The 61,157-nt window shown below is 37.0% G+C and overlaps 1 protein-coding gene across 1 annotated transcript; it reads right to left on the bottom strand.

Annotated features, from left to right (window-relative positions):
* Nucleotides 1-22,161: 22,161 nt before the first annotated feature.
* On the bottom strand, nt 22,162-50,436 carry LOC131068604 (ATP-dependent 6-phosphofructokinase 5, chloroplastic). The gene is made up of 14 exons (XM_058003832.2): nt 50,072-50,436; nt 49,500-49,865; nt 47,721-47,808; nt 47,495-47,568; nt 46,933-47,044; nt 45,828-45,923; nt 45,555-45,656; nt 45,311-45,385; nt 43,741-43,881; nt 43,363-43,479; nt 43,166-43,270; nt 42,903-42,983; nt 22,748-22,876; nt 22,162-22,612 (listed from the first exon to the last, which is right to left on the bottom strand). The coding sequence occupies exons 2-14, from the start codon at nt 49,832-49,834 to the stop codon at nt 22,445-22,447; spliced, it is 1,623 nt and encodes a 540-aa protein (XP_057859815.2). The 5' UTR covers nt 49,835-49,865; nt 50,072-50,436; the 3' UTR covers nt 22,162-22,444.
* Between the last annotated feature and the right edge of the window lie 10,721 nt (nt 50,437-61,157).

Here is a 61,157-nt window from a genome sequence, read left to right as displayed (position 1 = left end):
ACAGAAGGGAGCCCCCTATCTTCAAAAACTCGGTCATTAAATTTAAAAGAATACTGTTAACAAAATTTAAACTGTCAATTGAATTTCATATGCCTTTATTCTGTCAACAAAGAATGTGAATATTTCCTAGCTTCGTCTTCCTGAGCTTTAATCTCAAATTGAGGTAACCCTCACTGTAGTAATGTACTGAAGGATTTAACCACTCGGAATCCCTTTTATGTTTATAACTAGAAATTGAACCATTATTCAAATGAAGGTAGGTAGTACTGAATTAAGAGAGTGCTTTCCATAGTCAGCAGTTTGTTTTCTGCTAGTAGAGCAAAATTAGCAGGCACAGGACAATTAGCTCTCTCAGAATTAACCAGGATACAAGGATGAACAGCTCTCTCAGAATTAGAATTAGCCAGGATACAAGAATGATCAACTCTCTCAGAATTAGCTAGGATGTAGGTATTATTAGCTCTTTTTTTAATTCCTAATCCCACCAAATGCATCACTAGCCCTATGAATAACTTCCTTCCAGTTAGCTGTTCCTGCTGTACAACATTGATGAGTGTTAAAGAAGTTGTCCCTTTACTTCTTTAGTTACAAATACTAATGAGTTCTACAAAAACAAAATCACCTAGATGGACACAACTGCCCTTTACATAATGACAGCAAATTAAATCCTTACGAGGTTTCAGGCTCTCAGCACCCATGTTAAATAAGTCAACTTAATTCCACTTAGCTTATGAAACCAGCCTTCCTAGTTGGGACATTTTGGACTTTTTTTAATAATTAATTTACTATATTACATTTGTGTCACCATCCCCAAAATTTGGACCATAGCCCCCCTGCCCTCCTGTTCTAAAACTTTTTGGAACTATGCTTTTGAGTCACTAACCTCAGGAAACCATCAAAATAATTCAAAGCAACTACATCATCATTAATAATGTCCAAGGCCAAAACTGGGCAAATAAAAACCAGACATGTCAATCGCCTGACTATTTTTATAGGTCTTTCAAAAATAGTCTGCATAAACCTTCATTCAATCACTCAATCAAGGATTGTCGAATTGCCATTCCTGTTATTCACTTCTACCATCTATGGATTTCATAAAGATAAGCCCCATAAACAAGAGAGTAATAGATAAATATGTGATTGAAAAAATGAAATTTTAGCAGAGTGGTGCAATTGATTGCTAGTGGGAATCTTATGTGCCTAAGGTAAGTCAAGTCTGTGACCTTGCTAAAATGAGTTTTTGTTGTCTAATGTACAAGTTGTGACTGCTGCTTTTCTTTGTTTCACTGCTGGTTTTCTTCAGTAACAAGCTCGCACAATTCTGAAAGTAGTCCCAAAAGTTGGATGGTCAATTCACTGAAGAAATGACTTCCATTCATTTGCCTTTCCACGAGAAACTCCATAATACCCAAATTATATGTGCAGACTTATTCAATGAAGAAAACAGATATTTTCTGATTTTCTTAATGCTGATGAGAAAAAAATTAGGTTTCGAACACTCTTCCTCCCACTTCAGGTCATTAACAGCACAATGACCTGAACATCGAAAACCTTGTGGGAGGTTGAAATGAGATGTAAGCAACGTCAATATATTCCTACTAGCAGACATGAACAAACATTAATGGCATACTGTTGACGTGTATTTTGTACACAATCATACACAGAATAAAATACCCAAGGGTACCTTATCCTCTCTTGAATAAAGCCTCTGATTGCTGAAGATGTCGCAAAAAAGGATCAATCAGGGTGACTCCAATGTTCTTTTATGTAGGGTCTCTACGTGTGGATAAGCACCAGTGGTTGTTGTGAATGCTGTTTCATCAAGGGGCCTTACGTTCTCCGAGCCGCAGGAACAAGATTTCCTAAAACTAACAAGTTCTCAAAAAAGATCAAAAGGTAGGGTTTGCAAGGGATAAATTCTAATCTAATCCTAAGAATGACCCAATGTAGGCTACACTTGGTAAGATTCTACCAATTTCAATATTGCCAAGAAATAACAACTCAACTGAAATTGATGCGATCTTATAAGGTAATAAATGATTCTTCAATTCATCAAGGATCATAGACACTACCACAAAGGCACATATCCAAAGCTCAATGACGATTGATGGTTTAAGTAATTCAAGTCTCTCCAGTTGACCACACAAGGTGTTCCTACAATCAGTAAGAAGCTAGTGGTTTGGAACGTGAATCTCACCAAAAATCAAGCCCAACACTTAGTCCTTCAAACTTATTAGTCCTTCAAACTTAAATACTACTTCGACTGAGAATGATTCAAGAAAGCAAACAACCATGTAGATAGCCACAAGAATTGCAATAAAACACCATAACTTCAATATTTTATTGATCTCAAAGCCAAAATAGACAACAATTGCTTGAAATTCTTTCTTCAAAACTCAATCTTGCTACAAAATAACTTTCTTCTCTCTAAAAGCTCTAGTCTTCTAACTATTTCTTATTGCTAACTATTACAAAATGAAAATGAGTGAGGGTATATATAGCATCCTCAGTTACAATGAACGGCCCAGATCAAAAGAAGATCAACGGCTGAGATTCTGACACCTAAATCCTAATTAGGGTTTTATTACAAAAGTTCCCCTTTTATTGAACAATATTAAATGCATAGCCAAATATTTAATTTGGCACAAAAATCTAGGAAACATAGACCAATGATAATTAAGGTGCCACATCATCTATAACAACCTCTCTTCTAGAACCTTATTCCCTTTCCAATGCTCCTTTTTAGCATATGCAATGAATCTGGACACGATTCCTTCAATCTCAGCAATAAGAATCTCGGGAAGATTCCTCATTCGTTCCTCCAAGTGAATAACCTGATCAAAGGCCTTGAGAAGAGCTGCATCCCATTCTGGTTCGAGTTCTTTGGTTTTCTCAATCAAAAGCATAGTGGTGAACATTTGATCCCTTTGCTCATCTGTGATAACATTCTCATCTTTGCAAAAGATGACCTTGACCCTGTCTTCCAATTCCTGAAGATCCACATCTGTCTCAACTTCGATCCTTCTGCCAAGAATAGTACATAACACCCCAAACACCTTATCCTGAATTGGATGGATGACCTCCTCAACTTGATTGCACTTGGAGCTGGTGTCCTCGAAAAGAACTTCCTTCATCTGGAGTAAAGTTGACCACTGGAGTAAATTATGAGCTCCTCCATCCATTATCTTTTCTTGTGCTAGGATCTTCCTTGGTGTTTGCCTGATTACTTGAAGAACAGGAATGATAACATCTTTAGTATGAGCAAAGGCGGCCACTGTTATCATTAGGTTGTGGATGATCTCAAGGACTCGGATAGCTCGATGGATGGTCTGCATCATTCTTGTTGCAAACTCAACGACAACTGTATAGGATTTGTTGATCCAAGAGCTCATAAGTTGGACCAAGCTCTTAACTCTCTCTGCCTCACCAACTGATTCAAGGGGAAGTGCTTGCACAGGAGACACTGCGGGATCCTGACGTCCCAAAGGCTAACTGAGGTGGCTAAAGTAGCCTCTCCAAGCACCAACCTCTCTCTCAAGTTTTCTATTCTTTTCCATTTCTTCCTTAAGTTTATCTTTAAGTGCTTCAAATGAATCAATTGCCTCCTCCAGTGTCTGCTTGGCGGTGAGTGGACCAAGCTCAAAGGTTTCTACATCATATTCTTCTGCAAGGATTTCACCTTCGTACTTGTCCATTGCCGGTGTAGCTATCTGCAACTTCCTGGACCTTGTCTCATCTCTGATCATCTTGGACATTTTGGTGGCCTTCTTCCTTTCCGTTACTTCTTGAGAATTTCCAACAAGGCTCTCTAAATCAATCACATTATCTTTGTCTTCGATCACAATCACCCTTGTTAGTCTCTCCTTCAACCAATCTGGAATAGCGGACCTTGTCTCTCTAACTTGTATCTCCTTAGGTAACGGTTCTTCTTTCCGGAGAGGAGACGTTACTTCATCATCATTCTTGTCTTCATGTAGCTCATTGACCTGAGGAGATTGACTTGATGAACGTTGAGATGCCCGTCTTTCTTCATGTTTATCATTCTGAACCATTGATTCCATAGATTCCTCCACTTCAAGTGTCCTCTTCTCTTGTCGAGAAGATGTGCCGGATGAGTGATCTCGATTGGCTTCTTGCTTCTTCTTGGAGGATTCTCTTTTCTCAGGTCTTTCTTTCCTCTTTGCACCTCTAGGATGAGGATTGCCTTCACTTACGCTTCTGGGGTGAGGATTGCCTTCGCTTGTGCTTCTGGGATGAGGATGGCCTTCACTTGCGCTTGCTCCTCCTTCTGCCGACCTTTCCTCCAAAGTAAAAGTCATTGATATATTCTGCTCTCTCAACTTTTGATGTTGCACATCAACCCATCTGCGAGTATAGGACAAAACTGGAGCCATCAAAGCTTTTAAGTCCACAACCTCAGGTTCGTTCCAATCTATCTTCACTGCCTTGTCCTCTCTATCATAAGATGACTGGAGGTGCCGCCACTGTCCTGAGCTTGATCAGCCACTCTGTAAACTTTGCATTTCCTGATAAAATCTAAAGGCAATCTGGAATGCATCTTTCTTTTCACTTCTAAATCATCTGAGAGATTCATCCAAAAGTCCTCTACCTGACATTCATGCTTGTATTTTCTACCAACTGTCTCCTCTATATACCCATAAGGATCAAAATTCTCCCTCAAGGAAAAGAATGAAAATGAATATAAGGCCAACTCTCTTTCTGTATCATCTAAAGCTGGAGCATTAGGACATACCTCAACTGAATTTCCTAGTATGATAGGTACAGGAATTCCATTTCCATGCCTGTGTCTGAATGCCTTCGCATAAGCTGCCAATTGCCTAGTCACCTCAAGTAATACTATCTTGTCTGTCGGATATCTCGGCAACATATAGGGAGGTGAAGGACACCCATGAACTCTAATATATGTAAACTTCTGGAATTGGATAAACCAAGCACCATACCTCTTTACAAGATCTTATGCCTCTTGAGATATACGATTGTGAATCCCGCCTTGCAGTGTCCTGGTGATGTTCATCGTGAAGGTATCATTGACTAACTTGTAGTTACTCCCTGGTGGATGATGCAAATGAACATAAGAATCAAAAACTCTGACTTCCCCTGGTCCTCTTCCGATCACTCCTCTGTGAGGTAGCCCTGCATATTCAAAACTCCTGATCAAGGCATATATGATGTATGAGCTCATGTGGAATGACTTGGTAGCCTTCAGTCTTCTTAACTGCACGTCCAAGCAATGGCTAATAATTCGAGCCCAATGAATTGTTCCTTTTCCCTGAACTATTACTTGGATGAAATAGAACATCCACTTCTCAAAGTAGAAGGCTTGAGGAGCCCCTGTAACTCGATTGAGTAAGGTTATCAAATCTCTGTACTCCTCCTGGAAGTCGATCCTATGTGGTGTGTTGGGAATCTTGCTCAGGCGAGGACGACTTTTGAGTAACCAATTCTTATTGATGATGCTCAAGCAAGTGTCTGGATCATCTTCATACATGGATCTAGCTCCTTCCAAGCTTTTGTAAATCATATCTTTATGTTCTGGCAGATGGAAAGCTTCACTAATAGCCTCTTCTGAAAGGTAAGCCAAAGTGTTTCCTTCCTTGGACACGATCGATCTTGACTGTGGGTCGTAATGGCGGGCACACTCGATCATCAGCTCATGGCACTGGATTGCTGGAGGGAAGCCGGCCGCCTTGATAATGCCACTTTCAATGATTCTCCTCGCGATAGGTGATGGCTTTCCAATATAAGGGACCTCTCGAAACTTCTTCACACTGAAGTTTCCCAAGTTGGTGTCTCCAATATTGCTCCATTTTGACACGATCTTGGTCTCCAATTCTTCACTCCTTTGATCCTCCTTCATGAGGGCTGGACGACTAGTGGATGCTCCTGCCTTCGGGGTCGCCATCTTGATACCTACACAACATTTCATAATAAGCAATATACTTTGCAACGTAGAAATATAGACTAGATTTAAGCTTTAAATTTAGGAAACTTAATGATAAATCTTTGAATTATCATTTCCTAAATATAACTACGCAATTTGGAATTCAAAATTTCAATACTTGAACAAGGGAGATCTCTCCATACCTCTTCTTGAAAACTAAATCTAAGAAATAATGCAAAATGAAGCAAGTTCGCTAGGCAAAATGTGGATCAAGGTTCTCCTTTCAACAAAATGGTCTTCTTCTAGACTTCGTAAGCATTAACTTTACCACCTCTAGCCTCCAACGCCTTGAGGAAAATTCGCTCCACTTCTAGCCTCTAACAAAGTTCGCACTCCTTCTTGGACCAGATTTCGCACCTTTATTACTTCTTCAAAATCGCACTTGAACAAATGATTGAATGATGGATTAACATGCTTCAAAATACCTCTCTTATATAGGCGCTCACTATTGCAATTTCCCATAGGCCGACTTGGAAAATAGGCCTAAAATAAATAAAAATTAATTAAAAGAAGAGGCCGACTTAGCAAAAACATTAAAATAATACCCCAAGCGCTCTCCTTTTAAATTTAATTTAATAATAATTAATTTTAAATGCCTTTATAATTAAAATTTCGATTTTTTAAAGGCTTAAATTAATTATTAAATGCCCATGCGCTCTTATTAAATGCCAATTTAATTAAAATATTTCAAGGTTTTAGCGAATTTGGCATTTAATGCATTTTGAAGGATATTGGCACCTAAGTATGGGAAGAATAAGGGATATCAACAATATCGCTCTGGTCCCTTGGAGAGGGACAGGAGCGCCCATGCATTTTTGGCCTTGTACTTCTTGCTTTTCACGTTCAAAGTCTTATCTTGGACGTCCAAAATAGCATTTTTATTAGGAACCTTGAGTTTAATTCGTGCGACCTTTTGGATGGAGCTTGCTTTAAAACATTTTCGCCCTGGTCCCTTGGTGAGGGACAGGAGCGATCTTGCCTTTTGTCCTTGGTCCTTGCCTTCCAAATTGCCAATTCATGTTGGGGGTAAACAAATAATCTTCATTCGTCCTTCCAATGCATGTTTCACTCGCCTTCTCAAGGCAAAATTAGCTCATCCAAGGATTTTCGCCCTGGTCCTCCAGTGAAGGACAGGAGCGATTTTTTGTTTTTGAGCCTAGGGTTGTTGATTTTTGGGGTTGATTCCTTGTTCATCGTCCTCTTAAAGACGTTTTGACTTTGCACAACCTTGCCTTGGCGTGGTTTTGGAAGGAAATGATTGATTTTAGGAAAAAACGCCTTGGTCTTCTAGTGAAGGACAGGAGCGCTCTTTAGCTTATTGCACACATTCATGATCGCATCAACTTCCAATGACCTTCAAGACAAAAAACGTCATTCCTTATTCCATCTTGAGTGTTGGAAACGAAAGTGGCACTCTAAAATTAGGCATATTTGAAGATTTCGCTCTGGTCCCTTGGAGAGGGACAGGAGCGCCCTAGCCATTTTTCATCAAGCTTTGTGGTCTGTGCAACTTCTTTCTTCCTTGAAGCATTTCCAATATCATCGCCATCGTGTGCCTTGGCCTGGATACGTCCAAATTTGGAGGGGAAGACTTGATAATGTGTTTTTCGCCCTGGTCCCTGGGAGAGGGATAGGAGCGCCTTGGCCATTATAAGCTCACTTGCGTTTTGCTAACTTTCAAAATTATCTTCAATGGAGTGATTACGCCTTCCTTCCTTCATCTCAAACTTGAAACTCGCTTTACCTTTGCCAAGAATTTGTCTCTTGAGAAAATCGCTCTAGTCCCTTGGAGAGGGACAGGAGCTTCCTTTGAAAATCGCTCTGGTCCCTTGGAGAGGGACAGGAGCGCCTATTGCAACTTGGGTTGATTTTCTCCTTTGCAGGGCACTCAAGTTATATTCAACGAATAAAACATACTTCTCTTGACCTCCTTAAATCGCGAAATCACTTAAATCTTGCAAGGATAATGCAAATTTGGAATTCAAGCTCCGGTCCTTCAGTGAGGGACAGGAGCGCCTTTTGTCCTCAAGGCCAAATCTTTACAATTTTCATCTCAAATTTCCTTTGCTGGGGAAGATACCATCATTTTGCAAGCTATGAACAAGAGCCCAAATCCAAAAAATGTCCAAGAAGGTGTGTTTGAAGAAAATCGCTCTGGTCCCTTGGAGAGGGATAGGAGCGATTTGTCTTGCTAGGCCAAAAGTTCAACCTTTCATTGCTAACGACTAAGTCTGGATACTCCATTATGCTCATTTCATCCTTCATTGTGTCCTTGATGCTTCAGTTCGATCAACCAAGGTCAAAAATGATCTAAGTAAATCATTTCGCCTTGGTCCTTCAGTGAAGGACAGGAGCGAATTTACCTTAAACCTTAAAAACTTGTCATTTTTGAGTCTTCAAAATCTTCAAAATCTTCAATTCGTGTCCAATTAACTCCGCTAGAGACCCTGCACAAAACAATTAAAACAAGTCAATAACCAAGATGCGCCAAATATCATTTTCGCCTTGGTCCCTGGGAGAGGGACAGGAGCGATTTTACCTCTATAAGCAAAAATATCTAAAATCTAGGTCCTCAGTCACTTCACAAGGCATAATCAGGTCATCTCCAAGGCCAGGAATCGGTTACCAAGCCTTCAAAAATTTGGTCAAAATTTACCCAGACAAAATTGCATAATTCCATTCTCAAAAAAAATGCTAGCACTTAGACCTAACTTGAATTTTGCCCCCAAAAACCTTGATTGGACCTATCCTGAGACGTACCTGATAGACTCATCCTATTTCAAAATTGCAAGCTTCGGGAGGATGCTTGATAATCTTTCAAAATTTGACTGGACTTCGGCTTGAAAATATCAAAAGGAGAACCTCTAAGGCTTAACCCTAGTCCAGACGACTCACTCACTTACTCAAAACCCTAAAAGCAGAGAGAAGAACAGGCAAAACAAAAGCAAAAAAAGGGGGTCCCCATTTGTATGGGGCGATGTGTGAAATGGTCACAACACATACTCAATTTATTTGTATATCACTATCTTTTATTTAATAATATGTTTTTCTTGTATATCATTTTGGCATTGACACTGCAATTTTTCTTTGCGTTTTTCTATTAACATATATTGCATAAACAAACATTAATGGCATACTCAATTTATTTGTATATCACTATCTTTTATTTAATAATATGTTTTTCTTGTATATCGTTTTGGCATTGACACTGCAATTTTTCTTTGCGTGTTTCTATTAACATATTTTGCAACCAACAAAATCTTGCTACAAAGAAATATCGAGCCACATGCAACACAATAGACAATCAGTCCCCACACATCTCAATAGAATACATTGGTCTAAGTAATTAGCATGGATAAGAAATCATCTGTTTCATTTTGCAAGAGCTTTGAAGTTTTAAATGGAACATAAATCAGGAACTTTTGACCTCATATTGAGAAAGCCATGACCAGTTGATTTACAATGCAGAATATCAGCATTTCTGGATTTCAGTCGAATTACATTTCATAATTATTTCTCATAGTTTGAAACCCAATGGAGGAGGCACTAATCCAAAGATAAGTCTTTCCAAGAAAAGTAAATCTCTGTACACATTGAGGTAAGGAACACCAGTATTATGATCTCAAATGCTTCAAGAATAATCAGTGTACTTTGGGAGCTTGGGGACAAGAACAAAAAGTGATAGTAGAAAAAGCCTTGCTGTCGCGTAATTATGATGACCCTTAGCAGGATTTCACCTTTTTAGACACAATTTGACTGTTTTTGGCTTACAATAGTTGCAGCAAAGGGACCTAGCTTAATTTAGCAGTGATTTCAGCTGTCTTGCTCTGGCATTTGTATACCATTTTTTCTATCAATTGAGTATATAGTGTCTTTTGTGTAGAGATAAAATGTCTAACATAAAGCTGGATGGTAGTTGTTGGTTATTGATATTTTATTTGATATGTGGATGTTTGTTGTAAATTGTAATGATGTATTTGATTAAGTTATTTTAATAACCATCCTAATATCTAGAAATTGTTTTGCCTTACGCAAAAAATAAAAGTGTGCTATATTCTAAATTGTTTTAAAATGTGTACTTTTACTATTACAATGTGTTAATTTTATTGTGCTATATTCTAAATTGTTTTAAAATGTGTACTTTTACTATTACAATGTGTTAATTTTATTTAACTAATCTGATTTCCATTTCAAATAATAATAAACTTCAAATCTATGCTAAGGATACATAGAACATGAGAGTTGGGAATTGATTAGGGACTAGATATGAAAACTATAAGAAAAAAGATTAGGGATAAGAGAGTGCGTGTTTCAGTGTTTGATCCAACTTAGAAGATGATAGAAGGTTGAAGAAGGCACTAGGAAGTGCTTTGGACGTGTACAAGGATCTCAAAGAAAATTTGTAGATACTAGTACCCTATCAGATGTGCTTGTGTCCGATAGGGGCACTAGTTACCTTTAGCCATTTGTGTTTGATTGGGGTGGTAGTGACCTCTGGGCATTAGTATTTGACCAGGTGCTCGTGACCTAATATAGATTATTGTGTCCTTTGCTCACACGACCTTGCAACTTTTAGGAGTTGCTCACCAAAACTCCTACTTCCCTAGGGTGTTTGCAAAATCCAGAAATGTGCTGGCAGAAATGCAAACTAACTTGTTAGAAGCTTGGGGAAGAAAAATTTGGTGGCCAAGGTTGGGAGCTTGCCTCAACTACACCCCTAGTTGTCATGTTTCAGCCTTAGGTACTTAAATATATCTGGTGTGTGGAACCCTAAGGTGAAGATGTGATAATGGTTGTGTGTGCAAGACTAATGAGGATCAGTAAGACTTGCTAAATTTGAAAGGTGTGTGTATTGGGGTGAAAGCACAATAGTGTATCCTATTTTTCAACATCATTGGCCTACCAAAATTAATGTTTTCAACATTTAGCAAACAAATGTGCAAGAATTTCAAGGCAATATAAATAAATGAGTTGTGTCATTTTTCATGTAGATTCAATTTATATTTTCTCTAAATTTTCAATAAAATTATTATTATGGCATTAATTTTTTAATTATTTTTTTATTGAGTGACATGAATAAAATCTTTGCATGGATATTATTTTTGTAATTTTTATTAAATATTTTATGTATTATTAATTTCTTAATTGCTACTAACATAAATTTCAAACCTATATTTTATTGCAAATTGATCATCTTAATGTATATAGAAAAGTTTAATTTATTTTTGTTAAACAAAAACATCTATGCATAGTGTGCTGCATTTTTATGAAAGTTTCCCTACTATTTGTTATTTTTCCTAGTGTTTTGAATTGGAATCATTGTTTTTCAAAATGAACCTACATTAATTATAAAATTAAAAAAAGATATTAATAAAAACATATTACATAGTACACTTATTATAATGTTCACTGAAGGCTACACACTTGTAAAGTAGCATCTTCAAATCATTTCGTTTGACCCTACCAAAAGGTGAAATGAAATTGTTTTTCATCAACATTTTGATAGTGGAGGAAACTTCGTCAGGGGTTTGATTTGAGCCTAGGAGAGTTCTATCTAAGGGGGTTTGATCTAACCCCTTTAGATCAAATGCCTCAATCTTAAATCATCCATTTTTTTAGTTGATTTCAAACAAAAATCAATGTGGCCTATAAGTGGGACACATCATTATGCTTTCACACAATACTCAAGTATGATAGAGATAGGGTGATGGAAAATTTAAGTGTGTCAAGGGGAGGATATTTAAAGGGATTGCAACTAAAGTTGTTGGTATTGAGTTGTAGAAAACTTAGTTGGAAAAATGTGTTTAAACAAAAAGTGTGTAGAAGTATGCCATGGTGACCCAAGAAGAGCAAGAAGACTGCAATACATGTTTCCCAATTAGGAAAAGGTACTTTATAGAGAATTCTAGACGAGATAGTTGTTAGGAAAAATATAGTAGGGCAAGTGAAGGCTTTGATTAATTGTTAGTAGGAGATTTAGTTCAAAATAGGTCAAAAGCACCCAACTCTACAGACTGAGAGGAACGACATCTTGATAGTAGAGTGACTCCAAGATGAGTAGTTTGACACACTTATGAGATGTTTTAGGCTCAAAAACAAGAAAAACAAATCCTAATCATATCTAGATATGGCATGCATCAAAATGAGTGCAAAATACAAAGTGAAAAGTGTGAAATATGTAACTTTGACTTTACACCTCCTTGAAGTTGCATACCCATATCTCCTTGCTTAATACTCAAGAAAATATTGAATAATTAAGTAGAATTATATTCTCTAAAGAAGTTTTCAAAGGCAATTGGACAAGTAATTCTTGCCTAATATTTGAAATGAAAATTGGTTTATACTTTATGCTTCACCTCTCCTTTACAACACGGAGAATGAACTCAAGCATATTTTATAGAACATTTTATTTAATCAAATTACTCCTATAGTAATGAGGAGATAGACTTATATACTTGAAAATAAAGAAGCAACATGTCTTACATATGGAGTGCAAAGTTTGCCAATCCCACCTCAAATATGAGTAAAACAGACATACATCAAATTTGTTTCATAATGAATGAAGGGTGAATAAGTCATTTATGTTTCTTAAAAGCAATATTAGGGCCTATTTGAGAATTTTGTAATGGCTAGAAAAACTTTGTGAGTTGGTGTAATGTTATTTGAACCTTGATATGTTATTAGATACTACATTTTTCCTTCTTTCCCATATTGATGTAGTGTAATCTTTATTTTCCTCTATTACCCATATTTGCTAAATTTTCCATCAAAAACCTTCTCTCTAATGTGTGATTCATTCTTTTGTTCAAAATGAGCTCCCAATCACCACTACTCAATTAGAATTGATTTGCAACTAAGAAGGTATGCACAGGTTGACCCCATGTGAGGTATGATAATGTTTCAAATTGTTGTGACGTTTTCACACATCGCCCCATTGCAAATGGGGACCCATGTTTTTTTTGCTCGTTTTGCTCGTTTTCGCTTTGCTTTTTAGGGTTTTGGTTTAGTTTGTCAGTTGTCTGGATTTGGGTCAAGCCCTAGGGTTCCTTTTTCGATCTTTTTAGGCCAGAATCCAGTCAGTTTTGAGAGCTTTTTGAGCTTCCTGTTGTAGGATGCAATTTTGAATGAAATGAATTCGCCTGAATGGTCTATTTTCAATCGGAATTTTGAAGTGCAGAGTTTGAATTTTTCTAAGTATTGATAATGAAATATGAATTTTTGTCCAATTGAGCAATTTTGACCAAATTTTGACTTTTTTGATTTTTGATCTTGGGCATGGGAAATAATTTGTTTTCACCTTGTGAAGTGATTAAATGTGTAAAATCATGATGTTTTGGCCTGTAGGAGCAAAATCGCTCCTGTCCCTCAGTGAAGGACCGGAGCTCGTTTTCAAATATCTTACTGTCTCTACAGGGTCAAGATGAATTGCGAATTGGAAGTGATGAGGAAAGGCATGATCTTTCCGCTGAATATAAATTGAAGAATTTCACGAACACGGAAATGCCTCAGGAAGCAAAATCGCTCCTGTCCCTCAGTGAAGGACCGGAGCTCAAAATCAAATGTTGCTTTGTCCTTGCAGGATTTTGACGACTTGACGATTTGAAGAAGTCCAAGGAGAGATGTTTTATCAAATGAATATAACTTGAAGTGCCGTCATGAAGGAGAATGACTCAAAATGCAAAAATCGCTCCTGTCCCTCAGTCAGGGACCAGGGCGAAGTTCTTTGTAGCTCCCGTCCCTCTCCCAGGGACCAGAGCGAAATCCTTCATAGGGCATGTTCTGGACGAGGATCGAGCAAGTTTTAGGTTTGAAGGCAAGAGAGGAGGTGAGTTGAAACTGTTGAAGACAAATTGAAGATTATCAAACGTCAACAAGGGACCCAAATGCCCAAGTTCGCTCCTGTCCCTCAGGCAGGGACCAGAGCGATTTTTGTCTTAGATGATTTTCTTGCCCAGTTTGAATGGATCCCAAGGCATGGATGAATGGAATGGAACATTACGAATCCGTTGAAGATAGTTTTTGAAGGTGATGAAGTGAAATGAAGCCCACAGGACCAAGATCGCTCCTGTCCCTCAGGAAGGGACCAGGGCGATATAATGATTATATTGCTATTCCTCCAAGTTCAAACCCCTTCAAGATAAAGAACAAGGTGGCAAGGACATCTTAAGGCATCTCCATCAAGCACAAAGCATCAAAGGGTGCTAACATTGAAAGATTTGTACAAAATACCCTAGTTCGCTCCTGTCCCTCAGGAAGGGACCAGAGCGAAATTTGCATAAAGGCATAAATTTTGAAAGTTTGTCATGTATCAAGTGTCCAAGGAGGATCGAGGGACTTCATTTTACGCGTTGAAAGCAATGACAAGTTGGAGAACGCAAGCATGAACCCAAAAAACTTGAAGTTCGCTCCTGTCCCTCAGGAAGGGACCAGAGCGATATTGAATATATTGGCCAATTCATGCAAAGGTCACGTTAAGTCAATGTTTTGCAAGGTCATACAAGGTCTAAGGTGTCTTTTGAAGATGATATGCAAGAGTTTTGAACATCAAAATGTTATCAATTGAGCTAAGGGACTTATATCGCTCCTGTCCTTTGGACAAGGACCAAAGCGATTTTCATTAAAATACCCATGTTCCTTCAAAATCATGACAAGGCAAGGATAGGCAAGATCAGGGACGTTATTTGGAAGGTGATGAACAAGAGGCAAAGATTGAAAGTTAGCAAATTTGAGCCAGGACACCAGGATCGCTCCTGTCCCTCTCCAAGGGACCAGGGCGATATTTGCTAAGTCACTTGTTATTCTTCAAAGATTATGACAAAACAAAGTTGCAAAGGGTCTAAAACGCCATTTGGAAGGCAATGAACGAGGAGTTAGAATCAAAAACGATGAATTTCAAGCTAGAAGACAAGGATCGCTCCTGTCCCTCTCCAAGGGACCAGGGTGATATTCCTCTTAACATCAAATATGCCTTGTAAAAATCAAGTGGAGCAAGCGTGGAGTAAAGAAACAATGTTATTTTTCGCCTATGATAGAGATTGGAGGTCAAAGAATGCAAGATCAAGGAGAAAGCATGAAGATCGCTCCTGTCCCTCTCCAAGGGACCAAGGCGATATCATATCTAAAGGACATTCATTTGCAAAAACAAGTCAATCAAGCTTGAAGGACCTAGCGAAAATGGCAATCACAACGTAAGGATGGAGACTTTGGACGTAAAAACGCAAGGATCAAGACTAAGTTGATGGATCGCTCCTGTCCCTCAGTCAGGGACCAGGGCGATGAGGTTTGTACTCTTCTCAATTCTCCAATTTTGGCGTTCAAACAAGTTTTTGAATTTATTTTAAATGTTAAATTCGATGGGTTTTCAAAATTTAATTAAATGGCATTTAAAAATAACGCATAACATTTATTAATTAATTTTGCCTATTAAAAATCGAAGAAATTAATTATAAAGGCATAAAGTTAATTAATTATAAAAACAAATTGAGCGCTTGGGTTTATTTTATAAAAGTCGGCCTTGGTTTTTATTAAAAATTGCTTTTAATTATCTCATATTCACCAAGTCGGCCTAAGGTAATGCATGAGGAAAGTGCTTATAAAAGGAGGTGTTTATTTCATTTTTAAATCATTATTCAAGCATCCTCTTTCATATGCGATTTGGAGTATTCAAGGTGGAGCGAATTTCAAAGGGGAGGTGCAAGCATTATCAAAGGAGTTCGAGTTTCAAGTTAGGCGAACTTGCCAAGGACATTGAGGAACACATCAAAGATATCCCCAAGGGTGGCGAATTGACAAAGAGAACGTTCATTATCCTTCAAGATCACGTTGAAGCCATCAAATTGTGATTTTCTGCCTAGGCGAATTCCTTTATTTTGCATTTTAGAGTTAGCTCTCAACTAAGGTATGACGATATTGGTTTTATTGTTTTGATTTCAAACGTTGATCGTCATAGCTTAAATTTTGAATTTTGAAATTTTGTTTTCCCCTAGCTCAATCGTTTTTAGGAAATGATTAATAGAGGACTTATCATTAAGTTTCCTAAAATTTGCTCTCTAATTTATGCTATTCATTGCAAAATCATGTTTCTAATTTTGAAATGTTGTGTAGGCATCAAATGGAGATCTCATCAAGGAAAATCAAGCCGGATCAAGGACGGTCCTCGCCGGGACGATCAAGCCAGGACAGGGGCGACCTCTTTCAATCCAGCGTTCCAAGGCGAGGTACATCATCATCCTGCACATCAAGGACACAAGGAGTTAGAACAAGGGCTCGTTGAAGAAGTAAATAGTTCCAGATGAATTAATTAAAGCCAGCTTCTCAACAACATCAAGTTGAATGTCTACCAAGTTACAAGGTGGCATCCTAGTCATCATTTCTCCAATCAGTGAGGACCACCTCAGCATGTTCAGATTCAATGTACTTAACTCATGGAAGGTGGCGCAAACTCCGATGTACCTACCCCGGCTATCCATTGGTCGATTTTTCTAGAGAGGACATGTGTCCAAGCAATACAATTTTATCATTGGTCAAGCATTAAATGTTATGTAATTGTTGTAACAAACCCTAATTAGGGTTTTCATTGTTAAATCTTGGCCATTGATCTTGAATTGATCTAAGCCATCAAATTGTATTGTGGGCACTATATAAGCCTAGACATTTCATTTTGTAAAGGAGGATTAGAGAGAGTTGTAAATAATAGAAAGCAGTTAGTAGATAGAGAGTAGTTAGAAATTGATAGAATAGCAATTAGAGTAGAATAGGAGGACAAGGCAAGAAATTGTTGCCATTGATTGTAAACAAACTCCATTTTCATTGAAGTAATGGTGAAGTGTGTCGTTTCTTGCAATTTGCATGGTTTCTTGTTGAGTCTTCAATCTTAGATGGTAGATGATTAGATGAATGGAGGAAATGTGATTGATTGATGGTGGAATTCGTATATCCATACTACTAGCAGTTTGTTGATTGCAGACTTGCCTTGTGTAGTCAACTGGAATCGTTCAGCTTAAGCTCAATTTCAATTTGTCGCTTCTTCATTGATATGCATCAACTTGATGGTGTCTATGCCTGCAGTGATGATTTGAACATCATAAAGCTTCCCTTAGAAGATCGCACTAGCCTTGTGGAGATGGTCCATTGATGTCAAAACAAGACCTAGTTAGAGTTTTGTCAAAGACCAATCATTGCTCTTACATTCTTAGTATTAGGATTAGATCCTCTCTTCGCCCCCTTCCTTTTTCCTTTTTTTTTAAATCTAAGTTAGTGAGAGCTTGTGTTCTAGCAAAGTAGATCGGAAATTCAATCACCAAATGTAAGTCCCCTTGTGATTCCAGCAAATCACATCATACCACGGCGAGCTTATCCACATGTAGAGACCCTACTAAAAGGAACCTTGGAGTCATCCTAACTGATCCTTTATGCGAATCTTCAGCAGTTAGAGACTTTTTTTCAAGAGAGGATAAGATACCCTTAGGTATTTTATTCTGTGTTAGGCTGTGTACAAAATACACGTCAACACAAACTACCAAATCACATGTAGTATCGATGTCCAAATATACTTGTCCTACTAGGCCAATACTTGTAACACTGCTAAAAGCAATACAAATAGCCCGTATTGATTATTCTAGCAAAAGATAATACTTCTAATTACTCTCTCTAGAAATCTTAAGCTAATTGGAAGTCATATGAACACCTCTTCTAGCCAACTAAACAACTTAAAAATTACTATTTACCTGTAGTAGTCTATACCATACCTATAGCAACTTTGTGACCACCTATAGCAAGTGATCTACATCTTACCACTACTATGTTTGTAGCCTCTTACAAAGGTGCTTGACCAGTAAACCCATAAGATTTGAACTTCTCAAACAATTTTTCGAATCACACCTCCCTCAATAGGGAGATTTTGGTCCCAAAAAGTCTTAAGACACCATTACATGAATTTGAAAATTGAAGAACTCCCAATCCACTTGCCTTTTGATAGTCCTAAATATGGTTTTGCATGCCCAAACCCAATATTCTCTTCAAGCATATGTAAACTAGTCAAGGACACTAATTTGTCCTATGATCCATTAACAACATCATTGGTGGGTGAGTAATTCTTGGAAGCCTTTGGTTGTTGGTACCATTGAGCTTTACCTCTATGCTAGGGTATTTTTGATTGCTTCCTTTGCTTCCTCTGAGGATTGTGAGTTGGTGTTGAGCAAGTTGTGGGCTTGGGGAGTTAACTCTCTCTCGATCAAACCCTGGATAGTTTCTTTTTTAACCCTCTAACTGAACCACTCAATGTGCGTCCAGTGTGGGTTCAACTTCCCAATCTTTCTCTTCATTTTTGGGAGCATTCTTGTTATGAGGCCTTTGGCAACTCTATTGTACGCTTCTTGAAGGTGGATGAGACCATTTCCTTCAGGAGTCATTCTACTTTTGATCGCATTCTTATCGACATTGACATCTCTATGCATCTCCCTGGGAATGTGGTTCTTATGGTTCGGGATAGGCCATGCACTCAATCGTTAAATTATGAGGGCCTCCCCTTTCATTTTCGTAGATGCTTTTCAATGGGTCACTTAGCTACGGATTGTTCTCTCTCACGTTGTAAGGGTATTGCTACTTGGTAGAAAGATGTGAATGTCAATCATTTGACTATCAATGTTTTTAATCATAAAGACTCTTCTCATGTTGATGATGATGCCTCCCAAGATGAGGTTGTGCCTCTTACTGCTATTGTGGCCTCTGCTACCCCCCTTGATCCCCCTCCTACTGATGTGGCTTTCGCTAGACCTAAGGTTTTTACTCCTATTGCTCCTATTTTGCAATTAGTCTGCCCCTGATCTATAACAATAATCTACTCCAGGTGTTGACATACAATCTTTGGGGCTTTCCCCTCTTGATCCCATTGGTAATGATATTCCTAATTTACATCACATACCTCTAACATTCTACCACTTATTCATCTATGTAGTCTAGATGTACATTGAATGTCAACTTGCATTTTTTGCTTATTATCATGTCCATTTTGTTTTGCAACTAACTCGATGAATATGGATGTGGTTGATTTACAACCTTCAAACCCAAATCATTAACCGAGCCTATAAGAAATAAAATTTGGTTGAGATCGTGACTCAAAGAGAGCGTTAAACCTCTTACATTTCATTTTGACACTTGCATGGAATAATTGTGTGAGCTCTGTCACTTTATGATAGCTACAACCATTCTTTGGAATTGCCTTCTTGAGTGTGCACAAGGGATGTATCCATCATCATCAAAGGAATCTCCACAAATTTCTATGCCTCTTTTCAATATAAATTGCATTCTTTCAACTTTCTCATTAGGAGTCATCTTGGGATGTCAACTTGCATTGTTTGCTTATTGTAATGTCCATTTTGTTTTGCAACTAACTTGATGAATATGGATGTGGGTGACTTACAACCTTCAAACCCAAATACATTAACAAGCCTATAAGAAATAAGATTTGGTTGAGAGCATGAGTCAAAGAGAGTGTTAAACCTCTTACATTTCATTTTGACACTTGCATGGAATAATAGTGTGAGCTCTTTCACTTCATGATAGCCACAATCATTCCTTGGAATTGCCCTCTTGAGTATGGCACAAGGGATGTATTCATCATCATTAAAAGAATCTCCATGATTTTTTATGCCTCTCTTCCATATAAACTGCATTCTTTCATCCTTCTCATTAGGAAGAGCCAACTTGGGATGTAGTTTCCAACACATCTCATCTAAATGGCTATCTCTATTGCAACATGACCAAAGAGGCTTAGCCCTATTTTTGCTTATTGGATTAGCAATGGAAGTAGCATCTCTCTTTCTCTTATCTTTGTTTACATTTTCAATTTTAGCACCACATGATGTTGCTCATCACCATGCTTGTTTTTGTGGTAAACATTTCCTCTTTTTTATTTAGCTCAAGGGCCTCATCTATATCCTAGGGGTTGACCATGAGAACTTGCCTCTTCAAGTGGCCAAACAATCCAACATATTTTTGGAGCACTTCTTTATCCATGCCATTTTTTCCATTTGGATCACCCTATTTAAAACTTGTTAGTGTAGGCTTGCATGATTTGCCCTTGCCTTTGTCTCAACTAATGCCATTGCATCAATCACTCTTCTTCAAGGTATGCATGATATAATTGCTTATAACACAACCTCTTAATGTTTTCCCATTTTGCACCTTATGATACTTTTGTGATTTTCAATGTGTGCATAGCTCTCATACCATATTAGAGCGTGGCCAAAAAAGTTTAGTCTTACAAAAGAATTTTGCTAGCGTGGGGACAACTAATGGAGAGTAAGTATATCTCTATTTGAGACATCCATTTGTACATCTTTTTGGCACTAATCTTACAATTAGAGGGTTGAATGTTAATTTTTGCCTTTGTTTTCGAAAACCTTCCTCATTTCATTCTATTTCTATTTTTTCTTCAATGTTGTCTTTTGGGATTCTCATCTTGGAGATGATGGCCAACATAATGCCTTCCAATCTATCTAACTTAACCTCAAAACTCAATATCCTAGTGACATCTAGTTTTCAAATTCTTAACTTCCCCATCTTTCTCTTGCCATCCTCATCCCCCTTAATTACTATTTGGATTCAATTTCAATTTCAAGAGATGATACATCCTCTACTACCACTTGATCTAGTTGTTGGCAAATACTTGCACATAAAAACTTATTTCTTTGAATGGTGATTATAACTCTAATACCACTTGATACATAAATATGTAGGTTGATAACCCTAGAATTGCATCAACAATGGATTCTCTTGGAGTTGCTTGTTAATCATTACTTCGAGTAACTTGTCCGAATGCATTTAATTAAATTATAGTAGTATTAATTATGGAAATAAATAGTAGAGCACACAATGAGAATAGGACAATGACATAAATTGCATTTGGAGAAAAATTAAGTGAATGAAAACTCTAGGAATGGTATTTACATTAGCATCCTATTCATTATAATAGTGTCAACACATGGAGATTGTCAATTAACCGGCCCTATTGGGATTGTAATTTATTCCCACAGCCACCTATGTTCTCAACTCAGCTCAACAATTCCAATTCACATGACCCTGTTCTCTTATTCCCCTTCATTTTTCTTAAAAAGGAAGATTGGCAGTTTTTTGGAATTGGCAATGGTTGCCCTTTTTCTATCTGCCCTTTCTTAGGAATATGGACAATTGCTTTGTAAGGCAAAAATCAGCCATGTAACCACCAATAATTTGTTCACCAGCAACAAACACCCACTCAACCCAGCAAGTGTTTTATAATAGCTTTGCCACAAGTACAAGAGAGAGACCACCACGAAGAGGGAATATACCAACTATCACGGTCCAAGGATAATATTCAGTGTGCCAAACTATTAATGATTTCTTGTAACACACAATTCTATAAATAAAAAGCTTGGGGTAGCGAATTAGTGTAATTTTGTTTTGGAGTGGAGAGAAGTCATCAAAATTTTGCTAGATTTGGAGTTAAGAGTGGTGGACACTTAAATTAGTTGTCTTGTTGTATTGTAATTAAATTTTATTAATAATATAATGAATGGTACTAATTTATGGTCCCTTTTTTGTCTAAAGAGTTCTCTCAAAGTAATTTGTTTGTTATGTGAACTCTACGTCTGATTGTTTCTATTTCCATTGTTGTTCATTGGTGTTTCTGTAGTGATTATATGTCTGGTGTAAATTTGATATAAAACAAGAAATTAACTCCTAAATTATATTATACATCTATTTTTCTCAACAAAAGCATGGGTACCTCTAGCCAATAGTTAGCATTGCTCATGTTAAGTTAGTTCTCCTTTTGAAACTAGCCATGCATTTGTACGGTTTTCTTCTGCCATGGTGCCTTCTGAGTGACAAGTGTGTATCATGACATCTAAGGTTTGAATGAACCCCCTTAATTTTTCTGAGTTAATAAACCACTTTTCTATTTAACTTGAGTATCTACACTCTTGCAATTATATTAGTTGACTCCAAAATGTGTCTTTAGGAAAAAAAGCACATGTTAAAATTTATTTTTATGAGCTTGTATAACAACCAGATGTACTAAGGGTGAAAAAAGGTTCGTGAATTGAAAATCCATGTTTTGCATTGCTAGAGTTCAAGCTTCTGAGTTTTGTTCTATCTATCTGCTGGTGTGCAACAATTAAAACATTATGTATATCAACAAGTCACATGGCACTTTGAGCTGAAAAGATAGGCATTATAATATTTTCACATTAAAGTAGTTGCAGAATGATGTTCAGAATACAGAACATATTAATGCCTTGATGTTCATAGATTTTTATAGTTGACAATATTCGTAAAATATTAGAAAACAAAAAGAACTTAGACATTTAATAGCAGCCTCACTGGAAGCTAAACTTTCCAGCAGTACACTAACTCGTGCAAAATTCTCTAGTTGCTTGAATGAATGGAAATCAGGTTGTTCACTAGATGTTAAACAACACTGCCCTATGCCGCTGTTTAGAATCAATGGAAATCAGGCTGTCCAGTTGAAGTTAAACAACGATGCCACATGCGGCTGTTTGGATCTACTGCTCTTGCATATTGAATGACTTCAGGAATGGGAAGGTACACATAGTGTGTATTGCATATGCCTACAGTAATTCCACTAAATCCAGCGAATGCACCATGAACCTGTAAATCACAGAAATACATGCCATGGATATGATCAAAGTTATCTCCTATGATCTGTATGTAAAATGGTAATGAGAGTTGTGGCTAATTCTGTGAATGCGTCTAACTAAGACTCTGCTTTAAGCAATGTCTTACCGCATTTTGGCCAAGTACTGTACATAAAATTCCATCAGCTGCATTTGCACGGATTGCACGTATCATATATGTTGGATCAATGTATTTTACATCTGCTGGCATTCCAATGCTCTTAAAGTGCTTCTTGATCTGAAATCCATATGAACCTTGTTAACAACTTTCCAACAATCAAAAACTTGAAAATGAACAAGAAATTAACAGTAATGTCAAAATCAACTGTAGGATGGCGATGTCTGTAAAATTAAATTCGTTAGATGGCTGTCTGTAAAATTAATTTCATTAGGAAGTAGTAACCTGCTTCAGATCTTAATGATCTTCAGTCTATAGGATGTGCTACGGTTAACACATTTACAGAATAGCTCTACAGTTTGAAAAGGTTACTGAAGCTGGCTAAACCTTTTTAGCATTATGGAAAATCAAAACCCATATATTGGGTAATATTCTAAATGTGCAGGTTCTAAACAAAAAATATGGGATATGAAATTCTCTCCAGGATATGGTTAAAATTCACATCTTGAACACAGATGGTTAAACCCCTTAAATTAGCAATACACCAGATCAATATGGGACAAAACTCTCTCCATGCTACAGTTAAAATTCACAGCTTGAACACAGATGGCTAGCAACAGCCAGATGGGTGCAACCTGAACTACCTCTTCTTGCTAATCCTAATCTCAGCAAATGTTTTTTTTCAATAGATAATGATTCAACTTCTTGAGAGGAGTGGAAAAACAATTCAAATATCCTTTAGTTGCATGATGTAAAATAACAAGACCAGCAACAGAAGGGTGTTTAAGAATCAAAAAATAAATTGAACTTTTCAGTCAACGAAGCTCGTCTCAATCACAAAAAAAAATGCAGAAATAGTATGAACTTGGGTCAATAGACAATACCTCTGAATTGGAGTGGAGAAGAGCACTTCCTATGATGGGAAAAAACTCAAAAAGGAACAGATATAGCAAAACAAAATAACATGCCAGAAATAACCAGAAAATAAAGGAAAACTACCGATTCTCCTTACAAGCTTGACTTCCCAAGGTTGGGCCAAGACAACTGAAAATGAGGCAAAGGTAAGCATCAAAGTCAAATGTGCAAGTTTGGTTGGCTTCTTGTTGATGTTGTCTTTCCTCTTGGGAACTATGATACCAAAATTCCTTAGTGATCTCATAATGATCGTCAAGACCAGATGACAGCGATAGATCAATACTATTCTGATTGGAGTCGGCAAGTCTAGTTGCAGCAGCTCTATGGGGCTCATCTAGTCCCATACAATCATTCAGTGACTCTAAAGCATCTAATTTAACAAGATTGGACTGAAAATAAATGACAGGTGGGTGGAAAAGCAGTGCTCAAAGCAGCCAGATGGCTCTGGTTCTAATATAATGGCAATGATTTAAAAATGCAATAAGGTAAAGTTAAGTCACAGTTAACTAAGAAAACTGTAATCCTCTACTAATTTAACTAATATTGCAACATAAAATTCAACACATACATGATTAAACTAAGACCAAGTTCATTCAACCCAAATTCAATGTTTATCATTAAACTAGAATTTGATAAAGTAGAAATCTTAATCCAGCTGCTAGGAAATAATATTGTAATATTTAGTTATAATGGTCAAATAAGTTGGTAGGATAGACTTTAGGAATATTCTTTATTCTTTTAATTTTTATCTGCCTTTTAAAGCTGTTGATCTTATCAGATATATCATTTGTAAATATTAATAAAGGAGACTTTTGCTCCTTTATTGATATCGAATATCTTGGTAATCATTCTCTGTGTCATTACTTTCTGTAATATGTTATCACAAATCAGGTTTTGGGAAATCACGGGATCGGTGAAGGTGACAGATCTACGGACTATAGTAGTGACGTTTCGCCAAAGGAAGCCATACGGAATTTTTTCTTGAAGATTTTTTTTTTGGCAGAATTTTTTATAAAATTTGTTTCTTCTGTTGAAATCACAGAATTTCTTTTGTGAAAATTTAGCAAGGGTTTTCAAAAACTTTTCAATTGATTTTTTTTTTTAAATTGAGGTTTTTTAATCTGAAATCACAGATTTATTTGTCTTGAATCGCAGGACCATGTCTTTGCTTGAATCACACCACAATTTTGCAAAACATTGTCATTTTTTTTCCGAGATGTCAAAAGCGATGGGTTTTGAATAGTTTTTTTGACATTTTTTTTAAGTTGGTATATTTTGTTGTTCAAATGTCATGTGACTGATCTTTTTACCTATGCAATTGGATTTATAAGGTTTTCGATTCATGTGGGATTTTCCTGGGCGCCATCTAGTATATTTTCACCAATCTTAACAAAAATCAAAGGTTTTCAGAGTGTGATAGGGCTAATACAGCTTGTGACAAGCTTTTCTTTTTTCAAATTTGAGGCTTTTTCGCTTCATTTTTGGAGATTATTTCTGCCAGCTAGGGTTTCCTTGAGTATTGTAGGTGATAAGCAAAAAGTTTCTGCTCTTTTTTTAACGATCTTTTGACAAAATCGTGGTCATTTTGGACAGCCTAGGGTTTTCTGCGATTTCTATAATTGTTTTGCAGATTAAATCATCCTCAAGACTGAGACTTGGCCAACAGCTGCCGGTGAAGACTAGGACTCAAGAGTGTGATCGTGAGAAGTCATTATGCTCATTAAATTATTCGTCACAGATGAAATGCGTCTAGAGATTTGTAAGCACCTTTAAGATTTGCACAAGACATTAGGTAGAAGGAGGGTCTTCTTCTTGAAGAATATGTTATTCTCAATCATGATGTACGAGAAGATGCCTTCTTAGGATCATTTGATGAGGATCAAAGGCATTCACGATCACTTAGCAACTATTGCACGTACAATGGAAGAAGATATGGTGCTCATAATGCTGAAAAGCTTACCACCGTCCTATAAGCATCTCATTAAAACACTCAACATCACATCTACAAGTGTTGACCTATAGTTTGATGATTTGTGCAGCAAACTCTTGCAGTAGGACAAATGGAAGTAATTTGGTAGTAGTGGTTCCTCGAGTAGAAAACAAGCCATCACAACAAAGGGCAAGGGGAAAGGCAAGCGACCTCGAGAGAAAGGTCAAGGATAAAATGTCAATACTTTGAATAATCTGAGGACTATACGTGTCATTATTGTGGTAAATTTGGTCACTTGAAGAAGCACTACAAGAAGAGGTTGGTTGATAAAAAATCCAACCAAGGACAGCCTCCACCAAAGGCTAATGTCGCAAAACATTCTATGCTTTTATGGCCATACAACCAACAGATCACTCCAACTCTTCCGTGTGGTACATCAATTTTGGAGCATTTAGACTTTTTTCACATAGGAATGATTGATTCATTGAGTATATGGCTTGCTCAAATTGAGTGATCTTTGGTGTTGGTGGTGAGTGATCTCCTATTTTCCTCAATGTATACTATGTTCCGGTCATGGAGCTTAATCTGCTCTCAATGAGTCAAATTATGTGCCACTGTCCCAAATTGGATGTCATCTTCAATGCACATAAGTGCCATATTGTTGACAAGGAGTCCAAAAAGACCATCGCACTTGGCATAGAAGATCATGGTTTGTATCAACTTGTTGACACTAGAGAGGTTCAAAAGCATGCATTGGTTGCAAAAAGTTCATCTAATATCAGTGCTCTTGGGCATCAACATTATGGGCATCTCAACCTTTTTATCTCTTTCAGTTGGCTCAAGAGAATATGGTTGAAGGTTCACCTAAGGTCCAATAGTAGATACAAAGTGTTTGCAAATCTTTCCAGGTAGGGAAGCAACACAAAAATCCATTTTCAAAAGGATGGGCTTGGAGAGCTCAGAAGGTCCTTTAGCTGGTTCATGCAAATGTCTGTGTACCAATGGACAACATCAATCACTAATGCCAAGTATTTTCTCTTGTTTGTAGATGGTTGCAATAGGAAAATGTGTATCAGTGTTTAAAGAATTTCAAAAGTTCAAGTCATTAGTAGAAAGAGTCAAGATGTAGAAACATAACTCTTAAGTCTCGTAATGGGGGGGAATTTTGTTCCAATTAATTCTTTGACTTCTATACTAAACATGACATCATATGCCAATTCACAACACCCTATACACCTCAACAAAATGGCATACTTGCAAGGAGGAATCAAACAATTACGGAGATGGCCCAATGCATATTGGAACATGAAAGTGTTCCCAAGAAGTTTTGGGTAGAAGCAATTTACACCATAGTGTACTTTCTCAACAAGTCTTTGATAGAGTCAATGAAGGAGAAGACTCCAAAGGAACAATGGTCTGGAAGGAAACCAAGAGTCATCCACCTTAAGGTTTCTTGGTCTACTACATGGGTCTGGATTCCATATGCCAAGAGAACCAAACTTGACTCTAAGAGTCAGAAGTTGATGATAGGGTACTATTGTGACCTTTTTCACACATTGCCCCATTGCTACTGGGGACCCTCTGATTTTCCTGCTTTCTAGGGTTTTGTTAGTGTCCTGTGACCTTTTTGCTGCAGTTTCACCAAGCCTTGTCTAGTTCAGAGCATTTCAAGCCCTGACGATTGAAAGTTAGTTTTTGCAAGTTATGTGATTCCGAAGTGTGAACACCACCAGAGTGCTTAGAAAGGCCAAAGGACGAAGATCGCAATCGATTTGGACGAATTTGGACAACTTTCTATTTTTAGAAAGTTTGCTTTTTTGCTTTTTCCTATTTTTTAGGAAGTTTCGTTTTTGGCATTTTTAGCCCGATCCCCGGTATGGCTATTTTTAGAAAGTTTTTCCTATTTTTTAGGGATGTCTGCTTTTTTTCTTTTTCGGGATGCAAACCTAGGGTTTACACTTGTACCACTGACCTGCTTCGACCGAAACTCGAAAATTCCAAGTTTTGACCTAAAAAAGCCAAGTCCTTAGATTTTAGGCTTTTTGCTTTTTTGGGATGCAAACCTAGGGTTTACACTTGTACCACTGACCAACTTCAACCGGAACTCAAAAATTCCAAGTTTTGACCTTAAAAAGCTAAGTCCCTAGATTTTAGGCTTTTTGCTGCTGTAGATGATCCACCTAGGCCTGGATTTCAAATTTCAAGTTAATCCGGTTAAATTAGATTAAACTGTGAAATTTTGAAATTTCTTTGAAAATTATTCTAAGTCTGGCTAACAAGGGTTTTGAAGTATTTTTGCAGGTTCAAACCCCACCACGATGCAAATGAGGCTATCCAGAAGTTCGCCATGTGTTGAAGAGGCCATGATGGCCAACACTCTAAAGTCCGCCCATGAGGAGATGTGTCAAAGTCTGCCATGTATGCATTGGGAGCTATGTGGGAGCACTCTCCAAAGTCCGCCATGCATTTGGAGGCCATGTGGGAGCTAAGGCCAAAGTCTGCCATGCATTTGGAGGCCATGTGGGAGCTAAGGCCAAAGTTCGCCATGCCTTAGGAGAGTCATGAGGAGGGACCTTCAAAGTCCGCCCCATGCCTTAGCCAAATTTTCACCTTGATGGAGGCCATGAAGGAGCACACCTCAAAGTCCACCAAGGCTAGAGAGGTCATGAAGGAGCAAAGGCTAAAGTCCGCCCCATGTCGTAGCCAAAATTTTGCCTTGAAGAGAGCCATGAGGGGAGCCTTCCAAAGTCCACCCAACCAAGAGGAGGGATGCCTAAAGTCCGCCCAAGTGATGGAGGAGCTATCCATAAAGTCCGCCACACCTTAGGGGGGCCATGAAGGAGCTAGCACCAAAGTCCGCAAAAGGAGGAGCACTCTCCAAAGTCCACCCCATGCCTTAGCCAAATTTTCACCAAGGAGGAGGCCACGTAGGAGCAAAGGCCAAAGTCTGCCAAAGGTAAAGGAGACCATGAAGGTCCTCACTCCAAAGTCCACCCAAGAAGGATGTTGCTTGAAGCCCGACTAGGCCAAGGTGGAGAGGTCTCCAAAGTCCGCCATGTATGTGTAGGGTGTATAGAAGTGTAGCCTAAAGTCCGCCCAAGCATGCCAAGTGATGGAAGAGGCGAGTCTGAAGTCCGCCATAAGATAGAAGGCTATGAAGAACCTTATCCAAAGTCTGCCTAGCCCATGAGAAGCCTTATCTAAAATCTACCAAGGCTAGAGAAGCCATCTAGGAGATACCACCAAAGTCCACCATACCTTGGAGAGGTATGCAAAGTCCGCCAAAATTTGAAGAAGATGGAGATAAAATTCAAAAATCCACCTACACATTGAAAAGTCAAACAAAGATGCCAATGATGTCACAAAATCCACAAAGATTTCAAAATTAAATCTAAAATGAGGAAAATATCTAAGGATTATTAAAAATCCTCAAAATAAATCCAAAATGGAAAGCTTTTTTTTTCCTAGAAAAAAAGAATATTGAAGGAATATTGGAAAATTATTGAGATATTAATTCAAAATGGAAAGTTTTTGAAAGGGAATATTGGAAAATTATTGAGATATTAATTCAAAATGTAAAGTTTTTTTTTGAAAGGGAATATTGGAAAATCAATAAATATCTTCAAACTTAAATCAAAATGGAATGTTTTTTTGAGATATTGTCTTAAAACTGGGAAACATGAAGTTAAAATTAGAAGTATGGGTTGGATGATTTTAAGGGTTTCTACTTGAAGATTTAACCTTGTTTACAAATACTTCATTATCAACTTCGTTATTACACCAAAAAGTTCAAAGTTACTAAGGAGAGCTTAGTAAAGTATGTCAGTTTGAAGATCATCTGGAGAAAATTCTAGATATTGCTGGAAGTTGGATAATATTTTTTGGCAAATGGTTTACAAATTTCTGGAGAAAGGCAACTAGTACAAGGAAGAATCATCCAAACTTTTTTGAATTTTTTGAATTTTTCGGAGAAAAATTCTAGCCTCACTTCTATCCAAGTCAGAGGTGAAATTAAAATTGTGAATTTTCTGAATATTTTCCAGAATTTAATAAATGATTTTTTCGAAAATTTTGGAGGAAGAAAATCATTTTTTTGGCTAAGTATGAAATTTTTTTGAAAGTTTTGACACTTGGTGGTAACCACAACCAACCTTAAGCCTGAGGATTTTAAGGTGAAAATTCGATTTTTATGGCTAAGTATGAGAATTAAAAAGGGGAAAATTTTCCAACACTAAGCCATTTCGTAGCCTCGTTATTTTCAAAACTTTGCAAATTCTTTTCTAACTTTAAAATTTCCATTGTTTGCCTGCAGGCCTTATACATTATGAAATTTCAGGCAGACAAAGATGCTCTTCCAGAGTCGAGGATGACTTCAAAGTGGAAGAACATCAGCGACACCAACCTCGGACACATCAATCTGAGGGAGTTTAAGAAGCGAATGTTTGGTCTGGACAACCTTGTACTTACCACCATTGTGCGAAAAATGATGAAGAGTGGTATCGTGCACGCTGTCGGCTTCCTCCCCACCATGCAGTGCAATGAACTAGTAGTCGAATGTGCCAAACATTACAACCTCATCAGTAAGGATATTGTTGCACCTGATGGAAGAGTGTTGGCGAATGTCAGCGATGAGGCCATCAGAGAGGCCTTCAGGATCCCTGAGTACCACAACGCAGTATATATGACAAAGGACGAAGCTAACAGTCTGTACCACGACCACCTAGAGGAATATGATGCCATAGTTAACCATTCCTGGTTAGACAAGCCGAAGAAGGGCGCCTCCAAACTCTAGAGAAAGAGCCTAGTGCGAGCATACTTCAAGGAGGACATTGGGGACATGATTGTTCTACTCAATAAAATAATAGGAAATCCTCAGGGAGCTCCATTTGAACCCTGGATGTATTATTTCATTAATGAAATAATCAATGGAGTAAAAATGATAGACTGGGCCCGGATGATTAGTGACAACCTAGACAGCCAGCTAAGGAACCTGGAGGCGAATAGGACTTTCTTCATGAGTTCTTACTTGTTTTATTCTTTGGCCAGGACCTACAGGTACAGAGGTCTCACTTGTAGAGGAGAAGTTGGGAACAAGGAGAACCAATTTCCAGTATACGATTGCTATCCCCAGCTCCACATGGAGGAGAAGTTCCATTTCAAAAGGGTGAATGATACCTTCTTGATGCACATTACCCAGACACTTCAAGGTGGCCTGCACCAGAAGCTCTCTCAAGAGTCTATGGACTTCATCGGTCGGTTCGAGTGTTGGTACATCCAATATCACAAGTTCACTTACCTCCGAATTTAGGGATTCTCCGGGCCTCCACACAAGCTTTCGGCTTACCCTACCAACTGAGTGGTGTTGCTCGAGGTTGTGAGACAATTGGAGGAGTATATAGTGATTCAAAGGGATAACCAGAAGAAGGCAAGAACGTCCTCACTCACAATTGGTAATGGGCTGGAAACATGGCCATCACCACAGGCTGCAGCCACCGCTGAGAAAGAACTGGCCTCGTATCCCTTCTATCAATACAAGGCAAGAAAGGATTTCGATCCATTCCATAGGATAAAGAAGATCAAAGGGACAACGTTTGAGCACAGACCGGATCTAGAAGACTACTGGGCTAATGCAATCGATAGTTTCGAGATTCGGAAGAGATTCTAGTCAAGAATTCCTTTGAGTATGGTGAGAGCAACGGAAGTATTTAGAGTTGTCAATCAAGTAGAAGAAAGCCTAGAACTTCAGTAGCCGGGCTTTGAAAAGATGAAGAATGAACCCTTAGTCTTAATAGATTGGACAGAGGGCGAGAAATCAGATCTAGCAGACCTCATGAGGTCGGTGGTTGAGTACTCAAGGTGGTGGGCGTCTGAAAAGACAAAACAGTTGAAGGCCAAAGGTATGACTTTGACTTATGAATTAATGGGAGTAGATGATACTCCGTCCATCGACCTTTGTACCTCCGCCTGTGATGCTCGAAATCCAGAAAGTGTTGGGTCTCGAAAGAGGAAGGAGTTGGGTGGAAGCTCCACAAAGGTCACAGGGAAAAGGGTTGTAGGTGAGAGAAGAGAATCCAACGAAAGTCACTCCATCCTAAGTGTTGCTTCCATTGTGCCTGATCAAAGTGCAATTGGGGAGCAAGAGATGAACATCTGTGTGATTGATGATGAAGTAAGAGTGCTTTCCCAGCTAGTTGAGGAAGTGGTGGAAAAGGTCTTCCGAAGTCCAGATAGGGGGCAAATTGAAGCACCTACAATCTTCTTGGATGGCATACCAGCGAACCCAGGAGAGGCAGATGATGAGTTTCATCGGAACACTGTAGAACAATCAACCATTCCAGATTCGCTGAGAGCAAGGATAAAGGCCAAGGTTCCCAAGGAGGCCCACTCAACCGAGGAGGTCACCGCAACATTCCTGGAGAAGGTGAATGAATCCGCTATAGCTAAACCGCCCAAACCAGCCAGGAAGTTTTCCTTGATTCAGAGAGATAGTGCCAGATTCAGGACAGTCCAGATAGCGGTGCCCAAAGAAGGGAAGACTAGGGACAATGTCACCGCAGATGATTACAAGGTTACCACCATAGAGACGGGTAAGCCTACCCAGGACCAAGAGATCCAATATTTTGATGACTCCTGCAACGTTCTAAAGACGAGGCTGGCTCATGAAAAGGAAAAGAGAAAGAAAGTGGAAGAAGAGAACCAACAGTGGAAGAAGTATGTTCTCCATCTTACTAGCCTGCTCAACCATGAAGTCCCGGCTACTCCACCACAGCCTCTTCAGCAGGGATCAATGAAGGACTATGATGATATAAAGGGATCGTACACTCAAGAAAAGGAGTGGATTTCAGATGCTTCGATACGTGCTGACACCCTGGTAGAAAACTTAGTATCGGCACATGAGGCAACTTCTTTGTTGATTGATCGTATCCAGGATCTAGCATCCAATTGGGAAGAAGTGGATGAAATTTAGAATGAAATACTCCCTCACCTAAAGGTTATCCAAGGCATGTCAAAGAGGAGCTTAGTGGATGCAAGCATCATACAGACAAGAGATAGGTACAACTTCGGCACGTGGTACTATGCTCTGGTCACTCGGATTGAGGTTCTAAAGAAATCCGAGACCAAGTGTTTTGAGACAGAGGCAAGTGTTAGAGAGATCCTAGGCAAGATACTCCGTGTGGCGTCAGAGATTTGGAAGAAGGAAAGCCTAAGGGAGAAGCATTTACAAGCAGAGAACCTAAGAGCCAGGATTCAGGCGAGCTTCTTCCGAGATTCAGGGATGATTGGCAAAGGCGATCTTTCGAAGATTGCAAACTTCCTCTCCATCGATGACAACTTCCTCACCCAAGTAGTGGAGTGGGAAGGCATCCTTGCCACATGCGCTGACGATGTGGACCTCATCGACTTCCAGATGGGCGGTTTGCCAAGTGTCACCATGGAGGAGGTCAAGCTCATTATGTCCAGATACGTTGAGTCTCTGAAAGAGGAAAGTGGCCACTCACCTCAGTAAAATTAGCAGCTACGCCACTTGTCACTCTTTCATTTGTTTGAACTGATAGTATTCCGAGAAACCCTAATTAGGGTATAGGACTTTCAATTTTGGCCCTTGATCACTGTTTGATCTCGGCCATTCATTTATTTTTGAGAAACTATATAAGGTTGCCTCCTCTCATTTGAAAAGGGTGAGGTTTTTGATGTATTGTTGCTTAAGGTCATTTCCAGATAATATATTGCATGTGCGCTGCTTTGTAATCTCTATTATTTGAATGATTTGCATGGTTTCAATTGCCTCAACACTTAATTAGAATTAATCTAGATTTGCTTGCATTGCTGTTAATTTGAATGAAGGATTTGATAAGTGTCAAAACTATGATGTATCTCCGCTCATACTTTTGGTAAATTGATGATTTCCACTCTATCGTGCAAAGTTAGTCTGAGCCCATCCCCATGCATCCCATCATCTCGATCATAAGCACAACCCATTGAAGATTGCACCGGCCTTGTGTAGTTGTCCCTAGTGTGGCGAAGCAAGGTTTGGTTTCTCGAGAGCACCCAATTGATACCGTCTCCAGAATTCGTAGGATTAGATTAGCTTTCCTGAACTCTATCCCTTTTTCCCTTTCTTTTGAAAGTCTAAATCCCAGAAAATTCCCAAAAAAAAGAAGAGCCTAAATTGCTAAATCCATCTAAGTCCAGCAGTTCAAAAATACTTGTCAAACATAAGTCCCCCTTGAAAATTTCAGCATACACTACCCAAGAAGCTATTCCACTAAAGTCGCTTGTTCGCACATATAGACCTTGGAATCAATAGTGATTTTTCAGGAGAGGATAGAATACCTTCGGATATCCTATCGTAATGTTTGGTAGATGATAAAATAGACACCAACAGGTACAATGGCAATCATAAAGCCTGCAAGTTGATTGATGTGGACACTAATCATTTGACATTCAATAGGGTTGTGTTGATTGATGATGTTGGGCCTTTTCAGCTCTCTTTTGACATCGAGAGTTTTGTAGATCAACCTCTGAAGTCCAAAGAGTTATGCATTCAACTTCCATTAGCTGCACCTGAAGGGGAGGACTCTAATGATTTCGAACACGTGGAATCTCCTAGAGAGGGACCAATACATATACTTTAAGACTTTCTTCAAGAAAACTTGGATCAACATCCAATTGATATAGTAACAAGCAGCCCAATTCATAATAACTAGGCTATTTAGATGGTGGGTTATCTTCAAAGAGACCTAAGTGGTGGGAGAAACTCATTGGTAAGATGCCAAAGGAGGTATGCACAAAAATTGAGCAAGTTCTTGACAATAGAGTCAGGAAGGCATACAAAAAGGAGAACGAAGAATACTTGAGGCTAGAGTTTTTTGAAAAACCCAGGATACTTGATGCCACATGTGAGCAAAAGCTCATGGCCAATTTCTTCCAGTCCAAGGAGAATAATGCAAGGACAATCCAATCATGGAGACAACAATCAAGAGGAGTGCAAGAAAGGGAACACAAAGCATAGTCAAGGAGCTATTGTCAGCCATTAGAGAAATCCAACCCATGAAGCTTGTGCGAGGACAAGCTTTGACACAAACAACCGCGATCAATGGGCCCAAATTAGTTCAACAAGTCTATGAGCTCCAAGATTTTATTCCAAACAAGTGGTACAAGGGCATTGTGTGTTGCTTAATCAGAAATGTCCCTCCCATTTGAATCCAATACAAAAAAGAGCATCAAGAATCAAGAGTCAAAGATACATGCTTCAAGGATCAATGCTCTATAGAAGAAACCATGAAAAAATATACTTGAGATGTGTTGAGATAAATGAAGTAAAGGAGATTATGGAACATTTCCATAATAAATTCAAAACTGGTCATGGAGGTGCTCTAGCTATAGCTCACAAGGTCCTAAGAGAGGGATATTACTGGCCCACATTGTTCAAAGATGCACGTGAACATGTGAAAACATGTCATATTTGCCATGTAGCTACCATATGAGAAAGGAATCCTGCCATGTCGTTGTTGCCTGTGATCAAAGTAAGACCTTTTGCAAAATGTGGTCTCGATTTCATCGGTATGATCAACCCCCTTTCCTCAACACAACACAAGTATATCCTAACCACAACTAACTATTACACCAAATGGTTAGAAGCTCAAGCTTTAAAGTTTTGTACTACCGAAGTGATTAAATTTTTAGAGGAATATATTGTTACCAAATTTGGTTGTCCCCTTGCTTTAGTTTGTGACAATGGTCTCACATTCACGTCACTTAAATTTTCAATTTGGTCTTTTGAGCATGGTATAATCTTAAAATTTTCATCAAATAGCTATCCTGGGGGAATGGCTTAGCTGAATCTACAAACAAGAACCTCTTGAGCATAATTAAGGAGTTATTGGACAAAAACCCTAAGGATTGGCACACGCAATTGAAATATGCTCTTTGGGCCCATAGGGCAAGAATTAAGAGCTCTTTAGGGACCTCTCCCTATCAGTGTATGGACAAGACCCGATTTTCTCAGTCTAGTTACAAATCCCCACTCTACAGTTCATGCAATAATACTTAGAGGGTGAGTATAGAATCTAGACACGATTATCACAACTATTACATCTTGAAGACAAACAAGAACCTCTTGAGCATAATTAAGGAGTTATTGGACAAAAACCCTAAGGATTGGCACACGCAATTGAAATATGCTCTTTGGGCCAATAGGGCAAGAATTAAGAGCTCTTTAGGGATCTCTCCCTATCAGTGTATGGACGAGACCCGATTTTCTCGATCTAGTTACAAATCCCCACTCTGTAGTTCATGCAATAATACATAGAGGGTGAGTATAGAGTCTAGACACGATTATCACAACTATTACATCTTGAAGACAAAAGAGACGAAACCTTTGATAACTTTGCAAAACATCAAGGAGTTGTCAAGTGATGGTTTGATACACAAGCTAAGGTCAAGGCATTTAGGATTTCTAACTTCATCTATGTTGGGACAAAGCCCATTAGAAGAGGGGTGAGCATGATAAATTTGATAGACTTTGGAAAGGCCCCTACCAGATTTCTGAAATTTTGGGAGAAAATGCATTTAAGCTAAAGACCTTAACTAGAGAGGATGTTTTGTTGCCTATCAACAGACAATTCCTCAAGCATTACTTCCAACCCCGAGTTTCTTACCGAAACCTACCTTGTACTAGTAAAAAATCCACACCTCTATAATTCTTCAACCCATGTGAGCTTCATTGCTTACAAGCCAAAGTATAAAAAATATGTGAAAAAGAAAGCAACATCAAAAGAAAAGAAAGAAAGAAAAAATCGAGAAGAAAGAGAAAAAATGAAATGAAAATGAAATATCAAAATACTTGGCTTTGGGAGTGTGGACATCTCTACAAGTATGAAAACAAAATTTACCAAAAGTAAAGCAATCTCCATGAGATTATAGCGATAACCTCGTCGGGGCTATGGATGCTCATTGGCAACGAGGCTCTATCCAGGATACTTTTGGAGTCAAGATAACTCATGTAGCTAGTCAAAGTGGATTCTATGAGTCACAATTGCCTTGTGAGGGGAAATGAACGCATTTGCACACACATAGGTAATCAATGACTAAGTGCCCTGATATAATTTAAAATTTTCTTCCCTTTTAAGTATGTTTTCTAATCTCTTGATGCGTTAGGGGGAGTCAATCAATGATTTTGGGTTCGGAATGAGTTTTGTTCTTGAAATGTTCAAGAACATTTCCCCAATGGAGTCGCCAAATGTTGTGACCTTTTCACACATTGCCCCATTGCAAATGGGGACCCCCTCTTTTGCCAGTAGTCTTAGATGCCTCGGGTAGTCTAGCAGCAATTAAGTTTCCCTTTAGACTAGTTTGGAGTCCTCTTAGCTTTGGTGTTGAAGTGTTAGATAAGAGTCAAGGTGTTAATTAAGCGAAGCTTCACGATGCAATCTTTAGGTCATGCAAGGCATGAGTTCCATGATAGACGAATAATCAAGCAAGAAGAGGGCCTTAAGGACAGGATGAGGAGGCAAGAACCAATCCAGACTAAGTGGATGAAGAATGGATGTCAAAGAGAATATAAGTGAGGATGAGAGATGGATGGAAAGAAATATAAGTGGAGTACCAATTGTTTTCCTTGGATTTCAAATCCACGGGTAAAACCCTCACCAAAGGCAAAATCGAAATCATGATGAGACGAAGTGTGGACACAATTGAAAATTCCATGAGGTGGAGAAATCCACTACTTGCCAAAATCCACAACCTCATGAAATCCACAATTTTGAGGTGAGGTGAAGAAATTTGTCCACAGCGTGCACAAATCCATGACTTTAGAGGCTCAATGCTCAAGACAAGTGAGAGGTGGAATGATCAATCTATCCATAACCTTCACAAATCCATGAATTCAATGACTTGATGCCTAAGAGGAGGTGATCAATCCTTCAAAATTTTGGGTGAAATGCATGATTTTGATGACTTAATGCTTAAAATGGCTATGACAAGGAGAGTTAACATCAAGTCAACCTTGCAACAATTGTATCCTTCCCTTAGCGAAATTGATGAATGAAGGAGGTGAGATTTAATTTATCCATGTATCCACAAAGTCCACAACCTCCTATTATCCACGCCCAAACAAAACCCATGCCTAGGCTAAATCCACGACTTGGAGGTCTTGAGGGTGATGTTGAGTGAAAGTTGCACTAATCAAATTTATCACTGAATCTTCAAAATTTGCAAATAAAGTGCTTTTAATGATCAAGACAAGGAAGAATTGAAATGATCAACTTTATCCATGACTTGAGGTGAAGATCAACATTCTCCATGAGGTTGAAGAATCCACAACTTGAGCTTGAAACTCAATGATTATCCTTAACAAAATCCACAAAGTGAGGAAATCCATGAACTTGATAAATCCACGACTTAGGGAATGAAAGATGAATTTTATCCTAGCCTTGGCTGAATCCACGATATGAAGGTGAAGTGTGCAACTTGTCCTTGACTATGTGAAATCCACGAAATGCTAGAATCAATGATGAGAAGGAATCCACAACCTTGGGTTAGTAAGACAAGATTATTTATCACTTAAAGAAATTTGCTGATACAACCTCTCATAAGTCAGCCCTCTTGAGAACTAAAAGTCATGGCCCAAGTGCAAATGCCTATATAAGACTGATTGAGCATTTCATTTGCTCATCAATCTAATTCAATCCCTTCAAGAACAGAGCAAATCCCTTCTAGAGCAGGACAAGTGAATAACAGATCAGACAACAACTTGAGCGAATTTCATCAATTAAGGTCACCATTGGTAGCAATTAGCATCAAGAGAGTGTGAATTCCTTCATCAGCACAAGAGAAGTTCAATCAAACATCATCATTGAAGAGCGAAATTCATCAGCATGGCGAATTTGGAGCAGACCTTCATCATCTCCCTTGGTACGAACTTCAGGCAATTTCCGAGTGAATTCAGCCAGCCTCCCATCAACAAGTTGCAGACCTGAAGCAACACCATTTGCTGACCAGAGATTCAAATTGCAAATTTGACAAGGCACCACTGAAACCATGGACAGTGAATTTCACATCAAGAATCAAGAAAAATTAGCAATCAGACCTAAATAGAGGTCAGTTTCCAGCATAAGGGAGAGTGAAAGCAACTGATTTTCAGACCTAATTCAATCAAAATCTGATTCTAATCAGACCTGAAACCCTTATTCAGAGTTTAATTCTGAGTTTTAATACCAGCAAGGTATGAAGGTTAGGATTTGGCGGATCTAATCTTTTGAAATCAAAGTTGCTTAATTTCACTTCTATCTCTTTTATCATTTCGTCTGAATTCAGTTAACTCGTGAAATAGCTGCAAATCCTTAAGCATATGTTTTGATTATGATGTTTTATCTCTTGCATTAGCCTCCTTAGCATCTTTTCATTGTAATAACTTAAGCAACTCTTCTAGGAGATAGATGGCAGCCCCAAGGACCGGAGGAATATCCAGACAAACATAGATCAAGGACTCCTTGAAAGGTGTGCTACTGGAATCAAGGATCATCTCACAATGGGCGAATGTTGGAGATACCAATCTTGGGAAGTTTAATATGGAGAAATTCTGAGGACCTCTCTATAGAAGTAATCCTTCCGGTGTGTCAAAGAAGATGCTCAAGAATGGCTAGTACAAGCAGCTGGCTTTGCTCCAGCTATTCAATGCAATGAGCAAATAGTTGAGCGTGCAAAACTTTACAATGCTGAGTCAAGACAAATAGTGGCTCTTGATGGCAAGATATTGACATAACTATCAGAGACAACCATCCACGAAGCATTCGATATAGCTGATTACAACACAATGGTCTATAAAAACAAAGGAGCACAAATGATATATGATGAAGACCTCGAGAAATGTTTGGAAATCATCAACAAGTTTTGGATATACAAGCCTAGATCACATCACCAAGATGCTTAAGAGACTCCACCGATTAGACTTTAAGTAAGAATATGGAGATTTGATCACATTGCTAAATCAAATCATGGGGAGTCCTCAAGCATCATACTTTGAGACTTGGATGTTCTACTACGTGGAACCAATGATAGCTAACGATAAGACTCAAGCGTTCCAAGCAATTCTGCATGAGCTCGTATGTCGTCTACCCATTAGTGAGGGCCTATAGATACAAAGGATTGACATATCGAGGTCTAGTCGGAAACAATGACAGAGAAATAAGGTATGTGAATGCTATACACGGTTACACTTCCACAACAAGGCACACTTTAGGAGAGTCAATGATGTCTTTTCAATGCATTTAGTAAGGACCTTGCAAGGCACTATTCATCAAAGGTTGTCTCAACCAGCAAAAGATTTGTTGAAGTACAATTGTTGTTGCACCAAAAGATCAATTTGTTAATGCCCGATACAACCATGAGACTTATAGAATCCACAGGAGGCAGTTAAGCCATGTCACAAACTTGAGTGTTGCGCTACACAGCACAAGGAGACCAAGGGCGCACACATTGCAACAATCCCCCCCAGTGCAAGCGAGAGGGTTTGAACCTGTGACCTAGGATCTAATACCACTTGTTATAAGTACAGTTGTCGTTGCACCAAAAGATCTACTTGTTAATACTCGATAGAACTACAAGACTTATAAAATCCACAGGAGGCGGTTAAGCCATGTCACAAACCTGAGCACTGCGTTGCACAGCACAAGGAGACCAAGGGCGTACACCTTGCAACAAGATCTAGTGAAGAAGTATTGATATTGGTTCATCCAATGCCCCAAGTTCACATACATAAGAATTCAAGGGTCTTCATCCTAACCATACAAGCTTCCAAGGTCCCTGACTAATAAGATGGTGTTTTTGGAGCTCTTGAGGCAATTGGTTACATATGACAAATTCAAAAGAATAGACACAAAGCTGGAATATATTTTCCAATCGCTGTTGGACAATCAGTGCAGATGTGCCCATCAATACAAGTTGCTGAAAAATCAAAAGAAGAGCTGAAGTTTTATCCTCTTGTTATCTATCCACCACGAACAAACTTTGATCCATACAATAACACAAGAAGGATCAATGGAAGCAGGCAGAAACATAAACCACATCTTGAGGGCTGGATGAATGCTAAGAATGACTTTGAAGTTAGTAGAAAGATGTTTTCCCGGCTGCCCATTGATATCATAAGGACTTGCGGGCTGTTTCCCATCCCAAATTAGGTGCAAGATGATGGAAGGCGCCTCCAGCGTGCCTTTGAACAAGAAAAGGGAAAAGATGTACAAGTTAACTAGAATGAAGTGATGAAACCTGTCTTAACATACACACAAAAGTGGGCTGATATACAAGTCAAGTAGCTGAAAGAACAAAGTGCACAATTGACGTATGATGTGATGGGAAATTTGGATTCCCAATCATCTGATGAAGAGACAGAGAGTATGAGCATTGGGGAAAACGCAGCCCAAGCATCTAATCCTAAGGAGTCTAAAAGGAAAGAAAGTCACAAGGAAGGATCAAGACAAAAGAGACAAAAGACCACTGCGGATCACCCTTCCACTAGCACATCATCTCTTCAAGAGATTCTATGAACCGGTCATCTATCACAGAAAGTCAAGAAGTGAAGGCCAAGATGTGAATGAATCCTTGGAGTCCGCTATACAAGATAATATAAGTGGAATAGCGGCTCAAGAAACAAGACGGTTACCAAAGGACAATCTAGTGGTACAAGTGCTAATTGTAATTCACACAGCTATAATGAATGAAGGCATTAACATCATAGATGAAGATGTGAACAAAGGAAGGAGGTTCTATTGTCCAGGAATGTCAAGGGTCCAAAGAATTAGAAGAGAGAGAGGAATAGTCAACTATCCCTGCATGGCTGCAAGATAGAATGACTAAAGAAGTAATAGTAGTGGAAGAGAATACAACAGATGACTTAGAGAGTTTCTTGGAGAGAACGAGGAAAACAACTGAGAAAAAGAAAGCTACTAAATTCTCTAAGATCACAAGGGATAGTACAGGAACTCACACATTGCAAATAGCTACTCCAAGGGTGGGGATAAGGCAGGAGATGAGAACCCTCCCGACAAATATGATGTAGAAACTATTGATTTAGGGCCTACTAGTGCTGGACAAGAGATTGAGGAATTAAATGATTCTACAAAGGTGGTACAAGATAGATTAAAGGTTGAACAAGAAGAAAAGAGGCAGTGAGAGAAGGAATTAGATGTTCTAAGGTGCTATGTTCAACAACTCACAAATCCAGTGCGACAGGCTGATGCTTAATTCAATCCCCCAGTAGTGCTTCCATCAGAATTGGTCCAAGATTGGCATGGTCCCAAGATCTGCATCCGTAAACTTTGAGGGAGCCTATCGTGTTATGGTATCTAAGTACTTTGGCAACATAACAATCTCCTTCTTCCTTAGGACCGGGTAGCAACAAGGGTTGAACATTGCATTAAGAATTATGGATTAGGAATGATTGGATTAATTATCTAGCATGATAAATTGACAATTTGTTCATTAATGATTGATAAATTACTTGAACTATGACAGCTTCAAATAGGTAACATCACAGATTGATTTATGTTAAGAAAGAACTAAGAATAGAATTGTCTCCTAGTTAATTTAGTTTAAGTCATAAGTGTATTGAAATAGATTAATTATTGTTAAACAGGCCTATACCTAGGAGGGGACATTACACAAGTATGATGTAGACTAATTCTATTCTTGCTAGCATTGGATGTTGAAAAGAAATTCCATGTGAAGGCATAATATAATTAGCAACAATACACCAAGATCGGATGGACTAAAATCAAATGCAACATGCAGCAACATCTAAGCAAAACTAGACAGTTATAGGTGACTTTAGGTCTTTGGGTTTTGGACCATGGGTAGGCATGAAATATGACCATAAGAAAATATAAAGTTTGTTTTCATGCAAAAGAAATTTGAAAACCTATTAGTGAATAGACAACCAAAGATGAAAAAGGAAAAATGAATGAAATTATATTGAATTGCATGCTCTTGCTCTTAATATAGAAGCATGTGCCCTCAAATCGATTGCATTCGATCATTTTTAGAGGTACCTCTAGTGTTGCTGAGTAAGAATTTAGTAACAAAGGAAAATCAGAATCTTGCTAGACACAGTGTCAAGGCTAACAGCGTTTCAGCATTGCATATAAATTTACATAGCCAAAAGAACTGACTATTTATTTGCTCCCTAGAGAATTGGAGATATTGTATTTTATTGAAACTATTTCACCTAGAAGTGCATTGCAAATGAACATGACCTTATTTCTAGAAGATAACAAAAATTTGATATGGTGTTCCAAGGAATCAAACCTGTTGTTGAAGATGTACACCTATGTCTGCGAGCACAGGATTTCCTGATGCATCAGTAGCATTGTTTTTCTTAAACAAATCCTGAAATTTCCAAAATGTAGCATACACATTAAATCCACAATTTCTATGTTGGTACACATGCAAGTGCTCTCTTAACATCTACAAACTAACTCTTTCTCAACTTGTTGGTTTCCAAGTTTTCAGAAGAACAATCGAATGTTATCCTGAACAAAATTAGACATTCAACACAAAATATTACTTACTTGTCCAGCACCTTCAGCTACACAAATCACAGCTGATCCTTTTGATGACAGGAGATTATGAAGATGCTGTAAAACACCATCTGGCCCATCTAAAATGAAAGGAATCTGTGCATAGGCAATGAAAAATTTCAAATTATATTTTTTTAAATTGAATAAGTCAGTTCCTGATGGACACAAGACTAAGCTGCATGACATACCTCAGGAATTAGACAGATATCTATCTGTCCACTAGCAAGTGATGCATGCATGGCAATGAAGCCACTACTCCTTCCCATAAGTTTAACTATTCCTACACCATGGTATGCACTGTGTGCCTGCAGTACAGAGAATCAAACCAAGCATTACTTCAGCATGTTAACTAATACATTGTAACGCCAGTGTGTGCTTACAAAGTCAATGTTAAAGTGAAAATATCACCTAAAATTTGATATAATCAAAGGCTCACTTTGAGAATATAAAGACAACTATTTCCTTCTTTTTGTTTAATATTATAGTCTCAGCAACAATTGAAATCTAGTACAAAATCTTAAAAGAGGAAAATCACTATGCAAGGATTTCTGTAAATATATAAATACCTCAATATATGCAGCATTGATAGCACGCTGTGCTTCTTCAACAGCAGTATCAAAGCCAAATGTTTTATCCATTAGCAAGATATCATTATCGATTGTCTTGGGAACTCCTACCACAACCACTTTCATGCTCCTCTTGCGACACTGTAAATAAACAAATATTTTATTCTCTATTTCCTCTTAAGCATATGAAGCACTCCTCCATACTGATTCAAACTCACGTAAATCCATGAGTTCTGGCAAGTTTGTTAAAAAATACTCTTTCCAAATAAATCAAATTTTTAGGCAAGATTTTTGCAAAAATTGAAATTACTCTGTATTAATCATCAATAATTTTATATCGAGTATACCTTAAAACATCCTACAGGTTTTCAACCACGAGATCTTGAGTTTCACAAAGCCTTTCCCATGGTGTTGTCTACTTCAATGTTGATATTTGTGAGTTTGTTCTACCCTCAGTTCCTATGGTCTATCCCATGTTTTATATGCATTTCCAAGAAAGGTCTTATACCTTCAATTTGACACTCAAACTCCTCTTGGAGCATATCCACCAGACCTTATAAATATTAAATATGGGGAAGATTATTCCTTTATAGTTTATATTATCCAGATTTAGAAATTATTCTACATAACCAAGGGTGTAAAATCATCACAGCTATATTTTATTATTTAGAAGATTAACGTTAACATCCTTGCATCATCATATAATAATAACTCCATGTAGCCTTTCTGTAATCTATTTGTACTTCATAATTAAAATTTCAGGTTAAATGAAAAACTATAAAGAATCTATTGCCAGTTCCATTTTGCAGCAATAATTAAAAACTTGTGAATTATAGCCACATACTTCCTTTGTTTTGAATATTAAAATATTTTTTATTTGTAAAAGAGACCCTCGGGGTACAATATGTAGGTCAGTATTGCCATTTAAGGCATACTATAGTTCATACTGCATTGCAGGGGAGTAATTGCTAATAACACAAGTAGCCTTGTAGATATGATTGAAGTGAGAGTAAAGTGGTATGGTATCTATAAATGATACCATAATAGTTAATCAAAGGTAATCCAGAAAGAACTGTCATTCTAGCATATCAAGAGTCAAGAAATAGGTAATGCTGCCAATCATTGCAATATTATAGTAAACCTACTTTTTCAAGGTTGATGTCTACTTCTGATATTGATATTGTAAATATAAAGGTTTCAAGGACAAATTCAAGCTATGGTACATATTCTTTTGCACCCACTCTGTAGTTCCTGTATTTAAAAATTCTTTCACATAAACTGCTAATAAGTATAGCATGTGAATTACTTTTTTGGGGTCTGATTTATTAGCTGATGTGTAATTGTTGTCTCCTCATAAAACTAGTTCATGATGTTCAATCTTCATTTTAGGTTCTAATTTATTAGTCAATGTGCAATTGTTGTTTCCTTATAAAACTAGTTCATGATGTTCAATCTTCATTTTAGGTTCTAATTTATTAGTCAATGTGCAATTGTTGTTTCCTTATAAAACTAGTTCATGATGTTTAATCTTCATTTCCTATCAAAGATATAAATGGATATTAGATTGAACCTCATTGTGAATGGCATTCGCCCCAGCATGGGTTCCATTTCCACCTAATACAAAAAGCATGTTAATCCCCCTTTTCTGCACAGCCAAAATATATCAAAGCAGTCATCAGCTAAGTGAGGTTAGGTCCATGACCAAAGGCCAAGTTACTGAATATAATAGGAAAATATCGAACTAGTTCTTCATGTACCGTGGTCAATTTTAAGCCAAGTGCTATGTGAAGAATTGAGGCCAATTGAATTTTTACCTGTATGCTATCAACAATCTCTGTTACGTTTCCACCTCCACGAGAGACCCCCAGAAGGCTACCTCCAGATAAATGGATATTTTGGACAACTTTTCTTGATAACTGATGACAGGAATGAATATTCAATCAAAATAATCACAGCATATGATTTACAGTCTTTGAGAAAACAAGCTTCTTTCATATAAAACCAACTCAAATGTAATGAGAGACATTTCAGAATATATGACTCCAAAGCATGAAATTATAATAATTTGCATATGCATCAATACTCACAGGTATTTCAGGGAGGTTTTCATCAAACAGTCCACGATATCCATAAGAAATGCCAACAATGTTCTTGACACCATATATTTCAAGTGTTATAACTATCTGCATCAACCAACAACAATGGATGGAATCGTCTATCCTTATTTAATGGATGTAGATTAGGATAATATATTAATATCTAAAGGATTAACTTGAAATATATGCAAAATTTGCAACTGAAAGCCAAAAGGAGAAGACATGGATGATATTATCCAGAAAATTAATTAAGTAAAAGATCTGCACAGTCTCAGAGCAGTCTGCTGGTTTATCATAAAACTTTCCAACCAAACATATTTATGTAAAGTTGCATGGAAACAGGTATGGTATCAGATGGATATAGTCTCAGTTATGGATACAGTGAATTTTCTAGATCCCTTTATACAGATATGACTAGATACAGAAATCATAAAAACACGCATAAATTCAATTCTTTGCATTTCTAAGAGCATAGAATATAACATTCTATATATCTATATATATCTGGTTTTTACATTTTTTGTTTATAATATTTCTTTTAATAATGATATATTTGTCTCGAGTGATGCAGAATTTAAATATATATCTGGTTTTTATATTTTTTGTTTATATATTCTTTTGTAATGATCTATTTGTCTTTACTCTTTAGTGTTGTAGAATGCGCAAATGTGTGTGAGAACAATTTATTTCTAATGTTCTTTTTGGGGGGGGCAACATTTTAATGTTATTTCATGACCCTAAACTGGATACAGCACCTGACAGTCGCGTACCATGTCCAGACATATCAGATATAGCCCAAATATGGGCCCATTTATGTATAAATGTAGGGAAGTATTGTATGCATATTTGATATCCAATACATGGATAGAACAGAGGAGGGTAAATGTCTGGTAACTCTGTGTTTAAGTGATAAGAATTTTTTCGGCTAATAAACAGATAACAGAAAAAGATTATCATCGTGTTGATCTTGGACTAACTTCTAGCCTCCATAGTAGTATGAAAAAAATGTTTTGGATAAGTTAGTTCTATTAGAAGAAAACATCATCTTTGAAGCTAAAAACTTAACAACAAAGAAAACAATAAAAAATTATCCTACCTGTCTAATCACATCATTCAGACCAGGGCAGAGTCCTCCACATGTAACAATTGCCGCTTTTACATCATCAGGATGAAAATATATCTCTGTCCTTGGCCCCGCACGATGTACCCTACAGTGTGCATGACAGCAATTATGGTACTACACAGTATTAGCACTGCATAAAATGAGAAACAGAATGAACCATATAATATTGGGCCATGCCCAAATATCATATATCTTTATATAGTACAATACCAGGTGTGCAATTAAAATGTAATAAAAAAATCCATGAACATATGTAAAATGGCAAATAAATCAATTTATTGCCATGGGCTATCAATTTATTATATACAATTTGAAATATATAGGAAGTTCTATGCATAAGAAAGACCAAGACCATATTTTCATTACCAAGATCACATTCTGATTATTGTTATCAACTCCTATGAAATATATGATATACTCACATATTTAATTAAAGTTTAAATAATAGCATATGTCGTGCATCTACTCTCTTTCTGCAAATGGACTCAACTGACTTATGGAATTCTGAAGAGTAAATATGAAAGACAAAGAGTACCATTGGTGGACAAATTTGCAATCAGGGTCAACACACTCTGCACCAGCAGATGATGGTGTTGCATAGTTGATAACCTGAAACATGTCACGTGAGCACTTAATTTTTTTTGTCTTGCAGTTAGAAGCACAGAGAATGGTGTCAATACAATTACGTGTTAACTCCAAAGGACTTAACTAAACGGTTGCATTCATCAAAAGAACAGAAGCTGTGAAACCAAAGAAATTACCTTCAGTAATACGCGATCATCATTATGAACAAACATTTTTCCCAGGTCTCCCGGTGGATGAACTCTGTCATCTTCAGGTAGAGGGCAACTGCATAAATTTACAAAACACATGTTAACATGAATTTGTATGAATTACGCATGTTTTTAGTTAAGTATGAGATTTTTAAACACAGTCTCTGCTCTTGCTAATTGAATTGGATATGTGCACCTATTTAGTAAAGGGGAGTATTTAAGCTCTAAACTCAAAAGAAAAAACTATTAGCTGATTTTTAACACAATTTGGGGAATGGTTTTAACTTAGATGGGGAAGAAGTGTCTATTACAAGATGGGAAGTCACTTGGGGATTGGTTGACCACTTGAAATTTGTTTTCTGGCATATAGAAGTAAAAATATCTTCTAACACAAAAAAACACACTATGAATCCCCCAAGTGCAAGAGAATGTTACTGTCATGTTACAGTCTAAAAAGGCAATAATATTCAAATGATTACAGGAAATTTCAGGCTAAAGAACTAATTTTTCTAACATGGTTCTAACCAGATTCCAGTTTCAGAAAGGATTCTAGCATAATCACGTGACTTGGGCTTGGAAATGACTCAAGAAAGAGTTGTATCAAAATATAACTTGGGCCAAAACTCAGAGAAACAACTGGCAATAACTACACAAAGATGTTGAGAGCAAACACAGCTTACTGCTTTATCTGTTATGGCATCTTCAGGGTAACCATCCAAAAACCACCTTGGAACCCTACAAAGAGGTCATGCACACATTGATCAGGGTGAAAGAATGCTTTGTAAATGATGATAGCCCACCTTAAGTACCACCTCTCTTTCCTGCAGTTGTTTGGTAGTATCAAAGCGTGTATAACTATAAACTGTACATATCAAGAGTTGATTGAACGCCAACTCCAACCATCCATTTTAATATACTTAATGAATTTCATAATTAGTTTTGATGTCAATTTCATTATTAATCTACAGCTTGACAACAACTCAGCTCGACTCTGCTAGCTTTCCTCTGGATAGCTTGACCAGTGGGAAAGGATGTTGTAACTATAAATTTCACAAAACTTGACCAAGAATGGAACACATAACTTTGCAGTTGAGGATACTGCTCCTTAAACAAATATCAAGCAAGAGTTTTCACCAGGGTACCCAATTTGCTTGTTAGTAGAAAAGCAAGGTTTATCTTATTACAATAACGATCGCGTATTTGTTCATCTGGCAGAGGTCTACAGGTAAGATGGGGTACTTTCTGATTAGAATATCAATTAATAATGCATTGACCATCCTGACCAATGTGGTCTAACGGTTAGGTGGAACATTTAAGCACAACAACGAAATAAGTTCAAGACATGAAAATGGAGTTGAGCTAACAAGAATTATGTAAGTGGGGAGAGTTGGAAAACAACAGTCACGTAAGTGGGTGCCCTAAATATTGCAAAATGATATTTGAGTGAGCAACAACTATGTATTGTCCAAGGGATTTTGATGTAATTGTAATAAAGACAGAGTATAAGGCAATCCGTAACTCTAGCAGACATGTGGTGAGGTTATGGTGTACTGATTGTAGAGTACATTTCCCTATGACCCATGCTTACAAATCTAAAGGTGTGATCGGAGCTTAAACCTGCATCATGTTAGAGACCTGTAACCTCATCAAAGGTAAAAACAATTATTTTGTAATTGGGTGACTAAAATATATCAAAATGAGGTTGGGTTAAGAACAAATATATAAATGGGCACCTAAAATACATCGAATTTCAACCAGAAAATATACCTGCTTTTGATGCAAAATGTGGTCTGTATCGGCTTATAATCAAACAGATCGGTAAGATGTGGAAGCTGAAATCTCTCCTCAAAATCCCTCTCAAACTGCTCTACGTCAAAATCACCGCTGTCAACAGTACTCTCCCCTGTCGACGAGGCTGCCACATGAACTCTGTCTTTCCCACCAATACACCCCTTTCTTCTCCCACCAGATCCCCTCCATAGCTTTAGCCTTACAACACGTGGCATCCTTGCAGTAGATACATGAGGCTTATTAGACCGCAGAGCTGGCAATTTCTTTTGGCCAGAACAGAGGTTGGGATTGATCAGAGCCGCTTCTGCCATCTAATTAGGAGAAACTTCTGAGAAGAGATGCCTGCAATATACACATAACCCAATACACATTTGAATAAAAGCCTGTAATTTGTTCATAACCCGACACCCATATATATAATCCTGCAGTATATACACAACCCGGTAGATATGGGCAAAAAACCTGCAATACGTATAAGTAAAACCTGATCCCAATACTGCATCCTTACTAGATCTTAACATAAGCAATAAAACACTGAATAAACTCACCTGTACAAAATTTGCAGCAGAAGATACTGAGAATAATGCAGTTATCTGAAAAAAATTGGAATTTAGTGTTATACTTCAGCAGTATTATTGAATTTATTCCCAAAAAGTTTTGAACTCGAAACGGCTATTAGAAAGTCGATGCTTCCAAAGGTTTTCGTGGGTACTTATTGGAAACAGGCATTAAATACATGGGTATTTGCATAACCCAAAAAAGCCTTATGCGGATACCATGGACAAAGAACGAAATCGAATTAATGGTATATGCAGAACGAAAAAGAAATAATGTGGCTCTCTGTTCTTGTCGCCAACTTTTTAAAGAATATGCCAATACGCTTCTGAGTCAACCGCTCGTTTTTCCTCATTCCTGACTGCTAAACCGTCACCTAATTATAGTTGTCTTCCTTTTTTTATTGAATCAAAATATGAAAATTACCTTGAATTTCTTACCCAATTATATTCATCTTCAAACAATAAATCAGTTTAATAGTTAAATTCATACAGTACTCAATTTAATTTTCCTATATTTAGAAAAATTAAACTTTCAAGACATCATTTGAATCGTGAATTTTAGGATAGATAGAAATTATAGTATAATTTTTTTTATTTTAATTTAAGGCAAGAGGTTGAGGTCTTATATGTTTCTAATTGAACACTAATCAAATCATAAAACTTACATAATTTTTATCATAATTGTAAATCTAATAATAATCTTAAGTTTTATTCAAAAAGATGTCATAACCTTAATCTAATCTTAACTTCAATTTTTTTTCTAATTCAACATTAATTTTAATTATTATATTTAATATTTATTATTTTATTATTTTATTATTTATTATATTATTATAATTATTATACTAATTATTAAATATCATGTAATAATTATTACATTAATATAATTATAATTATAGAATATTGATAGTAAAATATTTACATAAAATATAATTATTATATTATATTTAAGAATATTATTTAATATGTTATATGAGGTTCATCTCGTAGTATGGGTCACTTAAGTGATGATGTTGTTGTGTCCACCAAGGTTCAAATCTTTGTTGTGTCATTTTGATCGTAGGCTTGTGCCTTCGTTGGTCCAATGGTGTCGTCACATTGCTCTATGGGAGCATGAGATGTCAACCTAACAGTTACTAGAGTGGAGATCAATTCGACCAACTTGTTGGTGTAGATTAATGACCAACTTAATCGGCAAGTAAGTATGCATATATAGCAAGTTAGGTAAGGTGGTAGGTAGGATATTTTTTCTTTATATACACCTCCACTCTTAATGTAATTTCCATGCCTTCTCATCAATCATTTCTCCATTTTCTAACAATTTACATTTGTTTGTTGTTTAATTTTGCTCAAGTTACCTTGGCAAATCTCACATGGTATTAGAGTCATGCTTGTCGCAAAGTGAATGATATTCAATTATTTCTAAATTGTGATTTCATATGAAGAGTTTGAAGGCTACAAATTTGAATTGAGGTTTGCAAAGGTTGTTCTCTATCAATAATATTTGTTATTTACATAAATTTGATTTGGTTTGTGCAAATTCTACATAGATCTATGATTTTTTGGTGAAATTTATTTGTTTCTACCACATCTTTAAATATTTTGTTAAAAAACTTAGAATTCTCCCACATTTGGAGCGAATAGTTGAAGGTTTTATTCAAATATTTGCAATTTTTGTAGTTGTAAGGAAATATTTACAAATATTGAGAAGATTTGTTTAAATATTAAAGGGATTTTCTATGAATTTGGATATAAATTAGATCAATATTTGTAGAGGCTTTCTCAAGTTGTTTTTTGTTTGCAAGTGTTAAATTCTAGTTGGATCTAAAATTTCAATGTATTCATGCACTTGGATATTCAAATTTAGTGAGCAACTTGCAAATTTAAGCAATCCTACAATTGATCTATAATTTACAACAATTCTTCATATTTTTTGGTGCAAATTTAAGTTCGACCCTACCTTTGAAGTGACCATTTGTAAATATTTGCAACCATTCTAGCATGGATCAATGAGATTTAGTGTCAAAGTATAGTCATATAGTTTGACCTGCAAAATAATTGGCTCAACCTGCTCCTATTTTGGCAATTTTTGTGCTCAACTTGCTCCTTTTTGGCTATTATTATTTATATTCAATCATTGCTCTATTTTTTTAGGCGATAAAGGCACAATTTAGTGGAGTGGCACGAAGATGAGGTGGGAAAGGCATCTAGTTTTGGCATCTTATTTATTGGTTTTTCTAGTTTGGCATTTGTTGGTTTGGCATGGAAAGTTTGGCTATTTCTCTATATATTTGTCATTTTTTATCACTTTAGAGTTAGGCGATTTTGGCACAAAGGTCAACCAGCATGTTTTGGTGTATTATTTGGAGCACATAAACTTTAGTTTGGGGCCAATTTGGGGTAGCAATGAGGTGTATACATTTCGAAGGAAAAATTAGCCCATAAACTTAAGCCCTTTGTCACAAGGTAAGATTAGCCTTCAATTCTTTCCAACCCAAGGGGGCTTAACTTTTCCTAATTATCTTCTCATTCCCCTCTCAAATTTGCAAAAACATTATATTGCAAATTATAAAATGCATTTAAAACTTTTGTAATGCTACATTAGGAATAGAGATGAAAAATAAAAAACTTGAGAATGTCTGATAATGAGAACTATTGTCACAAATGTTTGCACCCTTTTTTGAGCTATTAACTCAAACAACCTTGTGAAACATGGAAACAACATGAAAGTGTCAGACCTTTGCTAGATGAGGTTGAGTCTTTAGATAAGGTCATCTTCCTCTATGATCAGGGTGCAGTGTTGAACCAACCCAACACTTTAGATTCTATCTCTACTCCTATTCCAACAACTTGCAAAGAAAAGGGAGAATGAATGCATAAAATAAAAAGACATGATGCACCAAGATTAGAATTTGTCTTACCCTACATATGATTGCACAAGACATCGATGAAAATACCTAAACATACACAAATTTTTATTTTAATCAGCTCCCAAAGATACATGCAAAGGTTAAAACCCAATAAGATGATGGAAGGAATGAGAGAAATTCACAAACAACACATGTTAGGGACGTTAACACAATCACACAATCTGGAAATAGAGAAAAATATATTCAAATACAAATATAAACTATAGTTTGCATAAGGTGTTTGAATTAGAAAAGAGGTAAAATGGGTGATTTTATTAATGTAAAGGCAATGTAATATTACAGATATAGAAAAATGTACCTATTCTATATGAGAATGAGGGGAAAACCCCTTTGAATATGTTACAAGATTGCCTTTATAGTTCAAGCATAACTCTGATTTTACATTGAGTGTAGAGACCCTAACCGAATTAGGGTTGGGTTACAGAAGAATAAAATAACACATCAAATCAAGGATTTGATCACTTGCATACATATTGGGACTTCTAGAAACTGAGGAAGATCTTAAATGAATTCAATTGTGGTTGTGGAAGATGAAATTCTTGATTTCCCAAAAAGCTCAATGATTGTTATGACGATGTGATGTTCTTTAATGAGATAGAAGGTCATTTGCAATAATAAATGGGCATGGGGTGCTTTAGGTTTCATTTGCGAAGCTTGAGAAGAATTTATGGTATCATTATAAATATTCAATCTACACTAGAAGTGGTTGAAGGTAGTTGGGCATTCAATTTTGACCTCGTATGTCAATTGCTACCACCTCGTTGTTGAAATTGAATTGTGGCCCATGAGATTTGAATTTGGGACGTTGATCGTCTCCTTCACGTGGAAATGAATGGTCGAGATGCATTACAAGGGCCCTCATAACAACAAATTAAATATGGTCATTGATCTAAATGTGATTTGTGAATGGATGGATAGGGTAGCATTTGAAAGGTCATGTATAAGCCCCTGAGAGGTGGCCTGCCATCACCACATGAGTACCATGTCGATGCCACTAGCTCTAACCATCAACACCTTGCTACCTCACAACATCTTGTCGGGACCCACCATAAAGTATGTGGGGACGCAGAGTGAGCAAAATGCTACCTTGTCATCTCGCAGCTAAGTTGAACTAATATCATGACTCCTCGCAAGGCTATAGGGAAGGAAGGTGGACTGGGCAGTTAAAGAGGTCAACACCTCACAACCTCGCAAGCACAAAATGCTGGATAAAGAGATCGCATGGAGGTCCAGGGTAACATCGAATGATGAAGGAAAAGGGTTTACCCTGCAAGCCCTCCTGTGAAACAAGGTCAAGGCTAAGATGGAGCTAGTAACAAGACAATTAAGGGGCCATTGGCCGGTAAACTTAAGTGATGTGACCAATGGTGGCAAGTTAATAGAGGATTATAATAAAGGTCAAAAAAAGGCTAAGACAAGGTCTAGGATTTAGGGTTAGGACCTAGCCATTGCAAAGGTTTTAAGCCATTTTTTTGTGTCTCGAATCAGTCATTTATGATGGCTTAAGGTGGACATGGAAATGCCAAACATTTTTGGTGACTCGGAGGGGGTGCTTGTTTACTATGCACATGATCAATAGCATGTAATCCATCGGGTTCAAAGTCAAGAAACTTGCACAAACTAAGAAACTCTTCTTCCAACCACCAAGGCTCCTATAACTTGAACAAAAACATCAAAATATTGTTATTTCCAAAAGAGATATGACATGTGCTCAAGCACTTCTTGGAGAAAAGATATTTACAAGATCTTTAGCCCTTTTTAGAAGCAAGGCTTAAGATGGATATCATTGACTGGAATGGGAAGCATTTCACCATCAGCCCTAGATAATTGAAATGAATTGGCCTCTTTACAATTGGTGATTACATATGGACCACTCCAAATGGTGTCAAACTTGGAGTGTCTTCCTAGTTTGGCTTTGTTCGTGTCCCACTTGAGGACAAGGTCTCCCTCTTCAAAGGCCCTAATAACAATGAGGACTTGCTTCTCTACATAGTTGTACTTATGCTCATAACCTTTTAATCCTTCACTAAAGAAAGCAATGAACTACTCCAAATTATCTTTATTCAGCTACATCAAGACAACTAAGATGCTTGATTCTCTTCTAAGAGTATAAAGGATAAAATACTTCTCATGATCAAGATTGAAAGAGTAGGAGCCTGAGCAATTGCTTGCTTAATTTCTTCAAAACTAGCCTTTCCCTCCTTGGTCCAATTGAAAACTAAATTCTTCTTCAACATGGTTGTGAGGGGTTTGACCATAGCAACAATGTTGGGAATGAACCTCTTCATAAAGTTGATCCTACCAAGGAAACTCTATACTCTTTTTTTGTGGCAGGGGAGTGGAAGAGAAAGAATGGCTTGCACTCATTTTGGGTATATGGCTAGGCCATCCCTTGATACAATGTCCTAATAACTTTCCTTGGTTAGTAGCAAACACACACTTGCTTGGGTTCAAGGACACATCATATTCTCTACATTTTATGAACACTTGTTCAAGATGATCAAAATGGTTCGTTGCATGCTTTGAATAAACAATTACATCATCAAGGTAAATGAGCACAAATTTTGCTAATACACATCTAAAAGCCATATCCATTGCTCTTTGAAATATAGCACCTCCATTAGTTAGCCCAAATAGTATTTTACAATAAGCATAATTGCCCCATTTAGTAGTAAAAGACGTCTTATATTGGTTTGATTCCTGAATTAAAATATGATTATATCTTGAATACCCATCCAAGAATGAAAATCTTTCAAAGCCACTAACCTTTGATAGAATTTTTTTCATGGAGGGAAGGGGGTGATGATCCTTAAGAGAAGCTCTATTGAGATCCCTAAAGTCTATACATAATCTAATTTCTCCATTCTTTTTTCTCATAGGAACAAGGTTGGAGCTACCCATGAGGAGTGTTTAATAGGAAATATTATCTTAGCCTATATGGGTTTGGTTAACTCTTTTTTCATCAAGGGTTCTATCTTGGGATTTATAGGCCTTTGTTTTTGTCTAACAAGTTTTGCATTAGGATTTACATCTATAGTATGTTAGGCTAAACTAGGATCAAATCCTTTTAGATATTCATAAGTCCGAGCAATTACATCATTATATTCTTGACAGAGATTGAAAAAGGTCTCTTGTTCAGTTTTAGACCATACCTTTCCCAAGTTGAGTGTTTTACCATCAACAACTTTGAATGGCTTGTAATCTCTTTTCTTTCTAGGTAGGTTCATGCCTTTGTTTTTTACTTGATCTTTTGAATTGAAGATTCCCTCCAAGGTGACTATACCTTTTTGCAATTTATTGGCATTGAGTTGCATGATCTGATCTCCATATTGGTCTTTCAACATAGACTGGTTTTTAGCATAAAACTTTGCTTCAATTTGTAAAAAAATTGACAATCTATTGATCTGATTCAAATACTTACCAATTTGTTTAATTGTCTGGGATAACAGGCCTCATAAAAAGCCTAATATGTTGTTACTTCTTATCTACAACATGTGCTGGTATATCATATTGAGTACCAATTGTTTCTAGTCTATTATCATGTTTGTTTTGATTTCTAGGAACACTTTGAATATTGAAGGCCTCAAATCATTCAATTTGGTCCCAAACTCTTTGTTTGTATGATTTTAGCAATTTGTTCTTTGTTGTACTCTAGGCTCTAATATGGTTAACAACCAACTTATTGTCTCCAAAGACTTGTAAAGCTTTGATATTCCTTCTTTATGCTAATTGGATACCTTGAATCAAGGCTCCATACTCAACTACATTGTTGGTGCAGCTAAAATGGAGTTTGAATGAGAAGTAATATTTACCTTCCTTAGGAGAAACAAACATTACACCAGCACCTCCACCATTCTTGTTTCTTGAGCCATAAAAAAACATGCTCCATAATGCCTTTGGATCTTCTTGTGTCTTAGTGAGATTAGGAATAGGAGGGTTCTCCTCATGAATGCAATAGGTGTCAAGATTAGTTTCTTCATCTCCATGTATTGGATCAAATTTGAAAGCATCGGCCCATTCATCTAATAAGCGGCTGAGAACCTCTTCCAAAAGAGTAGTAGGCTCATGGATTATACATTCTTTCCCTTCATCGTGCAAAGTGCAATTTATATTTGTAGGACTAGGAATGTAGCGCTTGATATGATCTTTGGCAATGAGTTTTGCTTTTATGGTGACTTTGGTACCATATCTTGTCCTAAATAGCATGTGAGATGAATTAGAGGATAAGTACTCACCTATATTAGTTGTGAAGTGTTTGGACAAAAAAATGGCAAAGAAAACAGGGAGGTCTATGACCGATATGTCTTGCAAGACAATGTAATTAGGACATGCATGCAAGGTCAATTTCAATTTTTTTACTATTTGTATTGTCTTAACATAAGTGCCATCTAATTGGACAACCCCTTTATCCAGAGGTTCATATTTTATGCCAAGAAGATTAGCTACTTTCTTAGGCATGACTGAGCAACTAGCTCTTGAATCTATAATGTAATTGTGAATTAAGCTATCTCTTATAATTGAAGAGAGATAGAAAGGAGGTGGTTTACTTGGATTTTCTTCTCTTGGATTTTACTTGTTGAAAGAATGTGTTGTTGTGGTTGTCATTGATGTCAAACTTGTTGTTTTGGATAGTTGTTGGTCCAGAATGTTTGTTGGTGCAAAGATATCTTGTTGTGTTGATGTTGTAGTTGTTCTATTGGTTGTTTTGAAAGTGTTCGGGTCCAGAAATTGTTAAAATTGTTTGATGTTGTTATCTTCTTTGGTTATGGTTTTAGTATCATAGATATGTTGGTTTTGTGGTCCAGAAATATCTTTGTGTTCTTTGAAAGTTGTCATATATTTTATAACAGGTTGTGATACTCTATGCTATACCTATTTGTGGGTCCGAATATGATTTGTGGAAGGTAATTTAATGTGTTATGGGTCTCACCATAGCATGTGGAGATCCAGATTAGAGTTATTTGCATTGGAGAATATGTTTTGATCATTGATTGCTTATATGGATGCATAGTGTGTTGGTATGTTGTTATTTATGTTCTGGTGATTGAAAATCAATGATTTGATCTTTGGAAGATGTGTTTTGGTCCCCTCTTTCTCCTAGAGTGAATGTGTGTGTTTTTTGTTCGAAAGGTATATTTTGGTTCAGGCTGACTTGGTTCAAGCTTTAATGATCTATCTTATATATAAGGAATGAATTTGATTGAGTTAAGTAAGCAATAAGGTGTTGAGTGTAGAGAGAGTGAGAAGAATAGTGCAAATAAGAAGAGTTGTGTTTGAATGATATGCAAGTTGTTTTCAGACTATGACAAATTTATGAAACAAAGTGTTGAGAGTCGAGGTCTGAGTTGCCTATGTTGATGCTAGTTGCTTGATGCAGAGTTCAAGGATAGTTTCATGATCTGGAGATCCTTCTTTTCAAATCATTTTTGTATCTTTCCTTCTTGTAGTTAGCTTCAGGTTTTGCAAGTCCTCTTTTGTATCTTGCCCCAAGAGTAGTCAGGTTTAATTTACAAGTTCAGAGCAATGAGATCTTTTCATTGTAATATGATATACATAGTGGATATATTTTGTGGGTAGGTGCTCACCATGGTTTTTCCCTATTTGGGTTTTCCACATAGAAAATCTCGGTGTTCATGTCTTGGACATGTGTTGTTGTTAATTATTTATGTATTTCATTAAATTTCTAATAAGACTGATTCACCCCCCCCCCTCTCAAGCCAACCTTGGGTTCAACAATTGGTATCTGAGCAAAGTTCTTCTTGAGTAAGCTTAACCGCTTAAGGTAGAGCTGGTATGGTGTAGGACATGCATTACAAAGTTTTGATCTTTTATGGTACAAACTTTTTGTATTGGAAGGAGAGAATGGAGTTACATTTGGAGACATTGCAGAATGGAATATGGGAAATCATTTAGATTGGATATACACCCCCGTTGGGTGGTCCTTAGACTTCAGATGAGATAAAGCTAAAGAAGACTAATGTGAAGGCTAGAGCTATAATTGTTAGTTGTATAAGTGATTTAGTGCTTGGTAGAGTAAAAGGATTGAAATAAGCCAAAGTTGTATGGAACAAGTTGTGTTTGGCACATGAAGGAGATTTGAAGACAAAGCAAGTTAGGCTGATGAATCTAAAACATAAGTATGAGTATTTGAGAATGCTCGAAGACGAAGGTGTTGAGAACTATATTCATAGAGTGACTAATATTGTCGATGGTATCAGAGCTACTAGTGGACATTTGGATGAATGTGATGATGTTCAGAAGATCTTGCTGACTTTGGCTTAATATCCTATAAGCCAAGGTGTGTCATATAGGGAAGCAATAATTTGAGTAAGTATATTATTGATTAACTTATCGGTACTTTAGTAGCTTTTGAAATTTCAAAAATGGAGGAAGAGAAAAGAGGAAAGAAGGAAGTAGCATTTAATGTATCAAGACATGATGATCCAAAATGCAATGGAGATTTAGATGAAGCTGAAGTAAACTTTGTGAGAATATTGCAGCGAGACACTGGAAACTATAAAGGTAAGTTACCTTTGAAATGTTTCTCTTGTGGTAGAATTGGATATTATGCTTCTAATTGCACTTACAAAGAAGACTATAAGAGACCAGATGATCATGATAAGAAAAATAAATTAGAAGATGCAACTTTAACAAAAGAGAGAAGAAGGGCTTATGTTCTAATGAGGAACATACATCTAAAAAATGAAGTTGATGATGACTCGAATGAAGAATCCTTGTTTTTATCAATTGAAGAAAAGGAGAATGCCTTGGAAAAATGGGAAGAAGAGAAGACAATCAAGACTACATTGCATGCTAAGCTAGAACCAAGTACATGGACTATTGACTTTGGATGTTCAAATCATATGACCGGTGATAAAGACAGGTTTATTAATCTTAAGAAATATGATGGTGGATTAGTGAAATTTGTCGGAGAAGATGGAGCAACCATTTGAGGTATTGGAAGTGTTTCTATTGATGGTAAGTGTAGACACCTAAAAATGTCTCATAACTAACATGCTAATTATTCCTCTTTATTGATTAAATAATTCATTAATTATTAAATTAAGTTAATTTATTCTTGCAATTAACATTTTCATCATTACTAATTATTAAATTTCCATCTCCATCATTTAATCATTTAAAACCTCTTCTTTATATTAATTAAATATATACTATTTAACTAATTTTGAATTAACACCTTTAATTAAATAATATTTTTTATCTAATTAAATTTAATTTATAATAATTATATATATTTTTTAATTATTTGATTAACTAATTCATTCTTCTAATTCAAGAATTCAAAATTCCCCAAATGCTAACTTCAATTAATATCAAATAAATGTGCATTTCATTTCATATTTTTCGAAAATCTAAATTCAAACAAAATGAAAATAAAATTTGAATTTCAAATCAAATTCCTACAACACATGCCAAAATCTTAACTAGCATTGACTTCCAGTCTAATTGTCAATCACCTTTTCGGACTCCAAATCAGCTTTTTTCTAACAGATCAATCAAATTAGTTAACTCATAAGTCAACTCAGTTAACTAATCAATATATCTAGTCATTTGATCAATCTATCCAATTAACTCATCAATCAAATGAGTTTATCTCTCAATCAATTTAATTCAACTATCAATCACTTTTTAGCTCACTTCAGTTTCACCTCTTAATCAATCTCCTCTCAAAATCTATAAATTGAGCATCCATTTCCCATTCTCAACAATCATGAACTTTGAATTCTTGTGTCACATTCCAGGTTAGCAGTGTAATACTGAGAACCATCATATCGCAAGAAGCAGAAGAGCAATGGAAGCTATGAATCAAATCAACAAAAGGGGGTTTTATATTAATTGTCTTATGTTTTGTTGATTTCCTTTCTATTTCATTGTCATTATGGAATTTAGTTAATTAGTTGTGTGATTTCTCTTATTCTAATTAGCCTAGTTTTGATGAATTTCCCATAATACAATGCTAAATACATGGAGATTTGATTCATGCACTTGCTTAAGATCTCCAACCTATTACATCACCATGACCATTTTCGCAATGGGGACTTGATCTAGTAGGAAAAATCAACCCTACTTCTTCTAAAGGGCATAAGTTCATTTTTACAGCAACAAAGTATTTTACCTAGTGGGTA

Source organism: Cryptomeria japonica, chromosome 3 (assembly GCF_030272615.1).
Source record: "Cryptomeria japonica chromosome 3, Sugi_1.0, whole genome shotgun sequence".
Lineage (NCBI taxonomy): Eukaryota > Viridiplantae > Streptophyta > Pinopsida > Cupressales > Cupressaceae > Cryptomeria > Cryptomeria japonica.
The sequence above is the reverse complement of the archived record's forward strand: the minus strand, read 5'-3'. Positions and strand labels throughout refer to the sequence as shown.

Excerpts from the sequence above, each read along its gene's own strand:
- LOC131068604 (XM_058003832.2), bottom strand. The coding sequence starts at position 49,834 with ATGGCAGAAGCGGCTCTGATCAATCCCAACCTCTGTTCTGGCCAAAAG. Across the intron at positions 47,809-49,499 it reads ACATTTTGCATCAAAAGCAG|TTGCCCTCTACCTGAAGATG; the intron begins GTATATTTTCTG and ends AAATTTATGCAG. Across the intron at positions 43,882-45,310 it reads CGAATGCCATTCACAATGAG|TGTCGCAAGAGGAGCATGAA; the intron begins GTTCAATCTAAT and ends GTTTATTTACAG.